At 33.5% G+C, this 72089-nt stretch overlaps 3 protein-coding genes and 2 long non-coding RNA genes across 13 annotated transcripts; 2 read left to right on the top strand and 3 right to left on the bottom strand.

Annotated features, from left to right (window-relative positions):
* Positions 1-640: 640 nt before the first annotated feature.
* LOC107916672 (GDSL esterase/lipase At5g55050) lies at positions 641-3161 on the bottom strand. The gene is made up of 5 exons (XM_016846002.2): positions 2613-3161; positions 1752-1885; positions 1422-1655; positions 1096-1345; positions 641-982 (listed from the first exon to the last, which is right to left on the bottom strand). Exons 1-5 carry the CDS (start codon positions 2935-2937, stop codon positions 762-764), a joined length of 1164 nt encoding a protein of 387 aa, XP_016701491.2. The 5' UTR covers positions 2938-3161; the 3' UTR covers positions 641-761.
* Positions 3162-4601: 1440 nt separating this feature from the next.
* On the bottom strand, positions 4602-8009 carry LOC107916670 (probable tetraacyldisaccharide 4'-kinase, mitochondrial). 7 transcript variants are annotated; one of them, XM_016845998.2, is made up of 8 exons: positions 7774-8009; positions 7533-7656; positions 6730-6963; positions 6278-6427; positions 5923-6132; positions 5730-5789; positions 5409-5489; positions 4602-5320 (listed from the first exon to the last, which is right to left on the bottom strand). In XM_016845998.2, exons 1-8 carry the CDS (start codon positions 7944-7946, stop codon positions 5177-5179), a joined length of 1176 nt encoding a protein of 391 aa, XP_016701487.1. In that variant the 5' UTR covers positions 7947-8009; the 3' UTR covers positions 4602-5176. The 7 variants fall into 7 exon arrangements, with proteins under 7 accessions (XP_016701487.1, XP_016701488.1, XP_016701490.1 ...); XM_016845999.2 differs by lacking the exon at positions 5409-5489; XM_016846001.2 differs by lacking the exon at positions 5409-5489 and having other exon boundaries at positions 4602-5245.
* Positions 8010-30865: 22856 nt separating this feature from the next.
* Positions 30866-33997, top strand: LOC107917709 (transcription factor MYB97). The gene is made up of 3 exons (XM_016846990.2): positions 30866-31744; positions 32285-33437; positions 33713-33997. Exons 1-3 carry the CDS (start codon positions 31406-31408, stop codon positions 33832-33834), a joined length of 1614 nt encoding a protein of 537 aa, XP_016702479.1. The 5' UTR covers positions 30866-31405; the 3' UTR covers positions 33835-33997.
* A 4030-nt stretch (positions 33998-38027) lies between these two features.
* LOC107917091 (uncharacterized) lies at positions 38028-46475 on the bottom strand. Of its 3 annotated transcripts, none has more exons than XR_001689694.2 (9): positions 46168-46475; positions 44894-45896; positions 44682-44822; positions 44250-44377; positions 38976-39116; positions 38648-38892; positions 38367-38567; positions 38207-38298; positions 38028-38129 (listed from the first exon to the last, which is right to left on the bottom strand). It is a non-coding gene; the product is annotated as an uncharacterized lncRNA (long non-coding RNA). The 3 variants fall into 3 exon arrangements; XR_005901040.1 differs by having other exon boundaries at positions 44682-45083; positions 45800-45896; XR_001689693.2 differs by having other exon boundaries at positions 44682-45896.
* A 2947-nt stretch (positions 46476-49422) lies between these two features.
* Positions 49423-52083, top strand: LOC121205983 (uncharacterized). Its single transcript, XR_005901039.1, has 3 exons — positions 49423-49563; positions 49706-49761; positions 51734-52083. It is a non-coding gene; the product is annotated as an uncharacterized lncRNA (long non-coding RNA).
* The last annotated feature ends 20006 nt before the right edge of the window (positions 52084-72089 follow it).

Genomic DNA, 72089 nt, shown 5'->3' with positions numbered 1-72089 from the left:
TTGTTTCTTGAAGTCTCAAGTTTACCTGGTTTTCTTCAGTAGGTTAGGCTTAAACCAAGAGTTGTACTGGCTGAATTGTTAGAATAAAATCATTCTCTAAGTGAGGCTCCGTATAATAGGATTGGGAAACTCAAACCACGTTAACTAATATCATCTTTTGATTCTCTCTTTACTTACCTCTTTGACTCGCGTTTTGGATTTGTGCTTATTTTTCTCATTGTTTTTCTTTTTCTGTTGATGTGCTTGAACAGTTCTGTCCAAACCTTTTTGAACATCGAATTGAACATAGAACAAATCGAAGGTTCTGATAAGTTTTATATCGAGAGTTTTTAGCACTTATTTGTACATTAGAGAACTTGTAATTGAGAGTGCAAACAAGTTTATTACTTAGTTTATTAAAGAGAAAAGCTTAGAGTTAAATAATCTAAATCTTTTAATATAAAAGTGTGGTTGCTATATTGAATTGTGATGAAACTCAAGTTAATAACTAAACAACTTAACATGCATTTATTGGATTTGAGATTCTTATATTTTTTTGTGACGTTAATGTTCTGTTTGGTATTTCATGTATTTGACATAAATTTTGATATGGTAATAAATGATGTCATATAAATCGTGAAATTGTATATTTATATTGTACTTATGAAACTATTTTATGTTATATTGTTTTTAAAATTGTGATGTTACATAAAAATTATGTTGTCGCAACCAAACTATCTAGTTCTCTTAGTACTGTAAGCAATTGATATTTGACTATAAGTTCAAGCAGAAACTAGTTGCCTAACATTCATTGGGATACAGTATTGTGAAGGGCCATCAAAAAGAGTATGCACAAAAATCGTAGCCGTCGCCTCAGTTGGATGATACAAATCCCAAAAGACATAATCCTTCCTATTGGAGCAATATTTCGAAATGGGCACACAAGGGACTTTAGCTTTCAGATCCCCAAGCCCACAACAGGCACTTTCTATCTCATTGAACCCTGCACCCATAAATTGAAAAATTTCAAACCTTTTAACAAAACCTAAAACAATTAAATGACCCACCCAAAAATTGCATAAATTAATTAAACCACAAGTTATATATATATAATACCATAAGAAGATGGTTTTTGGATGACATTTTGCATGATACTATAAGTATCAAAGTAAGAGTAGTTTATGCCTTGAAGCTCTGATTTTAACCCTTTCAACATTGCCTTTAGCTCTTCATTGTATTTGACAGACCAAAAATTGCATTCTTCATTGCATTCATGGGTTTTGTTTTTAACCCTTTCTGCAGGAATACACCCTATCGCTCCGATACCGGTTAAAACGAATTTACGTGCACCAGTTTCGTATAGTCTCTGCCAAAAGAATGATGAAATTTTAGGATCAAGTTTCACTATTTTTTTCCAATGCAAATATCACTTAATTAGTTACCTTGAGTTGTCCTTTTAGGGTGTTGGCCATCGAGTCCACAAATTGTTGTGGGGTGCTCTTCTTTCTAAGATCAGACGATCCAAAATAATCTAATATGTCATTGCTACCGATAACAATGGTGAAAAGGGATTTTGAAAGGTGCTTTTCTGCACCAGGTGATCCCATTTGTTGCACCAAACTTTTATATACTACAATGTAGTTGTCCACTTGTTTTAATAAAGGAATGGATTGACCCTAGAAATTTGGCAAACCATGTGAAACTACAAACCCTAATATAGCTACATTTGAGAAACAATTGATTCGTACACATGACATTTATTAGAGACTTACGTAAGTTTGATCAGTGCCATTGAAGATCCCGGCACCACCTGAGGCGAAGCTAACGCCGTTTATATATGATGATTCATCTGTCTTCTTTAACAAAGAAAGATAGGGTGGTGAACTTGGTAACCCTAATTTTTCAGCTGCCCAAATAACAATATTATGTAAATGGAACAATGTGAATACAATAAATCTAATCCTACTAAGTAGTCAAAGGTGAAGTTACTCTTATGTGTCAGATGTTTTTTATTATTTTATGTGAGTCTTAAATGAAAGTAGGTTGCTTTCAATTTGGGAGATAATCAAATCAAATATTTTCCGAGTTGAAAGGACTTTTGAGATTCACAAATATTTCAAACATTATCTGTAAACTAAAATATTCGTTAAAATTTTCAACTAAGGATAAAGCTGATGAGCATCAATGAATGATACTTTGGCTTTGTTTTAATATTACTACTTAAGAATCTTATTCAACTTTTTATACGTTCAATCAACCCAGATGAGCATCAATACTCTTTTAACTTTTTAAGTAATTCAGCCTTTTTTCTTTTTTTAATTCATAATTGTTATTAAAGCATACATACATTATGAATATTTTGAAACAATAAACTATCGTATTTTGACCCATATCTTCAACAATACTCATGAAAAATTGGTAAATATTTAATCACAGCCTAAGCTTAACAAATATCACAACATGGCAGAAAAGGGTAGTTTATAATGTTGACAAAAGAAAGAAAGAAAGAAAGAAAAAAAGCGATTAATTAAATTTAATTTGCATGGCTACTTTCAGAAAATTCGTAGTGCTTTACGATGAAACTTAATTCAATTATCATCCAAAAACTCATCCCAGTTGTGAAGATTACTTACCAAGCAAATCAGCTGCATTCTTGCCATTACTAAACCTCCCGGTTGGTTTCCTGGTTGGAAAATCGATTCCATTGTGAGGAAAATCTGCTTTTGCAATGGAAACCGGAAGGTAATTGTTGTTCCCTACATCAACCAACGAATCCCCGAAAACAAACACCGCCGGCACCATTTGAGCTCTCGAAAACTCCATTCTCAAACTCAATAAACAAAAGAATAACAAAAACAACAAGAAGTTCTTCACCCTAAAACGTCTACCATCATCCATTTCTTTATTGAAGAAAAAACTTTGGTTTAAAGTGGGAAGATGAAGATGTAAGAGTTTCATATTCTTTTTATAGACAGTGTCGGGTTGAGGACGGAAGAGAGTGGAGCTCTATTCTTTTGAATAAAAAAATTATATGTATATTAAATATTAAATAAAAAATTGTATATTAAATATTAAATAAAAAATTATTTAATATAAAAAATTGATGATTACTAATAGAGAGTGAATGAAACATGTTAATTATTAATAGAGAGTGAATGAAACATGTTACGAAGTTATGTAATAAAATAAAAAGGAATGAATGGGATGCTTTAAGAATATAAAGCTGTAAGCGTGTGTAAGTTGGAGTTGGATGGTGTGTGAGCCCACCACATTGATTCAGACAGAACCCAATGAGTGGTAAGACAGACAACAAACTAATTCAGTTCAGGTGTGGATCCCATTTTCCATTTTCCATTTTCCTACCATTTGATTCATGGTCACGTTCCATGTCTCAGCTTTTATTTTATTTTAAAGCTGGAAATAGATATCATAATAAGCAATCGAATGGCACCGTCCCATACTCGAACTACTTTCCATTTTTTAATTACTTTCTTAGGGTTATTACCCATACTATTTCGGTTTTCTAGTTACTTTCAACTAATTAATAATCAATCATTTTAAATTAGATTTAGTTCACACAATTAATTTGGCTATAGATACATACCCAAACTCCCAAGCTATTCACTGATTTGTGTGGGTTCTTTGTTAGCTACTATAAACAAACAGAACAAATATATCATATATATTAACCTAAAACAATATATTGTTAATAAAACATCCAAACCCAAAAATTAATTTTAAGGCCGGCAAAGCATAAAGAAATTAAATACTGCTATTACAATGTTTGATCTTATCTGACTCATAAACTCTAATTTATATAGTTTTATGCATGGCCAGTGAATCAAAAAATGGCACATCATTGAAAATGAAGGTATATTTATTTCTAAAAAATTTTAAATGATGTGTCATAATCTAGTTCATAGAATTATATAATATATTATCAGGGTTGGGAGTCAACTGAACGAAGAACACGAATGAATAAATAAAGAACCAAGAAATTTGACCAAATAACAGTTATAATTGAAGAAAACCATTGTTCTTTTATGGACAAAATGAATTTGGAAAGCTGGCACAACCCCCCACTATAGCTATTGATCCACAAGGGCAAGTTGGTTGGTGGAAGGCTAGCCGGTGGAGACACTTTGACGCAGCCCAATGAACAATAGATGGGACCATGGTTTTTATCTATTGATGGTGTGATGTACCACCACAAATGAGTGCTTTCAAAGGATAAGAGGCGTGGAGCTCTTTGCAACATAAAGATGCCAAATGGATCACCACTGACTCAACCTGTCTCACTTGCGTTCACGCTTTGTTTCAAGCCCTCTTGATTGTCTTCTTCCTATATATCTGGAGAACTCGACAAAATCTTTGCTTCTATGCTATTTGTCTTGTTTTGGTGCAGGGCCAATACAATTAACTTTTCTTGTTTCAAAGGGAAATTTTTTATGCATAAGAATAGAACCATAAGGGCAGCACCATATTTACAATTATGAAAAAAAAGAACATTCAAATTCATGATATTTCTAACCCTGCTTGATTAATTTCCAACATGCAATGAACATATTTGGTATGTGCTAATACTAAATATACTTGTAACCAAATCCAAATTCAATGCAAAATAAAATAAAAAGGTAGAAACTAATATAATTTTCATAAATCCTAAAGTACAAAATTCATTGTTTCATACACATGATAAAGTTGGAGATGATGATTTCAATACAGTAACCCTTTAAAAAAATGGTTCCGAGTAATTTCAAAATTTACTCTTTAACAATGTCAAAAATTTGAACCTAAATTGCCTAAATCAAGGCCTTCATGGGCAAATAGCAAATCTCGGCCTACATACAGGTGACTGTGACTAGGATAGAAGGCCCAAAAACAGTCCAAATCAGTCCATCTGAATTTTGAGTATGAATAATAGTTCAGTTCGGTTCAGTTTAGTTTAGTTTTTTAAAAAAAAAATCGGTTAATAAGCAATATTTTAGTTTTTTAAAAGCTCAAAACCGAAATCAAATAGGTATTCATATAATTGGACCAAATATACTAAAACCGAAACCGAAACACTATGGTCCAAAAACTCTTTGAATGTGTCATTCGTTCAATGTTCATTCAAGCAACTTCAGCCACAGCATGCATGGCATAAGCAATTACCATGGTGTCTGAAAGCTGAATGTAATCTGCACCTGATACGCATTTACACTTCCAGTAGCTCCTTCAATAACGACTTGAAGCTATCCTCATTGCAGCCGTTACAAGGTATAATCTGCATTTCAGAACAGAGTACCAGAACTTTGAAAGGATGCAAATGTTTCAGAATCTCGGGGTCTCGATCATAGTCCTGGTATAATAGAGTTTAACATGTTTAAAGGATTCGTATCAAGAGAAACCTTCTGTACGCATCAAAGCCAGCTTTCTCGGTTACTCACTTTTTCTGTAACTATAACAATTGGCTTATAACCAAACTTGTCCTCGAGTTGTCTAAGCCGCTCTCTCATCATATGAATATCCTAGGTTTCATCGACATCACGAAACCAGAACATGATTGCATGGAAAATAGATCTAGGATATAAAGTCACGAAACCAGAACATGATTGCATGGAAAATAGATCTAGGATATAAAGAATGAAAAACGGCAGACTAAAATGATCAGTTAGGAGTCTAACAAGGTCTGTGTCTTTTACCCATTGTTCTTGCAAAGAGATTAAAGTTGTCTCCAGACAAGTTTAAATAAAGGAGGAGCACTGTACCTTAAGTTGAAACGAGTAATGGTCACTGAAGTCAAATCGATCGACAAATAATGGTCCTATCTGCAGCAAGTTATTGAACAGAGTAAAATTCCTTCATAGAGATGAATATGAAAGAAATAAGTGATGTAGAAGACTCTCCACTATGCATCACATGTTAACTAAACCGGAAAATAAATAACATTAATAGTAATACCTTTTCCATCGCCCGCACAAAAGCATCGGGAGAACCGATTGCAGAAACACATAAGACAACTGCATCGAGCACAGCTCCCAAATGCATCTTTGTGCTTATATTTCTCAGTTCAAAGAAATATGAGGGAGTCATTCTGGTGTAAAAAATAGGAAGTGACTCCTTGATTTCTTGAACCACTAACTTGATATCTTTGAGCTTTTGTTCCAACACCTGCATGATTTTAAGCATGAGCTTTTAGTCAACTCCTTAACATAGTCCACCTACAAAAACATAAGCCAAACTATGCAGAAATTTTATTGAAGAATGAGAAATTATCTTTTAGAAAAGTACAACTTGAAAGATCAGTTCATCATACCAGGTCAGCATGATGGACTACAGCAATATTGGCACGTTTGATTGCTATTAAAGGTTCTCTTAAGGGTCCAAGAGGAAGTAGTTTGCAGTTTCCCCAAGGCATTAGTCCGTTAATCATTACAATTTCTAGGTCACGACATAAGCTCCAATGCTGCCTTCCATACACATGAGATGATTACTTATCAGCATATAAATGTTTTTTTTGCTTAAAAATTACCCAGATAAAGGGAAATGCAGAAACTAAATATAAAAGCATATCAAATCCTAAAACAAGAACTGCTGGCATAAAAATGAATTCATCAGCTTAGCAAGAAATAGGGAACTACCAAGAGAAGTTATTTGGCCATATAATTTCTTGTTAATATACAAAAACTAGCTAAGAGATAATTACTACGTAATAAGACATGCAATAGAACAATGCGAGGAATACGAAAGAAACTGTCATACTCATACCTGCATACCATCGTCTAAAACTGCTGCACCAATTTTTTGTGAACCAACATGACTTCCCATTTTTGGGTCAAGATAGGTTCTCTCAAAGAATTTACTACCACGGTAATCTACATATCCATATTTTTCAAAGAACAAATTGGCAGTGGCCACCCTATTTGCACCTACACCAACTTTTACAGGTCCCCCAAGTAGATGCCTTTTTAGCATTTTAGCTTCATCTCCACCGGCATAGCCCTTCAAGAGAACCAAATTTTATAATGGAGTTGCAAATTGAAAGTGACAATAACCGAGATAAAAGTTAGCTCTATTCTTGGCCGCTAAACATCGAAATTCAAAACTCAAAACAATTAGAATCCACTCAAACTTACTTAAACCCAATGGTCAATCTTCCACATCAAGAAACCGATATAAATATTACAGCTACAATGTACAAACTATCTCAATGGCTGAAAAGCAAGCAAACCAATCCCTTAAGGTTGCCAAAACCTGGGTCAACCTTACCCAGTTAGGAACTATACCGATATCGAAACCCAAAATGATCCGCACCTAAATAAACATAAAGCCTAATAACCCCCCAGGAACAAGACTTCAAACCCAACCTGATCAGTGCATAAATCGGCAATAAAAAGGTTACCAACCCGACCCGATTTTATTTGAAAAGGTTGATGATCCAATTCCAAATTGACTCATATTCAAACCCATGCAGACCTCCTAACCTACCATATGAAGAATCAAGTACAACAATGAATAGTGCAAAAAAAACAAGTACAAAAATGAAAATAATTGAGGAAAAAACAGAATACCCTCGTCAAAATGAGAGGTGAAATTCCATAATCAGCTAAGCGTTTAGCTATGAACTCAGCCATTGGGGTCTTTCCATTTCCTCCCCACGTCAAATTCCCAACACTGATTACCGGCACTGGCAACCTTCAAAAACAAAAACCCAATAAAGTAAACAAAACAAACAAATAATTAACTTGAAGGTAATATCCTCCAAACTAAGCTTTAATATATAATTAATGAGGGGGAGTGTGTCGTATGGACCTGTTCTTAGAGAAGAAACCAGAGCGGTAAAGAGACTGACGAGTATAGAGAAGGGCGCCGTAGAGAGACGAAGACAAGGAAAGGAAAGGAATAAGAGAGAGATGAAGCTTGGAAAACTTAGCTTGGTGTCGGTAGTAGGCGATCTCTTTCACTGCTTGCTTCAGTTTCTCCATTATTGGCAACCAAAGGAAAGAGCACTAAACAACACAGGAAGAAGAGGGAAACAATGGAGGGAATAGTCGAATAGAGGGTAGTTTTGTCAATGACGTACAAAAGGTTTAAATATGACCACAGTCCCTGTACTTTAACGAAATTTAAAATTTAATTTTCGTAATTTAGACATTGAATCTCCAACGATAATTCTGTTTAATTTCGTGTGTATATGTGACAATTATTAATAAATAAATAAATAAATTTTTAGCATTCAATGATCAAACTTTTTGTTAATTTAGTATTTATTTTTTAAAATTATAAAATCTAAAATCTAAAAAATAAAATATTTCAATATTTTTAATAAAAAAACTATAAGAAATAAGAAGTAATTAAATTAAGGTAGATTTTTTCAGATAAATTAGTGTTACTAATATAATAATTAATTAATTTAAATAAACATAAGTGATATAATTTTTATTTTTTAGTAAAAGTAGAATAAATTTTTGTCGTTAATAAAAAATGAAAAAAGGTCCTAAATTTATTTATACTTGAACCCATGTCTAACTATTACTTAAATTTAAACTTTAAAATCTTTGTTTTTAACTTTCCCATTTAAAACAAATTTTCTAATTTTCTCTCATTTTTCAAAAATTAATCTTTAGTTTTTCTACTGAACACATTTTGTTTAGGCAATTACGTGAGGAGCCACCAGATATAATTTTTTTTTCTAAGGAGAATCAAAGATTGAGGGCTACATACATCATGATAAAAAATAAATAGAATAAAATAAGAACAAAAATACTGAGTTTTGTCAATATTTGCATGAAGGAAACCTTAAAAAGTACTGGTAACTCTTACACGTCAGCATTTGTTTATGGCAATTTGTATAATTTTGACCATAAATGTTTTAAGTATTCAATTAGATTCATTTGTATCTTTTTTTTTATATAATATTAAGTTAAAGTAGTACAGCTTGAATTCGTGTCAAATTGCTATATAATAAAAACTCTAATCATCAGTCCATTCAAATTAAAATCAAAATTTGTTTACGTTAAATCTTAAGTTTTTAATGAAACAATATAGATTTACCTACCTAAATTAAAATTAAAAGTTTAGAACCCAACCCAATTTAAAAAAATTATAAAACCCACGTGACCTAAAAATATTTCTTTCTTTTGTTAGTGTTCTTAAGGACAGAAAGAGATAAACAACTCTAGGTAATTTGCTGATGGATAAATCGATGTGTTCACTTGGTTAGATGTCAACCCTGCGATGATAGTATATTCCTTGAATTTCGACCCAAATGTTAAGCCACTCAAATAGAAGAAATTGAGGATCACCCTAGTAGTGGTTCATGCTATGAGAGTAGAGGTGGACAAACTAGTAGCTTTAAGAAATGATATACCTAGAATGAGTTTCCAATGTTATGATAATAAAGAACAAACATTAAGAATGTGTGTAAATTTCACCAGACTATGCAAGGCATTCCCTAAAGATAGCTTCTCTCTACCGTCCATAAATAGGCTAGTTGATGCCTCAGTTAGTCATAAGTACATAAGCTTCATAGATGTCTTTTCTAGGTATAATCAAATCATGATGGTTATGAAGATCAAAAGAAAGCTTCCTTTATCATGAAGGATTGATTGCTTTGTTTCAAAGTACTGTCATTTGGGTAAAGAATGCATGTGCCACTTGTCAATAGTTAATAAATTCAACTGGAAAGAATACGAAAGTCTATGTTAATAATATATTGGTCAATAGTGATTTTATGGAATAAAATGTTTGAGACCTTTTAAGAAGTGTTCCATGTGCTTAGGGAATACACTACGTAGTTAAATGCAACAAATTGTGCATTTAGTCTTGGTATTAATGATTTCTAATGAGGCAGTGATGTAAACTCAAAAAGGATACATGTTATACTTGATATGAATCTATCGAAATATATAAGAAATTTAATTGTTAACAAGAAGTGTAGTCACCTTGAATAAATTCATCTTAAAATGGTCGAAAGATGTTTACTATTTCAAGGCCCTTAATACTCCTCTCCGATGGAGCAAGGCATGCTAAACATCTTTTGAGCAATTAAAAGTCTATTTATATGTCTTTTGAACTCTCTCAGAGATGTTTTATTGTACCTAGTGTTACTTCACCTCATATTGGTACCTTGCTAAGATCATAAACCTCGCCTACCTATATGGTGTGCTCAGCACGTGGACCTTTTTTTACTTTGTTGTCTAGTCTCTTCTCTTTATGTATAACAAATGAATCCTCATCAAGTACACACAATATATCACTGTCTAGTTGCCAAACTTATAAATTTAATCCTTCTCGACTAGAAAACTATCCAACTCCCTAATTAACATACCTAGGAGAACCTTTTTGGCCACATGTCGAGGCCAGAGGATAGCCCATAGCCTCATTCCTCACTATCAAAGTCAAAACACCACTTTTTTATGCCAAAGCTTTGCCCAATCGTCCTCAACTAGCTCAGCTCTTCACATGGCTCTTCTCCACCATGTGAACTTTTGCCTCATCTGCCTTCTTATTATTTGTATCAACAAACTCCAATTTACAGTGTCTCGAGTCAAATAGTCCCCTGAGATATTTGTTGATTCCCAACAACCATATCTGACTTAGCATCTGAGTTCATAGTGTTGGTAATGCAAAATCAGAAATATTTTTTAAAAATATTTTTTGTTGTAGAATATTTTTTGATTGAGGAAAAACCTTTGACTGTTGTAGAATATTTTCTGTTAAGGAAAATCCTCTACTATTTTTGGAAACTAATACTGTTATTTTACCATTTTTCCCTTCTGAAAATAATATAAATAGAAGGTTATTCTACTAATTTTTCGCAACAGAGAAAACCAAGAAAACTCAGTTATCTATTTTCTCTTTCGTTCTTGCTCTCTAAAAATTCTGATGTTTTACTAAATTACATTAGTGCAGTATTCTGTCTAGGAGATTGGATTTTAAACGGGACCATCTGTGACCCCTCCGATCTTTCATGGGAATTGAACCTAGTGTGGTTTACTCGAGTTTCTTCCAGTTTATTTCCCAACTTTTACGAGAAGAGCATTCCTTTTGAGTTTCATCTTCCTCATACAAGTGTACGAATTTGGAAGTATTATGTTAAACTTGGGGGCTAACGTCCATTTTCGATTACATCGATCAAGGCAAAATCACTTCTAAGGCAGTAGTTCTTCCACTACACAGTGATTGCTTTATTTATTTACACTTAGTTTGCTTTCTTGCAGTGTTAACGATTTTGTATGCAGTAGTATATTTCTAACTATTCAGAATTGATTTCTTTACTTCTGTTTAAACATGAGAATTGTTTTCGTTTCCCACTGTTGGAACCAATAAAGGCTCCTATAAGCAATTTAGAAGTCGATCTTGTAACATGAGTAGAGGGATTTAAAGTGTTGGAACGTGAGTTTGTCTTTGTTGATTCAGATCTTGGGTGGTTTAATTCTTATTTTCCTGTTCTAAGTTGAGAGTTGAGCCTAAGAGATTTGATTGTAAACTCTGGGATCGTGAAATCCTAAAAGGTCTTAGGGTTCAAATCTCGAAAGAGAGAAAAAAAATAGACAATGGAGGGAAAATTGGATTTATAAATATGTTAGTGTGATATTGAGGCAATCGGTTTGAAGGCACCTAAGTAGTACAAAAGTGTGCCTAAGTAGCATTGGAGTAGTTGCAAACTCTATTTGTGTTGGCTAGTGGGCTATTGCGGTCAAGATGGGCTTGGAAGGTCTAGTAAGCTTAAGTTTGAGGGGGTTAGAGGACCCTTACGTTTGAGTTGCTTGGAGGACCCTTGAGTTTGAGTTGGTCGAAGGACCATGAGCGAATCGTTGAATCCTTGTGTTTGAGATAGGGCTTACAATGCCTTTATCCATGATGAGCTACTAATACATGAGATTTGTGGAGCTAGTCCAAGTGTCACATAAATTTTAACTAAATTAGACTAGAGGATTATCAAGTCTGAAAGCTTGAACAAGAGAACTAATGGGGGATGTCTTGTTCAGGTAACCTATGAGATTGTGCAGCATAGAGTTTGCGTGAATGAGCATTAAAGTCCAAAATTGATATAGAGATTGACCTAGTTCGTTGGTGTCGCATGTGTTGTGGTTGGCCAAAATGGCCATACCCAATGGGGTGACCATGGAGGGATCGAGAGGGCCTAAGTTGGAGATGGCCAATGTGTCTGAATTTCCCATGTTGAGAACTTTAGTGTTGGGGTCGAAAGAATGCGATTGGTGCCACATCTAGAAGGATGCATTTTTAAGTATCAAAAGCATAGTAATATTCAATCGACAAAAGGTGTAACACCCCCTAACCCCAAACCGTCATCGGAATAGGGTTACAAGACATTACCGGACTTATACACTAGCATTTATAAAAATTGAGTCATAAATTTGCATTTCCAAATCGCAACTTCTCAAATTATACTATAAAGTCCCTAATATGGGTCTACTGGGCCCAATACATGCTTTAAAAGTAATTTGAGATTAAACCGGTAACTTTGGAAATTTTACCTTGAAGATAGGGGCACACGCCTGTGTGGCCTAGGACATGGCAGTGTGGCTAGCCCGTAGGGTTCCCATGGTCGTGGGGCCAGGCCATGGGCAGATCTGACTTGCACACACGACCGTGAGGACAGCTCATGTGACATAAACAGAGAGCCACACGGCCTGAGCACACACCCATGTGACTTGGCCGTGTGAAAACATGATTTTTGATCATTTTTAAGCTATTTTCACATGCTAAACACATCTAATTCATGCCCAAACATTTACTAATAGTTCTTAAATCAAATATCATTCTTTATACCATTCAAACTTAGCAAATATTCATTCAATCACTTCAATACCTCTTAAAGATTATGTACCACAATTCATATCATAATTATACTGCATTATCATACTAGTCAAACTCATGTAAGTTTAACTTCCAAAATATGCACATTTTATACCATGTTTCAACATCTTTCATGCTCATTCTTATCATTTACAAAATAAAATCTTATCAGCTTAGGTACATGCCAATTTACCAAAAGAAAGGTACTTCACCACTTTGAGTTGGGGATTGGCTTGGATGCTGAGTCCTTAACTTTCTTTCGTACCTAATCCTGCGTACGGCAAAACAAACCGTACGCTGATTACACACTCAGTGGTATTTCTATAAACTAATGCTTAGAACAATAATAAGCCGTATATATGTATTGTAACTTAAAAGATTTACTTTCATAACCTTAATAACTTAATCTCTTGTATTCATCTTATAGCTCTTAAATGTAATTAAGCAATTCTTTATATATGTTTCATATCATTCGATACCTTTTAATAACCATATAGCAGTCACAGTCACATAATCAATAGTAGTCAGTATTTGTCTTCAGTACTTTCATTTACCCCTATTAACATAACTCGGACCTAAACGGATACGCGGATCCAACCCACACACCGGGGATAATATACAGTGTTTCATCGACTGAAACCTGAATACATCGTAGGGTAACAATAACAGTAACAGCCATAGTCAGGTACGAAGTACCTCTTCGGAACGAATCCGGAATAGTTACAGTAGTCAACACATATAGTGCCTCATCGACACACAGTCAGAATATCCCTGAGCACTTCCAATCCTATGGCATGCCAATTGTATCCGACTAGCCCGACACTGTTAATATGATATTCAAATTGTTTCATTTCAATACAGAAGTAGTAACAGTTTCCATCATATCATTCATTATACATTCTAACTATTAAAAATAACAATTACATTGTATTAAATCATTAACTATAGTTTATAGAAATACAAACTGAGATTCTCAGGTTTGTTCGATATACTCGTTCACTTTCTCCTTTCCCTTTTTCGATGACGTTTCTGGTGCTACGTTGGCTACATAAAATTTAACATTTAAAATTATCAATATATGTTATTTAATAACACACTCTTTAATTTCCATGTAACTTTTACATAAATTTCAAGTTAGTCCTTCCACCATAACCATTCTTTTTCTTCAAAATAAATCCTATATTTTCATTCAACTATCACTTTAAACAAGTTTCAACTCTTCATATTCAATATAAAACATCAATTCTACAATTTAGACAATTTAATCCCTATTATAACAAAACTTATATCTCTTTTTATTATTTAATCCTTCTCCTACTTCTAACTTGAATTTCTATCATTTTATCTCATAATTCTTCAATTTATACAACTTAATCAATATATAAAAATTCACTATCTTCCTAAATTTCAACATAACTCAAATAGTATTTCTTCTTAGGATTCCATAGACACCAAAATTACAAGAAAAGGGATTAAATTAACTTACCAATCAAGCTTGAAATCCTAAAACCCTAATTTTCCCTTTTCTTTTTCTTTCCCTTTTTCCTTCTTTCTTTCCCTGCTAATCGTGCCTTCTTTCTTTCTTTCTTTTTTATTTCATTTATTTATTCTTTTATTATATTATTAACTAATATATTATTATAATTATTAATCTCTTAAATAATAAGTAAATACATTTATTTACATACATTTGTACCAATTATAATAATACAAATGTATTTATACTTATCACACACTTGTCACATAAGGCTTATTTGCTAATTTAGTCCTTTGACTTTTCTATAGTTTATAATTAAACTTTCACACTTTATTCAATTTAATCCATATACTTAATTAACCCTAATTAAGCTAAATTTACTTAATTAAAATCTAATTAACCTCTCATTTAACTTCGTAAATATTTCTAATAAATATTTATGAATCTAATTTTCAAAATCGAAAACCCAAAAACTCACTTTTCCAATGACCTTAAAATTTGGATCGTTACAAAGGGTCATACCATTAAGGGTTCCTCAAGGTTGCAACTTAATTATTATATGTTGTGGCATTGAGCGTAAGTGTTCGATGGAGGAATTGGCGTAAACAAGACTACATCAACGATTGAAATGTTGACTTGACGCAACAAGGTTACTAAAATTGTGGCTTCATGTCAATGAGGGCATCGACATAGTAAGTGGGGGATAGTGTCATGGTTTGTAAGTTACTATGCTATCAAGGTTAAACTATCCCCAAATAATTTTGAGTGAAATTAAAATATAATAACTTGGAAGTTGGAATTTGTCGGATATTCTTCAGTTCTAGAGAGATATTGTGATGCAAACTGGGTAACTAATAAAGTTAGCTCTGTAAGTGGGTATGTTTTTATTTTAGATGGAGCAAATATTTCTTGGAAGTCTACTAAACAGATGTGTATTTCTCACTCCATAATGGAATCAAAGTTTATAACTCTTGACTGAGTTGGGCAAAAGGCCGAGTTGCTCAGGAATATGCTTGCAAATATTACTTTATGGGGGAAACCTACACCTCTTGTGTCCTTATTATATGATTCACAAGTCGCCGCTTGTGTTGCTCAAAACCAGGCTTACAATGGCAAGAAAAGACATTTACAAATAAGACATGAATATGTGAGACACTTAATAAAGAATGGAGCACTCACCATGGAGTATGTAAAATCTAAGAGGAACCTAGCTAATCCACTAACCAAAGGGTTATGCAGGAAAATGGTTATTAATTTGTTGAGGAGGATGGATCTTAAGCCCACTGGTTGAGGAATTCATGGTGGATACCCAACTTAATCTTCAAAGTTCAATGTGGTCAAACGAAACCATGGAAAGACTCATAGTGTACATCTTTACCTATCCCTAAGGCGCACAATGTACATGCATAAGGATGAGCTCATTGCTCTTAATGAGTTCATAGCCTAGAGTTTGGGTGGTCCTAGTGAGACAGACTTAATGAATTAATTGAATTATAAAACTGAAAGGTTGAGCATATTAAATGCTCTTAAAGAATTTAATTCCAGTGTTTGGGTGGTTTTATTGAGACAGACTTGATGAATTCATCGAATTATAAAACTCAGAGGTTGAGCTTATTAAATGCTCTTAATAATTTCATAGCCTTGGTTCGGGTGATCTATACTAAGATAGACTTTATGAAATCACCTACGTAAGTGTGAAGGATTATCCACCTTTTATTAAAAACGTTGGGCTATTTTTCTAGAGCACTTACCAGTATCCCAAGGTCTATTGGCTAAATTGTTGATCTATTGCGGAACTCAATTGGACTTGAGATTAGTCATGTGTCATGAGTTAACCCCTATATTAACAAGTTCAATATTCGTTCACTTGTTAAAGAGAAGAGTCACTCATTTCACTACGTATTAGTTCAAAACCACAAGATACTAGAGCTTAAGCGACTAATTTCACTATTGCTCTTCTCATGTTTTACCTTTTCTTACGTTTACAAAATGTTCCAATTCTTTTGCATTAGTGGGGTAATGTTGGTAATACAAATCAGAAATATTTTTCAAAATATTTTCTGTTGTAGAATATTTTCGATTGAGGAAGATCCTCTACTATTTTTGGAAACTAACACTTTATTTTACCATTTGCCCCTTCTAAAAACAATGTAAATAGCATACTATTCTACTCATTTTTCACAACAAATAAAAATAAGAAAACTCAATTCTCTCTTTTCTCTCCCGTTCTTGCTCTCTAAAAATTCTGAAGTTTTACTAAATTACATTAGTGCAATATTCTGTCTAGGAGATTAGATTTTAAGCGGGACCATCTATGGCCCCTCAAATCTTTCCTGGGAATTGAACCTAGTGTGGTTTACCCGAGTTTGTTCCAATTTATCTCCCGCCTTTTACGAGAAGAGTAATCCTTTTGAGTTTCATCTTCCTAATTCAAGTGTACGAATTTGGAAATACTGTGTTAATTTTGAGGGGTGACGTCCATTTCCAATTACACCGATCAAAACGAAATCACTTCTAAGATAGTGATTCTTCAACGATACAATGATTGCTTTATTTATTTACACTTAATTTAGTTTCCAACACTTTTATTTACAATAATATATTTCCAAACATAAAAATATTTACAATCGCGGTTGTTGCCCCACTAAAATCTTAAAATAAATGCTCCGTATTTATGTAATTACAAGAATTTAAAGAAAATATTAATAATCATTTCATTTTAAATCAAGAAAATCCACATTCCATTCACAAAATAATCTATAATAATTACATATATTCAATTTTTTACATCCGGGCAGCGCGGAACAATGCATTAACGAGCGAGTACTTTTACAGTATTTCTTTTATTACGTCGAAATAAAAGTAATCTTAAATTATCAAAATCAAAGATCAGGAATATTGAAGCATACTTTTCTAACAAATGAAACAAACGGTTCAGAACTCAGAAACATCTAATGTTGTTCCCAGAAGTCTGGCCTGTTAGCTATCAAAATAAACAACCCAGACATAAAACAACAATAACCCATTATCAAACAATCTACAGGTTATCCCTCTACAGTGTGTACATATATATATGTATATGAACGATATAGGTAAACACAGTTAGGTCGTTGAAGCTCTTCTGACGGAAAGAATGGCGAGGAAATTCCGATTGCTTTGCTTTGGTTTGTTGTTGGTGGAGGTCGACATCATATTCTTCTTCCCAGGTTTCTTCTGATTCCGAAGAACACAAACATCGCCATGGCAAATATATTTGGATTCGGAAGATTCTGTAAAGCAGCCGAAGATGTTTTGCAGCAAAGCCATGGAAGCTAGAAGTTTATGCTTCGAAGTAGAAGAAGATGTATTATCATTCATCATTCATGGTTTTATACCGACAGATTTATAAAGGGTAGATGGCATGGCATATGAAATTATGGTTGGGGCAAAGGTCAATGTTGGTTGGCAGAAATTACTATACTTCGTATTTTCAGCCTCACATAGCCACACGTTTACATTGTATAATACTGGAAGGACCATATATATATATTTATTTTGAAGTGTCAAACCAACCAAAACGTGTACGACCAAGGGCTTCCAGAGTTTTGATTTCTTTTTCCTTTAAACTATCGTACTTTGGTTTCGGTGGTTGATCTTATTAGACTTTTGGTAAATTTGAGTGTTTATTAGACTTTAGTAAGTCTATTTTCCTTTTTCAATGTACGAACTGGTCGTATTCTAACTAAAGTAATTCTTTTTTTTCAATATTCTAACTAAAGTAAGGGTTATTATACAAATCAACATTCAATTATGCTTGAGTTCTTGTTTTGGTCACTCAACTTTAAAATTTTTAATTTAGGCATTGATCTTTGAATTTATTCCTGTTTTATTCACTCATCGTTAAATTGATAATGGAAAGCATTTTTCTAACTCATATAATAACATATTTAATCCTCAATACTTACATGTTCTATTGATTTAATCCTATTCTAAAATAATCCAATAAATTTAATCTTTCACATTTACAAATTCTATCAATTTGATCCTTAAACTTCCTAATCAAAGTTTTCAACTTTTAAAACAGATGATAAATTTGTAAACCCCCTTCCCCCCAAAAAAGCTTCTCCCAACTAACGAGTTGTTTCTCAAGCCAATTCTTGATACCAATAAGTCTATCTTGAACCTTTATTTCCTTTTCTATTCCTAAATATAATATTTAATAACTCTTTGACTGATAAATTTTTTGCTAAAGAAATGGAAAAATCTTTAAAAAAAACACTTTAGATTTACTCTTGTTGTTTACGAGTATGATATTTCCTTCAAGGTACATAGAAATAATCCTCCAAATTGGTCCTTGAAATTGGAAATTAAATCTAGAGTTAAAAAAAATAGCTTTGAAAAATCTAATTGTTTAATCAATAATTATATAATAAAAAATTATGAACATTTGATTTTTAGAAAAAAATGTGAAAAAATTAATTGAATTTCCTTTTGTTACATTGATAATGATTTTTTTAATTTTATAAATTGATTAAGAGATTATTATGTGTTCTATTTATTTTTAATTATTTTTTTATTTTTAAATCCACAATAAGCAATATGCATCACTAATAATATGATTTAGTGTCAAATCATTTACCTAATTAATTAAAAACTAAAATTGTGCTAGTCAAAGTGAAATTTTGTTTTTTACAAATATTAAATTATTTATATAACTTTACTATATATTATATTTTTAAGATTTTAATTTTTAATTTTTAATTTTTAATTTTTAATGGTGTTTAGTTAATTTCTAAATTTTTAATTTTTAAATTTTTAATGGTGTTTAGTTAATTTCTAACACTAACTTCTTAAAAAAAATTAAACAAAATGGGTTGTGTATCGAATTGGATAACTTCAACCATAAATAAAATAATTAATAGATGTGAAATGTCTCTGTTTTAAAAGCGGAAAGCTTTGGTTGCGAAGTTTGATGATCAAATTGATAGGTATTTTAAATATGAAAGATTATATTTATTGAATTATTTAAAACTAGGATCAAATTGATAGAATATGTAAGTATTGAGGATTAAATGTGTTACTATACTAGTTAGAAAAAGGCTTTACATTATAAATTTAACTGTGCTGACCAAAACAGAAACAATTCAAACGATAATACCTAAATTGAAAGTTTTTAAAGTTAGGTAACCATTTGTATAGTAATTAACCCCTAAAGTAATTAGTGCATAATATATTTTAGGGTAAATTACTTTAGTAGTCATCCAACTATTAGTAATTTTTTTGTCATCTAACTATGAAAAGTTACAAAATAGTCACTCAAGTATTAGTAAATTTCTTTTTGGTCACCCAACTATTCACTTTTTCTTTTTTAGTCACCAACGGGCTAATGGTGTCAACTTTTAAAATTTATATAATGGTAACTTTGACCCTCAACAATTATACATTGTGTCAATTTAGTCTTGATTCTAAATGTAACCCTCAACATTTACCCATTGTGTAATTTGGTCTTTTTTTCAGCAATTTTGCTTTTCTTTGCAACTCTTTTACCTGAAAAGCTAAAAAAATAAATTTATCAGCTAAACTTGATTAAAAATATACAAAACATAGAAACACCCAAAAATCCAAGATAATAATTTTCATCTTTTTTCATTCTTTTAAATTTAACCCTCAATATCATAAGGAAAAGCAAAATTACAACAAAAAAGAAAAAGAGAATTACAAAACGTGTAAATGTTGAGGGTTAATTTTGTTTAGAATCAAGACTAATTTAACATAATTTATAACTATTGAGGGTTAAAGTTGCTATTATGTCAATTTTAAAAGTTGCCACTGTTAGCCAACTAGTGACAGAAAAGACAAATTTGAATAGTTGGGTGACTATTTTGAAATTTTTCATAGTTGAGTGACCAAAAAAGAAATTTCTTAATAGTTGAGTACTACTAGAGTAGTTTACCCTATATTTTATAATTTATATTCACTACCGTGATATTTTAAAAGAAAAAAACTTATATTTACTTATCTGAATTGTTGTCACAAATCAATCACATATCAATTCAATTGAGAAATTACTAAAAACTCATTATTTTTATAAAGTAACAAATATTCATATAAGGATATTTTTATCTTTTTATCTTTTATATAAAAAATTAATATATTGATATTTGAATTTAAGACACCATGATCTTTAAAACTTTAATTTAATTAATCATTTCAACCAAAACCTCATTTGACTTTTGCATGAAATTTTTAATAAATATATCTTGCACATAATTCCTTTTTTCACTCACATCGTGGGTGTGCCATAATATTATATATATATATATGTATAAGCGAAGCAATAATAAGACATGAACAAAACTAGAAATATTCTAAAAAGAAGTGAAGCATACATTTTTTTATACAATATTAGGGTAGGGGATGGGATCATATGATTTGGACCAGTGTCAAATGGGTGTCTGACGAGAGCTACAAGTCAAGATGAGTGAAGTATGCATATTTAAAGTAAAAAAAAAAGCTTTACAAAACATTTATGTTAAATTTTACCATTGGTTCTTATATTATGTGTAAGTTACAGATTTATTCCTTGTATGTGATGGTTAGTTTATGTACCAAATGTGTTTTTGGGTATATGTTTGATAACATGATAAACTTACATATTTTATATATGAACTCACTAACCTTGTGAGACTTGTGATGTGTATAGGTAATTAATGAACTCATGACTAGGATATTGAATTATCTTCTAAAATGTTTAAATTACATCCTTTATGGTAAGTTAAAGTTTAAGTTTATTACAAACTTACTAAGTTTTACACAAGCTTACCTCGTTTTGTTTTTTCTTCTTTGTAGATCATCGGATTCGAGCTGTCAATTGGATTGTTTTTGGAGATCACACTATCCGTTCAACAATTCAATATAAATTGTGATTATTTTTATTTCAGTTGTAAGTGGCATGTACTAGGAGTGTTAAAGTTCATAATTTTGTTGTTTTATGTTTTGGTTATGAAATATTGAGAAAGTGTTTCTTATTTTGTACTTTTGGTATAACCTTGTTTAAGTTTGCATAAGTGAGTTGAACCATGCTTTGTGAGATTGGTTTGAAATGTGGTAAGATACTATGGTATGGATGATAGTTACATGCTTATGATAGATGAATGTGAAATGGTTTAATCTTTAAATTGTGGGATCAATTAGGGCACATTTGTTAAGGCACTTAGGTTGAATGATATATGATGTATATTGACATGTTTTGGCTTGTTTTAGTGTGCTTTGAATAGGTGAATATGAATGGAAATGGTATGGTTTGAAACTTAAGAAATGGTAGTTGAAATAGCTTGATTTTGAAGTCATTTTTTGTGCATACGGCCTAGGACACAGGCTGTCACACGATCATATGCCACACATGGCTGTGTGGTCTGTTTGATTTTAAGTCCAGGAATTTTCACAATGCTCACGAATGTTACACGGCCTGGCGACATGACCGTGTGACCCTATTTTTGAATTGTATACGGTTCGAGGACATGGACATGTAAAGTAGCACCACACAGCCTTAGCCATGTCAGACGGCCTCGTCACACGGTCGTGTGACCCTTGTTTATAGTATTTTCCATATTTTTCTATTTTGTTTTAGATTAGTCTTTACTTATTTCTAAATTGATTTTTAGGTTCCATAGGCTTGATTTCAGTTCTGTTTTCGTATATATGTTATGAATAATGATTTGCTATTGATTTATAATGATTAAATTGAACTCTGAATTGTTTAGATTTATTATTGGACTTGTTAATCATCATAGCATCCCGTAATCTAAATCCGATGATGGAGACAACTTAAGGTTGTTACAATACTTACTCAACCACGTGCCATATATAGCTCGCAATGCACAAGGCATGCTTTCACATATCATACTCCATTCATATTCATACTTACCACGAACACATATGGTTCGCACATGGCGAACTCACCATAAAACTATGGTTCGCAAATACTAATGGTGACCCCAGAACACTCACCTGTCAGGTTCACAGAATTATATACAAGCTTCTCATTGCCCCTTGCTTTACTTGATGAAGGCTTTGCTAGATTCGCAATTTCACACATACAGTTCACAACATATATATGTTAAACACATCAAAAACACAGAACACACATGGTTCGTGTAACACCCCTACCCCGTAACCGTCACCGAAATAGGTTAGGAGGCATTCTTAACCCACAACACTACTTAGAATATTCGTATATCAAATATCAAATCATTACAGTAAATGTCATTCATTCAGATTTATTAAGAACATAAAATCAAGTATACGATACTTAAACGTGCATTCGGAACTAAATTGGTAACATATAAAAGTTTCAGAACTTTTAAAAATTTTCAACTTTTCAAAGGTCACACGCTCGTATGAATAGGTCGTGTGCCTCGCATGGCCTTAGACATGCTCGTGTGTCTAAGCCGTGTCAAAACAGGGCATAGCTACTAACTTGCTCACACGGCTACAAGACACGCCCGTGTGCTTTGGCCGTGGTTGAGCCTGACTTGGGCCACACAGCTAGCCACACGCCCATGTGCTTTGGCCTTGTTCGAGCCTAACTTACAATTGTAGGGTACCCCAATGGACACACGATCGTACAACACAGTCGTGTGTCACACACGGCTGAGACACACGTCCGTGTCTCTGCCCGTGTAGATAAAAATAGGCCATTTAAATAACCAAATTGCCACCCCAAATTTGGGTCAACCTACAAGAAAAGAATCAAGCATATATGCACCAACATTTCAGCCAATTTTATGCCAAAACATAAAATAAGATCATACCACAACATTTCCTTCCATACATCATTCAATCTCAAACTAAACTTACCAAAATTTACCTACTGTAACATACCACATTTGCATATTAACATCACATACCATAAGCTATTATCAATTATGAGTTTAAACACCAACTAGCCAAATCACATGGCTAAGTATAGGCATCACAAAATATGATCCCACAACCACTAGCCTATACATGCCATACTTTAAAAATATACATTCTCAAAAGTACCAAAATGAGGTTCGATAGTGTGTGACGATCCTTGACGATCCCCGAGCTTACAGTAGCATCGATATCTATAAAACAATACAAACATACACAAAGTAAGCTTTCAAAAGCTTAGTAAGCTCGTACCAAAAATCATCAATACATAAGTACTTACAAATTCTCTAATCATCTATCAAATCTATACCAACACAATCCATATGTTCATACCAAATCAATAAGCTTCACATTCATAGTATCATCTACCACATAGGTATCGTACATACCTGAATCTTCCCATACTTGTTCACTTTCATTCTCACCTTTTATTTAAATATTTTAAGACTTTCCATAAATTATTCGTGCTTTGAACATCGGCACACTTAGTGCCATCTCAATTAGCTGAAGCTAAGTTGGTGTCGCACACTTAGTGCCTCATATAGCCGAAGCTAGTTTAAATCGCACACTTAGTGCCAAATACTATTGATTTATCGTCGTATTCATCCAAACCAAACATATATACAATTTAAGTATAACCAAAACAGTAAAATATATTTATAACATCATGTTTTATGTATGAACTTACCACATACTCTGAATTGTCGACTCGAACTGTTTACTCCATAATCTTCGACTTCCCTCGGTCTAAATCCGAATTCCTCTTTTCTTGATTTAAATGTATTCAAAATTAACCTTTTTATTCACCAAATTATTCAAAACAATCCATGAACACATATTTGGAGCATTTTGCAAACTAGCCCTCATATTTTCACATTTCGACACTTTAGTCCCTAATTCACAAAATCACAAAATACACAAAATTTGCTTTTACACAAGCTTAGCCAATTTTCATAGCTCTCATACAAGTCCATACATTTCATTTATTTCACATTTTAGTCCCTCAAAATAACATTTTTACAATTTAGCTTAAAATGCTCAATTTCATCAAAAATTCAAAGACAAAACATGTAAACCCAACATTAAGCTTTCATAATTCATCAACTAACATCACAAATCTCATAGTTTCATCAATGGCACATTTTAAAATCATCATCAAAATTATAAATTGAGGTATGGGTTTGATAGTATAGGAAGCAACGATCACAAAAATGTAGAAATTATCAAAAACTGAACAAAATCCACACATTAATCACCAATCAAAGTGCCGGAACCCTAGAACCAAATTTTCATTCTTCTTTTTCTAATATTCCATTGATGTTACAAAGAAATAAAATGAATTTGATAGTTTTTCTTTTAATTAATATGACTTTAATAATAAATTTCCTATTTTTCCCTTTTTAACCAATTATAAAACCATTTAATAGATGGTTGTTTTAGTCCATTAACATTTTCAATGGAAAAATAACAACATTAGGACCCTTTCTTTAGAAATCCAACTCAAATAGGCACTTTAACATCTAGCACACAACTTTTACACTTTACGCGATTAAGTCCTTTTTTGCAAATTAATCACACATACGATTAAATTTTTAGACAAAACTTTCACACATGCTAATTCACACATCATAAACACGGAAAATAATATTAAAACATTTTTCTCACTTGGATTTGTGGTCCCGAAACTACTATTTCAACTAGGGTCAAAACCGGACTGTTACAGTTCGTTTAAACCTATACTTCGCCAGTTCGGTGAACCTATTAGACCGACTTGTCCTTATAGCTTACTATCAATTCTCAACTTTTAATCTCTTCAAAAACAGGTTGGAAAATACTGTAAAATAATTATTTAATTCAGAAATCCAAGTTTCACCATTAACGACTTCGCTTTTAACTAAAACATGAACTTTGTTTTAGTGAGTTTAAAACATGTTTTCAAAATGCTAGAGCTCGATAGGTTGTTAATTAAACCTGCCTTGAGCCTTACCCTTAATTTAAAAAATATTATTCGATAGGTTGAAGCCTATTAAGTTAAATCTTTTTTTGACATCCCTAAGTGTGACATTATATGTTCTCCCCCATTAGTTGGATCTATTATATCCAATATTGTTGAAGCAATGAGAGGGAAACCATGCATAGGGGTGTGCGTAAAGACCATTTGGTTGGTGTTGTGGCTTTGTTTTTGGAGTCACTAGGTATTTTGTTTCCAAGCTATTTGTGCAATTAAATATCCCTCACAATCTTTCTTCAAACCAACATTAAAAGTGATGTTTTTTAATGCGTTGCAAGAGGTGAATGGGATGACCAATGCTATGATGGAAGCTAAACTTATCATCTTAGTGTATTTTAGGACTAGTGGTGAATTATATGATGATTGTGATTCATGTTCATTGTCTTTGGCATTTGTTTGTTGTGGTTCATTGTGGCTTTATGTGTACTGTTGTGCAATGTTCATTTTGCAAGAACTTTTATTGTTTGTTTTTGGCATTTATTATGTAGTTTGTTTTGTAATACCATTGTCTTTTCTTTAATAAAAATTCTAATGCTGGCTAAAAAAAAAGAAAAGAAAGTAATATATATTATTATAGCAATATTTTATGTTTTCATATTTTCATATACAATTTTTATATAAATCAACTAAAAACCACTACTTAAAATAAGTCAAATGTCTAAGAATCGACCCTAATGTTGATGAATGTTAAAATCATTTATCACTCCATTAGGATTTATTGTTTGTTATAACCCTCCCCATTAAAGGTACATGGTAGAAAAAGGAGTGACCTAGTAAAAGCCTAAATAGGTGCCCACAGTTGGCCCCTAATCAAACACCTTTTATGGTGACCCTCCTATTGGACCATACATGAGCAGCCACCCCTTTTGGGCCTTCAAAGGGGACCAACAGGGCATAATAACCTTATGCAACCTCAATAAGGAGAATGTCAAAGCAAAACCACATTACTATGCATGGCAACGATTGATATGTAACAGATTTACAACCTAACCAACCACACGAGCAAACTGCCATCAATATTGTAAGTGTGTGTCATGTAAACTGTCGCCGGAACAGGGTTACAAGGCATTACCGAACAAGCGAACAATTTACGAACAATATTCAAATAATTATCGAACATATTATCATATGATTATAAATTCATATAAGCTTTTACTAATTGTCTCTTTTTAAAAAAAATCAATATAACCCCTTTTATAAGTATCTAACCTTCCCTGCAGATTCAAATCACAACCAATTCAAAACCAATATCACAATCCATACAATTTCATATTTAAATATACCTAAACATAGCTTAACATCAACTCAGTAATTTACTAAGTAAACATTCGTATATATTGTTTAATTATGAACTTCATTCATTCTATTTCAACTTGTTCCTAACTATACCAAATATGTTATGATAATTATATTTCTATTTCATTAAACCAAGTATCAAAAGATCATGTTAGTATTAATTATACCAAATATATCATATAAATTTTTATACCATTTCATTGTTTAAACACCAAAATATCAAATATCATTCTTTACAACAAAAATCATATAGCATTTTAAAGTATTAAAATAACACCTATGTACATGCCCATTTTGCCAAAAGAAGAATACATCACCGAGTTTGTGCTAGAATCGGGATCGCTTGGATGCTGAACCGAGACTCTGAATACCTATTAACATGCGCACGGAAGCAACTGTATGCTGAGTATTTCATACTCAGTGGTATTACCATAATTCAAATTATAAACATATTAATCATATAAATTAATTCATATAACTTTAATTTTTACTAAACTAATTTAAACATAAATTTGCCATTAAATTTGCCATTCTCAATATATTCATATAATTTAATTTAGCTATTCGTCAATTAAAATCATAAACATTCATGTTGAACCATTATCTAATTCATGAACCATTAGTTCATGCTTTCTATTCTCATACTCATATTCAAATTACATTTTCAATTCATGTTCCATTTTTACATTTCTTTCACTGGCTCAACCAATTCACTTTATTCAACTTAACTATTCTTTTAATTACCCCTATTAACAGACTCGGACTTTGGCGGATGTACGGATCCAACCAAACACACCAGTTTGGCATCCAGTGCCTCATCGGATAGTTCGAAGCAAAGTTGATGACCTAGCCGAAGTAAAGTGGTACCCAGTACCTCATCGAATCTATCCGAAGTAATAGTATGACACCCAGTGTCTCATCGATTCGAGATCGAAGTATCCATGAACACTTCCAATCCTGTGGTATGCCAACTATATCCGACTCAGCCCGACTAGTTAATAGGGTTTCCGGATCACATATAAATCTCAATTCAATTCAATAACTATTTCTCACATTTTCAATTTAATCATTTTTCCACTTTTCAATCAATTTTCAATTCACATATTCATAATTCAATACACTTTCTCAATTTAATATGCATTTCAATTATTCACATATAATCACAATTCAATTTAATTTCATACAATTTAATACTAATACTTACCATGCATATTAATTTAAAATTCAACAATTAATAATAATTAAATTCGAATTATAGTAATACTAACACGTATTTCTCATTCAATTCAATTTTCTAAATTCAATTCAATAAAATTACTTACCTCAATATTTACTTACTATAAAATAAATAAATTTAAAATTAATACTTAATAATAAATAACTTGAATTATAGTAATACAAACCCGAATTTCACGATTACTTCTCGATAACTTTCTGTTTTCCTTTTTGTGCCAATGCCCCTGGTTCTTTATTAACTGCGAAAATAATAGTAATTTACATTATTATTTACAGCATTAATTATAATAAATAATTAAATTTCTAAATAATTCCTACCTTATTCCCAATTCAACCCTAACTAAACTTACTTACTTTCTTAATCCAATTCACTCTCTTTTTCTATTCAAATTTTGTCTAAACTCATATTTAACTATAAAATTTCCAGCATATTTTCTTAACTTCAAAATTTCTTTAATTTAGTCCCTACAACATAAAACTTATAACTTCTTTTACAATTTAATCCTTTATTCAATTCTAACTTAGAACTCATTCAAGTTAATCCCTAATTCCATAATTTGTTCAACATAAACCCTACTTGAACACCTATAAACTCTTGAAATATAAACTTAATTTCAACAAAACCTTGTTTAGAACTTCTAAAACATCAAGATTAACTAGAAAGGACTTAATTAACTTACCAATCAAAGCTTCAAGCTTCAAATCCTTAGCTTTCTCTTTTATTTTTCTTTCTCTTTTTCTCCCCTGCTTCCTGTTTTCAATTCTGTTTCTATTCTCTTTTGTTTCTTTATTTCTCTTTTATATTTCCTTTACTTTTTGTTTAATTAATTCAATAAATATCTATTTAAAAATAAATATTAGTATTACATTTGGTCACACTTATATTTCTACATTTGCACCAATAATTTTATTAAAATTATCATTGTTTAATTTGTTTATCAAACAAAAATCTCATAATTTATTTATTTAATTTAATAAATATCTTTAACATAATAATAATTAATAAATATCTATTTTAATATCAATTACATATATTACATTTGTACACATATATATTATTACATTTGTACCCTATCATCCTCATACATTTGTCATAACTTTAATTTATTAATTATATAAAAAAAATCTCATAATATAATCAATACAATTAATTATTATAAAATATCTTTATACTTAAATTATAAGTAATTTGAGTATTTAAATTACAAATGTACCAATATAATTTTTACACATGTACATTTTTTTATTACCATACAATTATCTACTATTTAATTTATTTAATAATAATACTACCAATAATAATCTAATATAAAACCATAATGTTAATTAATAATTATGATAATTATATATAATATTTAAATATAACCTAAAAAAAATCTTAGATTTTAATACACATATGCCGCCTCATTTCATATAAATGGCTTAATTGCCATTTTAGTCCTTTTTATTTTCTATTATTCTATAATTTAACTTTTATCCCTTATTCAATTTAGTCCTTTTTACTAATTACTCTAAATTGAGCTAATTTCACTTAATTAAGACTTAATTAAACACACTACTAGACTTATAATTATTCCTAATAATTATTTAAGAACTCGATTTACTAAGACGGAGGCCTGATATTGTACTTTTCTGATGCCCGTGAATTTTGAGTCATTACATGTCAACACTACATGACAAGGGGACCGCTCTTAGATATACCCCAGCACATGAGGAACCAGGGATCTTCCCTTTTCTTCCCCAAGTATTCCCTCTGTTACTTAGCTTCCCCTCTTTCTTAGCTTCCAACTCTGACGATTCACTTGTCACAAGTGAACTGACCTCCTTGTAATCACCACATTCTCCTCTTTATTTCCTCCTTATTGATCTCTTGTATCAACATTGTTGAATAAATCTTTTATAGATATATTTTTTTGTTGTTTCACTCACGGTGTGATTAGCCTAGTATTATAAACATGTAATTGAGGTAATTTTTTAATTATACATTTATTTATTTTAAGATAAAATGTCAAGGAAAGAATTTCATTTTTCATAAAAAAAATTGATTCTATGCAAATAAATGTATTTTTTTTTCTTTATGAAGTTGAACAACAAATGTGAAAAGAGAAGTAATTACATATTAAGTAAATTGACAAACAAAATTGAAGATAATGATGAGTATGAGCGGTAGAAGAAGGGGATTGAGAATATTTAAAATAGTTTTGTACTATTATTTTATTTTATTTTTAAATTAAATTAAATTAAATTTATTGTTAGGAAGTTAGTTTTTTAAATATTATATTATTGTAATTTTTTAGGAAGTTGGGTTTTTTTAGTTTTTCTTTAATTTATTATATATTATTTTTAGAATACAATTGAATAACATTTTCAAAAATCGGATTTTTTTTAGTTTTTTCTTGAATTTATTATATATTATTATTTTTAGAATACAATTAAATAATATTCTCAAATTTTGGTTACGTTTAACAGATTACTACTTAAATTGACATTTTTAAATTTTTAAATAATAATAATATAATAATAATATAACTAATTTATTTCCATCAAATTTGCAAAGATTAAAAGAAGAAAACCAAGTCGCTCTTATATTGTACACATGCAAAGTTTTTAATGCTGTATAATTAATTACTTTTAGTTATGATTTCAAATTATTAAAATATTTTACAAATTTTAATTATCTTTAATAATGATTACTTAAAATAATTACACAAACTTAAAAATATTTTATTAAATAACCAAAATAAGTAAACACAAATATTAATAAATTGATATTAGAATAATATTTAAATTTGTTATTACATTATTAATATTAAAACTGAAATTTGATGATTCAATCTCTTACACAAAAATATTTAATAAATTGAAAATAACACAAAATCAATTTCAAGTTGAATTTAATAATGAAGGGTTTCTTTGTAAAAAAGAAAATGTAACTAAAAAGACCCTTAAAAGGGTTATTGTTTAATAATCAGTCCAATAATATAAGCTAAAATAAGATATTAAATCAACATTCTATCATGATTAATGAGGGTCAAAACCTTTTACTGTCCCTTTGATTTTGACCAGAGATAAAATTTCCCCAAGGCAAAAAATCCACCTCAAAGTTAGAATATATTCTATATAAGTTTATATTCCTTAACATACATGAAAACCCATAATGACAAGCCATTTCTAGACTGTAAAAAAACAATGGGAAAACCAGAGGGGAAAAGCTGTAAACCTTCTTTGTGATGAAAACGAAAGCCGCCTATTTGTGGGTCTAACCCTCCTTTTAGGGTATAGCTTAGGCCCTCCCTTTTTTCTTCACCCAAACCCTCTTTCTATTTGCCTCTGACATGAGCTTTGTCTTCAAAGAACAAAACCCAGACTTATGATCTCGAGTTTCTTCATTTCTACTTTTCATTTTGATGAGGGCAAAGACTTGATTTCTTTGACCCTTTTGTCTTCATTTTTCTTATAACAAAACAACCTACCTTTAAGAAAACATCACATAGTTTTCTTCTTGCTTCTTCTTCTTCTTCATTTTTGCTTTTCCCTTCTCCTCTTTCCTTTTTTAAACGAATGAGAAGGTGAAAAGAATTGAAAACACGCCCCCAAACCCTCCATTAAACACCACCAAAGGTCCAAAAATAACTAGATATAGCTCTCTTTTTCACGTGTGTATATATATATATATTAAATTAATTAGTATATAACGTGGGAAGATGATGATGATGGGAGGAAACAACCAGATCACTACACAAAACGATGGTGGTGGTTCCAACAACGGTGGCGGAGAAGGTGGTATAATGTTGAAAAAGGGGCCGTGGACGGCTGCGGAAGATGCAGTGTTGGCGGATTACGTGAGGACTCATGGTGAAGGGAACTGGAATGCAGTACAAAAGAATACAGGATTGGCACGTTGTGGGAAGAGTTGTAGGCTAAGATGGGCTAACCATTTAAGACCTAACTTGAAAAAAGGTGCCTTTTCACCTGAAGAAGAAAGAATTATTGTTGAGTTGCATGCTAAAATGGGTAACAAATGGGCTCGCATGGCAACTCAGGTATAATTTGTTTAATAACTCTTTTTTTTTTTTTTTCTTCCATGGAGTTTCAAACTGTTTGTCATTCTGATCTTGCATGGTCTTTGTTGGTAAATTCAAATTCTACATTCTAAAACAGTTTATATTTATGGTTTTGTTAATTAATTACTTGATTTTAAAAGTTATCATTTTGATTATATCAGTTTGAATCTGCATTTTGTTCGTAATCTGGGTAACTTTCAAGAATTTTAATCACTTAAACTCTGCTATTTTTTTTTCTTCTTCCTTGTTCATATTTTTTTAGAATATTGACAACATATAATTAGCTATATATATATTTTTAGGAATATGTCTAGCCGTTTAATTTACTTCCTATAGTGTTTTTGTTGTTGTTTCAGTTTTGAACTGATTATCTATAAAAAAAACCCCACAATTTTCTAATAATAGTCTCATCATCAAAGATCAAACCCTTTTCTTTCTTCATCAATTTGTAACAATCTTAAGACTTTTGATTATCATTTGTCTGTTATTAATTATTGCTTTTGTTTGCTTATAATGTAGCTTCCGGGAAGAACAGATAATGAAATCAAGAACTATTGGAACACAAGAGTGAAGAGAAGGCAACGCCAAGGCCTCCCACTTTACCCTCCTGAAATCCAACCTCTCTATTCCCAACACCAACGAAACCAGCACCGATCACTACCGTCGACACCTCTCGCGTCCCCGACAGCCACGTCAACGTCTTCCTTCTCCTTCCAAACACCGCCAAATCCGTCGTCCTCGACGACTCTCCACGGCTTGATCTTAACACCAGCACACCCTCTCCATATCCCACGTTCAGCATCATCCCACGTTCTGTATAACCCACAAACCCCACCACCTCTTCATAGTGCAAGTGCAGTTTCAACACCATGTCCATCCCCACTTCCAAGTTCTTCCCCTTCAACACCAACCCCTGTGTCTCCACTTCAATCTCCCCATAAGCCTGCATTTTCAACTCTCCCTCTCTTTGATTCTTCAACATCAAATACTTGTAATAATAACATCAACGCTAATAATGCTATTAATAATAATACTTTCCCTTCTGATTTCTTTTTCCCTAGAGCAACCCCTCCTCTTCAGACACCAATGCGTTATAAGCGCTTTAGACCTGATGTAAGTGAAAGTATCAACAATGAAAGACATAATAACAGTATTTCTGTCAATGGCGGCTGTAACAGTACCAGTTCCAGCTTTATGTCACAGTATCCTCCTTTTCAGAAAACATCTTTTTTCAATTCCCATGCTACACTAAATGTTACTACTAGTACGCCATTGACATCCCCACACTACTCCCCTTCATATACTTTGGATCCAGTCACACTTGATCTTGCTTCATCTTCAAGGATCCTCGCTGATCATCAGAATTTCGATAACGGTCAATTTATATCGACTCCGGGATTCGATTACACGCCGAAAACCGACGAGCTCCCTTCGAACCAATTCGTGTCCTTAGATGGGACTTCAGAAGTTACATTTGATACTAAAGGGAATTGTAACTATATCAGTAATGATCAAAACAACCACCACCAGGATTTGAGTATCCATTTTGGTGGGGGTGGCTTGTTGGATGATATGCTGGAAGAGGCTCAACTGTTGGCCGGCGACAACTACATTCTGCGGCGGGAGAGTTGTTTGGACGGATTCAATACAAGCTCTGATGGTTTAACTTCAGGTCAGTCAATGAAATATGCATTTGGCATGTTTTTCAATATGTAGGCACCATTAAATGTTGATCATGCTTAGCCTTATTTGGATGCAAGATAGGGATTATTAATTTAAGTTCAAATAAGGTAAATAATATGCATATTATTGTCCAAGATTAGCAAAGTGGGGGTGTCATTGTTTAAGAACCATTTAGAGAAAATACTAAAATTTGAACCTTAAAAATGTCACCATCTCTTTTTTTATTCTGATTTTGTTTCTTTTCTATTGATTGGGTATTCAAAGGAAAAGAAGAAACAGTGACAGATCAAGAGATCAACGCTACACAAGAAGAATACTCTCGGCTACTCAATGCAATTCCTTCATCGATGCCAATGCCCGATTGGTACAACAATTGTGGGAAATGAGACCACATATTGTTCATAAAACACTATATCTATACATGTAATAAGCTTGAGGTATACATTATATCAATATTCGGTGAATAAAATCTGCAAAGTAATCGACATTTATTCTGTAAAATTTTTTTTTCGACCGAGCACCAATTTTTTTATCATGGTTTTGTCTTTGTAACTGAGGTTTTGAACTTGTTTTTTGAACTCATTACCTCACATATTTTATATGGTATTCTTGCAATGTCATTAATTGTCAATTAAAAGTAATATACTTGTCTTTATTCCTTTCATTGGAGAGCCAAGCTTTCTCCAAGTATATTATAATAATGTAAGTGCATTTATAAGTTCAAGCTCCATATATAGCTATAAATCATTAGCTAAATACAGATGCCCAATGTTTCCTCAAAAGGAGATTTAATTAATTAATTATGATAATATATCAATAATTATAAATTAATAGCAATAGTGATGTATTAATTTTGTATTAATAAGCAATAAAGAATATACGTATATCAGTCAAGTTAGTGAGACAATTTATGCAAGTGTATATATGTTGGCTTATTTGACTTGGGTCTTATTTTGTGATGTATTAATAAGCAAATGTGATTTGTACATGTTCTCCACCTTTTCCTTAAAGCTGAAATCGATATGGTGTTTGTTTTGAAGAGTTAAGAGTGTGTTGAAAAAATTATTTTTTGGTGAGAGATTTTTTTAATTCAAATTCATTTATCATTGTTGATTTTAATGAGATTAATTTTTTTTCTAACTTAAGGTTATTTATCATTATTATTATAATGAAAAATAAGAATTTATCTTCGACTGTAATAATCAAATAGACTGCCATATTAAACTTATAAATAGGCCGTCAATATGCATGAGAGATGTATCGTTTTAAAGAAGTGTTGTGTTGTGTTGATTTGATTAATTTATTTTTATTATTTTCTCTTGTATTTTCAAAGTGATTATAATAAGTTGAGATTAACTATTAGAGTTACAATTATTTATTTGTGTAAAAATATAAACAACTTTAGTCAGTCAAATTGAATTTATAGTAAATTGACGTATATTTTTCAGTAAACAATGATTTAGATATTCAAATTTATTTGCACCTACACTGAAAATTTATAATGATAGATAATAATTTTAAAATTCAAATTTAAATATTATTCGAATTCCACAGATAAAAAATAGTGGATATCCGAATTTGCATTATGAATTGTGATCCCAAGTTTATTATATTTACACTAGGGACGGAGACAAAAGAGGTTGGTCGAGGCAATGACTCTAATTTGATGTAAGTTTTATTGAGAAATATTGAAAATTTTATATTTGCACCCAACATTTGTAAACTTCTTAAATTACATTCTAAAATAGGAAATTTGACATTATAAATTTGGTAAATTTTTCGTCTAAACTTCATTAATTAATATTTGTTCCGTTCTCCATTTCTCCTTTTAAGCAATAAATAAGTATATTTATATAATTGTTACGTTAACATTACTCATTTTAGAAAAAAAAAGTTAAATATTATAATATTTAAGCTTAATTCAAAAATTAGTATCTAAACTATATGTTTTTTCTATTTTGGTATCTAAATTATTTTTTTTATCAAAAATGATACTTAAATTATTTTTTCCCCCAAGTTGGTACCTCCATTAGTCGACAATTAAGATTAGTTATAAAAAGGTTAAACTCGTAAATTGGCACCTAACTTATGTCATTTTTTCATTTCGGTACCTATAAATTTTTTTGTCACAAATATACCTAAACTATTTTTTCCTAAATTGCCATGTAGCAAAAAAAAAAGAAAAGAAAAAGAAGACAGCCTTATTTTCTTTATATATATTTAAAATTTATTAAAAAATAATAAAAATAAAAATATTTAAAAATAGAAAAACTTGTTTTAACTAGTTCAATCATTTTTTTCAGCTCAGTTCAGTTTATTTGTATTGGTTTGTGAGTCAACCAGTTCAATCCCTATCTCTGGATTAATCCTCGTTCCAACCAGTTGATCCAGTTCTAAAAACACTAATTTTAATTGATACAAGAACTTTTTGATCCCTTCAGGTTGAGGAAGTAGGCAGTGAACTTCGAAAACAAAATCAATCGCTAACATTTAGCCAAAAAAATAGAAAAAAATTAAAGAGGGAGAAATAATGTAAAAGAAAATAAAAGAATTGAAAATTATTTTTAAAACTTTTTTCATCACAAGTTCATGTATGACTTTACACATTAGACTAAAGTTCATGTATAGTTTTGGTATTTATCCCCAAAAAATAACAAATGAATTTATTCTCTATTAAGTGATAAGTAGGTCCGTATTTACTTATCATTTTTCATACCTTTTTGTGAAAAAAATTTCTATCTATTAGCTTTCATCATGAGGAAGTATATTTTGATTTAAATTAATTATGAAATATATAAATATTATTATTAAAACAAAATTTTAATAATTTGTTATTTTTTTAATAGTAATACTATTCATTGACCTTAATCCAAATTGGGATTGAATAAAGAACTTTAAAAAATCGAACCGCAAGATAATTTGTAAATTTCAATCTTTAACATCTTAATAGTATTTTTGGCTTGTCCCCAATTTGCATCAACAAATGCATACAAAGCTAAAAGATTTAGGGTTCTGTCTGCTATGAAACTATAGGGACTATGGGGGAGGGGAAGAAACTGTAAATGGTGAAAATCAAAATCTCAATTTGTTAGATACCATCTATTATGGATGATTCAATGAGTCATTCAAGTTAAGAATGACGACTCTGATGGTAAGGGAATAATCGTTAATTATAAATTAAACAGAAAATTTATAAATAAATATTAATAATTTTAATTAAATAATAATTTAAGAGTTGTTAATATTTATTTATAAGTTGTTTATATATATATTTTTTAAATTTTTTTAGTGGGAAAATTCATTAATTCATTCTATGAATGGGATCATATGATTCGGGTAAAAAAAAAAAGTCACAACCACTTTTCGTCAGTGGTGAAGGATAAAATTCATCAACACGACAAAAGCTTCAGCCTCAGCATCAATAGAACATTACGACAAGTCACTACAAGAAAACAGACTTTTAGCGGCGCTAATACTATTTGCGGCGTTTTCACAAGCGCCGCAAAAACGCCACTATAGGAAGTGCTGCAAAATTTTGCGGCGTTTATCTAAAAAAATGCCGCTAAAAGTCATGGCTTTTAGCGGTGTTTGTGGGAAAAGCGCCGCTAAAAGTCATGGCTTTTCACAGCGTTTATGGGAAAAGCGCCTCTAAAAGTCATGGCTTTTAGCGGCGTTGTAAGAAAAGAACCACTAAAAGTCATGATTTTAGCGGCGTTTGTGGTAAAAGCGCTGGCTAAAAGCCCTTCCTGCATTAAATCCAACCAAAACAGTAAATATAGCATAAAATGCAACCAAAATTAGCAAATTTAGCATAAAAAATGCAATCAAAAATATTAATTCTAAATGATACTTCAAATTTAACGAAAGATGTATAATGTAATTAATAAATAAAGTATAATTCAAAATATTCTTACAATAATGTTAAATATGACAATGTTAAAAATATTCTTACAACGAGAAAACTAATGTCTAAGATGGCGGCTTTTGCGACTGCTGAAACATCTGCATCATATGCTGAAGCTGTAGCTGTAGCTGGAGCTCATCGTACTTTCTACTCTGCTCTGCCTCCCTCGCTGCTGCCACTACCTCCTTCTCTGCTGCCTCCGCTCTAAGTTGTTGCTAGAGTTCTTCATATTTTTTTTAAACCTTGGCAATTTGCTCAACCATGTTCACTTGTATCTGAGCTATCTGATCTCTTAACCTCTGAACTTCAGCTTGAGCTTGACTCCCGGAAGGCATGTATTGCTGGGAGCCGAATCCAAAATATTGGGTCGGGGTAACACCAGATCCTTGAAATCGAATCCGACCGTACCTTTCAGGACCCAAAACTTCAGTGATAATTCTGTTATCAATGTTCTCAAGATTAATAGAACTATCAGTCGAAGCAATCGCTTCATACTCCGCCTTCTTCTCCTTTAGTTTCTCCTAAAAAACAATTAAAGAGTTAGAAACAAAATATATAATAAAAAGGAATGCAACATAACTTAACATTATTTAAAACTACTAATGACAAATTAAACCATTATAATTAAACATTATAAATATTTATAATAAATCAAATTTTATTAAGTAAATATACCATAATTTCTCCAGCTTTAGATGTCATAGGAGATCCATCTTTCTTCCTATGCGTAATCTCAAAAAGCTGAAGGCGTCCAACTTTTTGACCAGACGAGACTTCCTACAATATAGAAGTAAAAATATTATTTAATAGTAGAAAGTCATTAATATTTGAAAGAATTAATAAATTCATAATACCTCGGCTTCAGTTACAGAAGCAAAACTGCTCGACCCTGCCGTGTGCATGAATTTTATTTTTGTCTGCTGCTTGTTCCAACTCGCTCACGGTCCTACATAATGAAATTATTATTACGTATATAGCAAACATTATATATAAGAGTTTGGAAATACATAATACCTCTCATTTCTTTAAATTCCAGAATCTAACCGCATCTTCCTATTGGTACCTCAGCATTCCCAGCGGGACATTTCTCAATTTTTCCTCGAGGCTTATGTCTTTCTTAAAATATAGTTTTTTCAAAGTGCTTTTATGGTCTTTCCATTTTTTACCCAATGCCTTCTTGATATAGTCATCGGAGACCTTTAAAGCAAATCTCTCCTAAAAAAACACAAGTTTAGAATGTAAATATAAATGAAACTTAAAACAAAGTATTATAAATTACATTCACGTTTTGTTACCTTTATATTATCGAGAGATTGATTTTTGTTGCTATCAGAAATGTGATGCCATGATTCGTAGTTGATGGGTAACATATTAGCATTTCGTGATATAATGTCCAAATGGCCTGCTAAAAGTCGAGCTTCAGATCCAACAGGCTGACCATGATTGTTTCTACTTTCTTTGACACGCTAGACAGGATTTAAGTCGTATAAATTTTTAAGCAGCTTACGTCCTCGACCTCTGCGCGTCCCACCACTTTCAGCTGAAAAATGGTATATTATTATATTAAAATTGACAAATAAATCAATAATAAAAGTCAACAATGTAAAATGAACTTAACATTACTTTAAAATTCTACAGGCTCGTTAAGTGTCTCCGGCACATTTGAAGATCCAACAACTATCTACTGTTCACTATTTGCTTCTTCCGAATTTGGAGTATTCTGGACAATACTTAAATCTCGTAATCTTCTTCTACGCATTTTTCCTGCAATACACATAAAATAGTTGAAGTTTTAGTAACAAATTACAACAATAATAGTACATATAAAATAGTTAAATTATATAACATGACCAAGATTAAAATTATAATATTACATATAATTAAAAAATCGTAAAATCTTACTACATCATTATTCGTAAATATCTTCATCCACATCATGTCGAACCCATTGATGTTGTGTACTAGTACTAGGGATATTTTCATCTAAGTTTTGTTCTGGAAAAGGTAATGTTTCTGATCTTTCGACGATGTCATCTCTACTTCTATTACCCATGTCAAACAAGTCTCTAGGGGTGTTCCGGAGTACAACATACCAACCCTCATTAGTTGGATCTTTCGAATAAAAAACTTGTTTCACTTGAGAAGAAAATACATATGGCTCGTCCATCAATTGTTGTCCAGTATGAATCAAGCGAGAGAAATTAACCATTGTAAAACCAAATTAATCTTTTTTAAATCCGCGAGCAATATTAACATTAGCCCAATCACACCGAAATAAGACAACTTTCCATCTGCCATAGTAATCCAACTCAATAATGTCGGTAAGAAGTTCGTAATACTCCACATTACCCTCAACCGGATTATTGTCCCTAGCACTAGCATAACTTGTAATTGAAGAATTAACAACAATTCCACAATTTTGAGTTCTCCTCATTCTCTCGCGATATTTTGTATGAAATCTGTATCCATTGATTATGAAGACACTATATCTTTTTATTACTCTATTTGGACCTTGGGAAAGCCATTTAATTTCGTCATTGACGTCCTTCCCACTCCAAACCTATTGAATCGAAAGTAAATTGAGTAATTATAAGTGTATTCTGTAAAAACATTCTTATTTGATTAACTAAATTTTGCGATTATATGTAACTTATCAACTTCAGTTACATACCGTTTGGCTTAACCATTCATTAAAATATTCTGTGAATAACTTATTAATCTCTCGCTGTTGTAATCTTCGAGAGCGTGCACGAGATCTCAAAATTTGTTTGTACTCACTATGTTAAAAACAAGTTTAATTGGTTAGAAGATAAACAAATCAAAACGACGAATATGTGAGGAAATTTTAGAACTTACTTGCGTAACGGTTCAACTGAATTGTGGTGAAAAAGTACATATCGATGTGCTTGTATCCACGATACATCATCTAATTCTGCAATTTCAACTTTGCCGATTGGTTCTCCATAACTTTGGAATAAATAAGTTTCGGCCAAGTTATGATCATTGAGCCCAGCATTTCTATTTGCTCTATTCAATCGTGTTTCAACATCTTCTAAATATCTAGAACAGAAGATCATGTACTCCTCTGCCAAGTAGCCTTCAGCAATTGATCCTTCTGGATAATGCTTATTGCGACAATAAGACTTCAATTTGCTTAGGAACCTAAACACGATATACAATATTTATCAAAAGCTGTAACTAAATGTATAGAGGCGAATGAATGAATACTTGACAAATAAATTAGCACCTTTCTATAGGATACATCCATCGATAAAAAACAAGGTCCACCAGGTATTGCTTCGTGAGGGAGATGGATTACCAAGTGCACCATAATAGTGAAGAAGAAAGGTGGAAAGATCTTCTCCAAATTGCATAAAGTCAAAGCGGCTCGATTTTGTACTTTCTTAAGTTCTTCAACATCCAAAACTTTGCCACAAATAGCTTTCATTATATTGGATAGTTCAATTATACAGGACGTCACATTTTTTGACATACAGCACCGTAAAGCAACTGGGAGTAAATCTTGCATCAAGATGTGGCAATCATGTGATTTTAATGAATTTAATCTTCGATCTTTAAGACTCACACATCAAGATTTATTTGAAGCATACACATCTGAGACCTTTATATCCTTCAACACCATGCAGAACACTTCTTTCTCTTTCTTTGACATTGAAAAAATAGAAGGCGGCAACCGATATTTCCCATTTAGAAGTACTTGAGGATGAAGATCGCGCCGAATTCTCATGTCAACTAAATTAAGTCGACTCTGAAGATTGTCTTTTGATTTTCCATCAACATTCAAAATTGTCCCAATTATGTTCTCGCAGACATTCTTCTCAATATGCATGACATTAAGATTATGGCGTAATATGTTGTGCTCCCAATAAGGCAACTAAAAGAAATACTCTTTTTTTTCCACAAGTCCGCCTCATTAGGATCATCCTCTTCGTCAGATTCATCATCAGATTCATCCCTCGATCTTCTCTTTATTTGCATGTTAGGTGATTGATTCATCTTCCCATAACTAAAGTTGATATCTTTTAACATAAACAAGATTTCAGATCCAATGGTCTGCTCTAAATTTATGATTTCCATCTAACCACCGACGATGGCCCATGTAAGAGAACTTATTCCCATTATACAACCACTTCAAACAAGTTTGCGCAGCACAATAAGGACAGACATAACGTCCTTTAGTACTCCAACATGATAAATTAGCATAAGCTTGGAAATCATTAATTGTCCATAACAAAATTACACGTAAATTAAAGCTCTCCTTTCTCAATACATCATATGTCTCAACACCCGACCATAACTATTTTAACTCTTCAATAAGTGGCTGCAAATAGATGTCAATATCATTTCCGGAACCTTTCTCTCCAGGGATAATCATTGATAAAATGAATGAAGATTGCTTCATGCAAATCCATGGAGGTAAATTATAAAGAACAAATACTACAGGCTAAGTACTGTACAAAGTACTCATGATTTTAAAAGGATTAAAGCTGTCAGCTGCTAGCCCAAGCCTCACATTCCGGGGATCGCTTGCAAAGCTTGGAAATTTACTGTCAAACGATTTTCAAGCTAAAGAATCAGTAGGATGCCTTAATAATTCATCATCGGTTCGTTGATCATTATGCCACCTCATAGAATCGACCGTCTTTGAAGACATGAAATGCCTTTGAAGTCTTGGTATTAGGGGAAAATATCGCAAAACCTTGACTGGCTTCTTTCTTAACTGTGCCAGACCTTCATTCGCATTCACATCTTCTGTATTCCTATTCATCCAACGAGACTTACCGCAAACATGACAAGAATGTTGGTTCTTCTGATCACCCCAGTACAACATGCAGTCATTTGGGCAACTATGAATTTTATCGTACCCAAGGCCCAAATCTTTTATTAGTCTCTTCATATCTTGACAAAACTGGGGGATTTTTGCAAACGGAAACATCTCTCTCAGAAACTCTAGCAGCATTGTAAAAGAGTTTCCGGTCTACCCTCCCAAATATTTTAAGTGAAATAGACGAATGCAGATGGATAATTTCGAATATTTTGATCCCTCGTAAAGTTCTTTGTTCATTTCATTAAGTAAATTGTAGAACTTTGCCGCTTCTTCATTTGGCTCCTTATCAGGTGCACTTGTTCCCGTTTCGCAAAAACATTTCCACCAATATTAAAATCATCGGATGCAATAAAGTCAGGTGGAAACAATTGCTCATCATGACTATGCATATTAAATGCATCCCGCAACATACCTTCCATGTCATCTTGTCTAACATACTGGTGATTATCAGTATCAGGATAAGTCGGATTAATTGTTGAAGAAGTTCCATTAGATGTACACTCTCCATGGAAAATCTATTTTTTATACCCGCGAATAAAGCCATCAACAATTAGATGTTCGTAGACAACTTCACGAAAATGTCAATTGATGTTGTCACACTTCTTACACGGGTAAAAAATCATATTCTCTTGACTTGCATTTTGAAATGCAAAATTTAGAAAAAGTTTGTGCTCCATTTCGATAGGCGTTGCTTACCCTTGACAAATTCATCCAACTCCTATCCATTTCGTAGTTTTTGAAATCTAAAGTTGACAATAATTTACACGGGTAAGTTGTTTATTTATAAGTATAATTAAGTTATGTAAGTTATGATATGATATATATTTATGTATTATGTAAGTTATGTAAATTATGTAAGTTATCTGAATTATGTAAATTATGTAAGATACGATACATATTTATGTTGATATGATTGTGATTCTGTTGATGGGAAAACACAAGGGAAGTGAAGAATTGGTTATTAGATTAAATTTACAAGTTTAGGGTTAATTATTTATTTTGAATTAAGTCCATCATGTGTGTTAAATTATGGTTATTTTTTATTGAGTCACATGAATACTAAATCAACTCAAGAATGAATGGGCTAATTTTTTGAACAACATTTAAAAATACAATTTAATTTAATTAGGTAATTTAAAAATAAAATAAAGTAGACAAAATATTTTTCGTGATTAAAATAAAATAAAATAAACATTTAAAATAAAACTTTAAATACTATTTAATTTAATTAGGTAATTTAAAAATAAAATAAAAGTAGACAAAATATTTTTCATGATTAAAATAAAATAAAATAAAATATTTAAAATAAAACTTTAAATACAATTTAATTTAATTAGGTAATTTAAAAATAAAATAAAAGTAGACAAAATATTTTTTGTGATTAAAATAAAATAAATAAAATATTTAAAATAAAACTTAAATACAATTTAATTTGATTAGGTAATTTAAAAATAAATAAAAGTAGACAAAACATTTTTCATAATTAAAATAAAATAAAATAAATAATATAATATATTTAAAATAAAACTTTAAATACGATTTAATTTAATTAAGTAATTTAAAAATAAAATAAAACATTTAAAATAAGGACATTAAACTTGTTAAGGCTTTCTTTTAATTTGCATTTATTAATTTAACTAAACATTACTCTTTTGGTAACGGCAAGTTTATGCTTAAAATGTATGATTTATTTTGGATAAAAAGTTTAACTTAAATGATAAAAGAATGATAATATTTGTGATAAAACGGACGAGAATATTTCAATAATAATTTAAATTTAATTATAAAAAATATAAAATATTTTATTAAATATTTGTATAGGAGATGGGACGTATGATACTAATAATTAAATTTAATAAAAATCGTGATAGAAATATAGAAATATTAAATCACAAATTACAAAAATATTAAATCCATAACAAGTCTCTAAGATAAATAGCATAAGTTAAAAGCATGATCCATTAATGATCCATTAAAAAATAATCTAAGGATAAACAATAATAGTAATTTAAAAACGAAAAAAAAAAAAGAGTAGAAGATTAACTAACCTTCTGCTTATCTAGACTTTCTGTGTATTTGAGTAGTATTTGTAGTTTGTATTGGTTTCTTAGATCTCGAGTGGTAATTGATAGAGTAGTTAAAAGTTTCGGCTCTATTTGCTATTGCTGATCCGACCCTGCACAATCCAAAAATTCTAACTGATTTACCGCTGAAGAGTCCAACAATAGTAAATAAAACGAAAAACAAAAAACGAAGAGACATCATGTACGACAGCAAAAAAGGACATCATGTAACTAAAAATAAGTATCAAATTTGGATACCAAATTACAAGCTATTACATGATACACATGAATAAATGTTCTACAATTTGTAAAACGTGATCACAAAGGGTTCAGGGACCCCAACATAAATATCAAAAACTGCCGAGGCATATAAAACATCAACATTGTTTCAAGACAAAAAAGATGTTACTTCTTTACCTGCCAAGTAGCAGCCTTTTAGCGCATCTCAAACACTAGGGCTAAAAAGGCCCCAGTCATTTACTTTGAAGTTTGTAACAGCTAGTTTAAAGATTTCAACCATCGGCATCAATCCAAATTGCGTCACAGAAATGGCTATAACTGAGAACAGTTAAATATTATGTAAGATAAAATACTATAGCAAGCATGCTAAAATTCAAGAGAACACTAACCTTAATGAGCTTCCCTAAACAGTATAAGTGTCCATTACTTTTGCAGAAAATGACTTCTACAAACGATGTCCTCGTTTACTAGTATTTCTTTCAAGAGAGAACTTGGTCAATGAAAAATTAACCCATTTCTTCTGGAAAATGTCTTAAGCTTCAAGCACTATAGATCCCCTACGAATTGAGTTCGATCCCACTTTAAAGCAAAACATAAAAAAGAAATCCTAAGTATTGTTCAATCCTTTTTATATCAATAGAAATTTGCAGAAAAAACAACCACCGACAAAATTTTTATTAAACTGGATGATCCAACTAATAGACTATTAATTTTCTGAAAAAATAAGTTGAATTTTCATAAACCAGTTTTCTAAAAGATGTACCAAGTTTCCATATGTTTCTCTCAATTTCAACCAATCCCAAACTAGAATATAAATTGAAAAGTTTGTCAATCCTTAAAAAATTGAACATTTCCCATTTCATATAATAGAAAAAAATCAATAACCGTCATCCCAGTACGAAATCATCCATTCCATTTCCTTAACTAACAAATTCAACAATTGAAATCAGAAATAATACAAGATTGAAACCATAAAACATGCATACCAAAATCCAAATTCTAAAATCACCACCCAAATCAAAGAACAAACAAACTGAATCCAACTACAACCACATGCATCTACCCCAGACATATATAGACAGAGAGAGAGGGTACAAAGCAAGATTTTTGTTTATTGAACCATCATATATTAATATTAATTGATCCATCAATTTTAGCATCTCATATTTTAACAACCACACCATGAGTCTTAAGGATCTGGTAACTATGAGTAGATTGTCTCACCAACAGATAGCTAATAAAAACAAGGAACAAGTACAAGGTTTATCATCATTTCTATAGATTGCTGACCATACTATTATTATTGGCCACCTTATTCCTCTTCTTCTGCTTCTTCCAGCCAATTCACAAATGGCTCCAGGGCCTTCGCAAAGGTTTGTCTACTATCATTTACTGTATGTTTTAAAAGATAATATATATAAATAACTGGAATAATATGGACAAGGAAAATTAAATTCAACAGCGATAAGAAACAACAATAAGCTTGGACTAGAGAATAAGAATGAGCAAAAGGCAATAAGAAAAATGGTTATTTAGCAGGTTAATCACACAGATATAAGCACATACAGCAGTCTCCTAAGCAATATTTATGACCTCAACAATGGGGTTGGATGATATAACAAGAAAACTAATGACATAACAAGAAAACTGAACCTTCATTTACCTATGGTTGCGGCATCGAAGAGCGACGGCGACGCAGCAGTGAGGATGGCGGACGGCGATGAGTAGGTGGTCGGGTAGCCTCAGGAGCTTCGGATGCTTAGGGATTTTGGGGAAAATTTAGAGATTAGGGGAAATATAGTGAATTGGGGAAAATCTATTACGGGGTGGAAATGGTGGAAATGGCTAAGTGTCGGGTATGAGTGGAGGATAAAACGTAAGAAAAGAAAACGACGTCGTTTCAGTAACAAAAATTTAAACGTTTGTGGCGCTTTTGAAACACGCCGCTAAATCCGATCTATTGCAGCTTTTGTAAGGTAACACCACTAATCCCCTTCCAGCTCCAATTAAAACGACAGAGTCTTAGTTAAAGAGAAATGCTTTTTGTGGTATTTTTTCAAAAATGCCATTAATCTCCATTTTATATTTCATTTTTATTTTTGTATTTAATTTTTATTTGTTATCAATTTTTTTAAATTTAACATTTAAATATATAAAGTTTATCTATTATCTCTTAAATAGTTTAATCTAAAAATTTAATCTAAATAATTTCATTTTTTTCAAAAACGGCATTAATCTAATATTTTAAGATATTAAAATTAATATTATCTCTTTTACAATTATATAAGAAATTATTTAATATATAAATTAAAAAAATACTAATTTATCTATCCTTAATCCTTTAATCCCTAAACCCTAAACCATAGAACCCTAAACCATAAACCTTAAATCCTAAACCCTGAACCATAACTCGTAACCCTTAACCCCATAAACCTTAAACCCCAGCCCTGAAACCATAATTCATAAACCCTTAAAGTAGTAACTCATAAACCCTAAAACTCTTAACCATATACATTAATCTGTAAACCCTAAACCCTAAACTATAAAGATAATTACTTCAATATTTTAAAATTAACACTATCTCTTTTACAATTATATAAGAAATTATTTAATATATAAATTAAAAAATGCTAATTAATTTAAAACCTAAACCCATAATCCATAACCCCTAATCCATAATCCCTAAACCTTGAATCATAAAACATAAACCCTAAACCCCTAACCCTTAAACCTTTCACCCCAACCCTTAAACCATAATCCCTAAATCCTATAATCTCTAAACCTTAAAATAATAACTCATAAACCTTAAACCCTTAACCATAAACTCTAAACCGTAAACCTTAAACTATAATGATAATTAATTCAATATTTTGAAATTAATACAATCTCTTTTACAATTATATAAGAAAATATTTAACATATAAATTAAAAAATAATCAGTCATATTCCAAAAATCTTTAAAATTATTTTAAATAATAGTATTTTAATTTTTTCATTTTTAACAAATATTTTTCTATGTTTTTACTTTCAAATTTTTCCTACGTGTCATTATTTTTTCTGAAGAATTTAAATATTTAATTAAAAATAAATTGTATTTTAATATAAATAAACCAGTTAAATTATAAAAAAAAAGATGAAAAGATTTTTAGGAAAACGCCGCTATAGATCAGTATTAGCGACGTTTTGAAAAAAAGGGCCACTAAAAGCTCTATATAAGACAACGCCGTTTCACTAAATTTTTTGCGGCGTTTTTAGATCAGTATTAGCGGCGTTTATTAAAAAGCGCCGCTAAAGGTGTGCATATAGCGACGTTTCTTAGAAAAGAGCCACTAAAAAGCTCAATATAAGACGATGGCGTTTTGCAAATTTTTTTGCGAAAAACGCCGTTATATGCACACCTTTAGCGGCGCTTTTTAGAAAACGCCGTTAATACTGATTTATAGCTTTTCTTAAAAACGCCGCTAATGCCACTGAAGCTCAGCTAAAACGACGGCGTTTAGCGTAAATTTTGCGGTGTTTGTTAATGAAGCGCCGCTAAAGGTGAACCTATAGCGGCTTTTTTTTGAAAGCGCAGCTAATTCTCGATCTTTAGTGGCGTTTTTTAAAAACACTGCTAATACTCGATCTTTAGTGGCGTTTTTCTTTAAAACGCCGCTAAAAACCTATTTTGCTGTAGTGGGTTTACGATCAGCTTTGTCACAACTCAAGCACAAATATCTGGAGTGATTGCAAGCAACTATCATGATAAAGGAATCAACCCCGAATGGTCTAAAACAACAGGCAGACAAATTTGGCAAAAGAACTGAGCATCTACCAAATTGGAGAAGACGACAACAAAACCATCCCTAAATTCACTTGCAAAAGCAAGACTACATGCATAAGCAAAACTAAAAAAATGTGCTACAATAACAGACAGAAACTTCTAAAACCGAATATTTATTAAGCAATGGAAAACAAACAAAAAAAATATAAAACTCAAGACAACATGAGTCCAAACTTGTTCTTGAAATCATTTATTGTTTCGAAATACTCTCAAAACTAGTGGTGTTCTAACGGTCAATTCAGATATTTACCGGACCGAATTACCATTCATCAAATTAAGCGAAACCATAAAAGTCTTAATCATTAACCGAACCAAATATTTTTCAAAATCTTTTAAAAGATTGAAATAATTTCGGTAGTGGATAACTGAATTAACTGAAAATTTTACATTTTTTTTGTTTTGTTCAAATAAGTTTGAAACATGAAAAAATATCATTACAATGTTATTTTTCTTTACTTTTTATTCAAAAAAGAAAGCTAAAAAAAACAAATAACACTAATTTAAAATCATCATAACAAACACTGCATTAAAAATAAGAAAATTTGAGACTTAAATGATGAAATGAAAAAAATTCGAAGAAATCAATGAGAATAGAAGATGATTTAGTGTCAAGTGGCACCCAGACTTTGTTTTGAGTATGAGGATGGGAAGAAAACAAATTTAGGGCTTCTTTTTTTATTTTTTATTACTTATTATTTAGTTTAAATATATATATAAATCTATTATGATTTTAAGCCATTATAATAATCTGTACAAATCCAATTAGTTGTAAACTCATTCTTTAATTTTTATATTTTGGGCTTACATAATATATTGGACCTGTCACACTGGTTTTCAATAGAGGTCTGAAATTTAGAAAAAGAATGGGGTGTTTATTGAAAGAAACAGTAGGTTTGGTGACCTCTACTGTAAAATCTAAAATTTTTAGTGGCTGAATGGAAAATAGTTGGGTTTTAATTTTAGTTCAGTTACGTTGGAACTGATTGGTTCCTAAGTGGGAAACACAATGATGTCAGCGGTTGGTTTTGATAGGTTTTTTGGTGACTGTGCATGTAATATTATATATAGCTGAGAAGTGTTATTCCGGAGGGAAAATTCCTTTCAATTCTGTTCCAATTTCTTCATTTCTTCATCTTCTTATTTAGTTGTCTCGAAGAGAAAAAAGTTCAAGGAATGTTTTACATGGAGCGATAAACATGAGGATTGAGTCTAAAAAGATGAGAGTCTGATGAACTGGTAAGTTTCTTAATCTTTCTGTACTTGTGGATTTGAGGAAAAGAGAAGTTGGGGGTTTCTGTAAGTTTCTGGATTATGGATTTTAAAGCGTGAATACCTCTGATTTAACTAGTATATTTGGTTGTCATGCTTAACTAACTAGAATGGAAGAGACTCTGGTTGTTGGAAAAGTTAAGCTGGAGGGAGGAAGGACAGCAAGTGAGTTTCTTTACTCCACTTTTAGATGTTTGCTGGTGGTTGTGTTATTTGCATATTTTTTACTGAGTTTGGTCTGGGTCTATGCTGTGCATGAGTGTTGTTGTCTAAGATTGTATCGAGATTAAATGCATGCATAGGTTTGTGCAAGTATGAGAATTGCAAGAATGTTTTTGTTAAATGAGTATAGTTGCATATTGATTGAAATATGGCGTAATCCATGATATATAATATATGAATAATTAGTGTTGATTGAAATGATGGGTGTGATATGCTTGTTTATAAAATGTGGAGTACGGAGAAAATAATTGGTGGGTTCGCTGAAGATAGGAAAATTGGTGTCATGGAGGAATGGGCGGATTGAAAGGGAATTGGAGTCACTAAAATATGATATGGCTCAGCCTTGCGGGTGAACATATAGATGTCCAAACTAACAAGGAAGATACTGGCTCTACAGAGTGACATTATGGAAATCATCTATTGTCTCTACGGAGCGACACCATGAAAATGGTCTACTAACTCATCGGAGTTGAAAGTCTATGACTAGCCATGGCATGATCCAACAAAGGATAGGTTTGCTCTTATGGAAAAATGAAGTCCACAGGACAATAAACAAGGAAGTACATTAGGGCATATATGAGAAGTCCACTATATGACTCGCATGATGAAAAGTCCATCATAACAGTTATGGTGTGTATGGGAACCCTAGCAAGCATACTGATAAGAGGTCCAGCCAAGACGCAAAGGCAAAGAGAATATGTGAAAGCATTTTGTATGCGGATATTTATGGAAAAAGGGGTTTTCCTTTAGAATGATTACAAATGTGTATCCATTATTAAGAGTCAGCCAGAGGTAACGAACAAGCCAAATTTAGTTATGAAAAAGTGAGACGGATCTCTAAACTCTATTTCTAAGTGTTTCTTGGCAAAGAGGTCGCCAAAAAGGGAAGTCCACCAAGGACTATCTTATGTGGAACGTCTGCCAAGGACTGACTTATGTAGAAAGTCCGCTAAGGACTATCTTCAATATAGGAATGTTCGCAAGGATTATTTGTTCTGTAAATACTGTCATGGACTAACAAATGAAGAGGATGTTCATTAAGACTATCTAGTGTTGGAAAGTCCGCTAAGGTCTATCTTCCAAGTACAATTCTGCAAGAAAAGAGTAATGTTTAAACTATCCATGGCAAGGATTTAAATAGCGGTCCGTTACTGAAATAGCGGCCGTTATATAGCGGTAGCGGCACTGTTCGAAACTGCTACTGCCGAAACCCGCTATACCCGCAATACACAATAAGTAATGTAAAATTCACGACCGCGATACCTGCAATGACCGCAATAGCATCCGTTATGTCCGCAACCGCGATAAACGCAATGCGACCGAAAACGCGACCGCGACCGCAATTTAAATCCCTGATCCATGGAATCTTATATTCTAGGGTCACCTACGAGAAGGTAAGTAAATGAGTTTTCCTCTAAAGGGGGTATATCCATAAGCTAAGTTATAATAAAGTACATGTCGGGGTAATACAGTAAGTCGATATTGAGTTCGACGCGAAATGAAGGAATCAGGGTAAGAATCCATCTTTTTAGCGAAATGTCTGTAAGTCTGCTAAAGTTAGTCGACAATCTATATATCTACTTTCATGGCTACCTTTTAATGATTCAAACCATCAAGGTAGAATAAAAGTCTGAGATGAAGCTTGATAAAGTCAAGTTTCCAAAAAGAGGGTTGACAGAAATGGTACAACTATGTCTAAATCCGCCCCCGCTATATCCGCCAATGATCCGTTCAAGAAGAACGTATAGGCGTCGACCACGCTAGCCGAATTGCGAAAGCTTATATAAAACTCTAGGAGTTTATTTACATGCATTCACTCTTATTTATCATGATATCAAAAGTTATTATTTAATAATTGGTGTATTAAAATTCACTAAATTCATTCGAACTTATGAGTGGTTTGCCTTGATTGTAGGATCAAAGGCTGACATGGATATTGGAAGGGACCAAGTTAGACCTCGCGAATTCCAAGTGGACGTTTTGGTGAGGTTTCATACATATAGAGGAGCATCCTTAGAGGCTATGCCTTGGGGTTAGATTAAGCGCAGTTAGTTGAATTCAAATTTGGGATGTATATGTTATATATATTCAGTAAACCAAACGATTGTAAGAACTATAATCAACTTATTTTGTTACTAGTATAATAAGAAGTTTTATTGGATGCTATTTCATAGAACGTGTTTGATAGCTAAGAAATTGGAATAAAGTTATATGGTGTACATGTTTTAAATTTGGTGTGATCTAAGTATTGTAAATAAGTCAAGTAAGAAATTTTGTTAAGTAATACGATTTAATTATGATATTCGGTATCTAAACCTGGCGTTCAGGTAGGATATAGGGTGTTACAGGACTTATCTAATATATTGAGCCTATAATTTTTATTATTAAAAATTTTGGTTAATAGGTTAATTATTCGGTTTCAACTTGATTTAACCGTTAACTGAAATTTTAAAAAAACCTTAATCGTTCTCCGACCAAATTAGATTCAATGGTTGACAAATTAACCAAAATAACTCGGTTCGGTCGATTAATTCGGTTAAACCGAATTATGCACACCCCTACTCAAAATATATTCAAATTAATAAGTTGATGAAAAGTTACCCACTTTCCGCGAGAAATTGCTTATGGCTAGTGGAGTTTCAACGACAACAGGCACTGACATATATTGATCACAACTTGTGAAGACACCAAAGATACCCACAAAGTATATTTACAAACTGAAAAGAGAGAAGATATATTGAGTGAATTAGGGAAGTTAGCGGGAAGAAAAAAAAAGTAGGCAATAACCGACCCACAAACTAACACAGCCATTAAGCAAAACAAGATAAAAGAAATATTATTGTTAGACAAAACAAAAATAAATAAATAAATTTATTTAATAATAAAATATCATATTATTATTTACTAAACCGAGAACCCATCAAATATTATTCCATGAAAAGTTATTTTAACTTATAATAATTTCTTCTAGCATTGGTTCATGAATGATTAGGGGTTTTTGTTTAGGAGAGAATCCCTATTTAATGGATCAGCCACTTCTTTTGCTGGCAGATTTTATTGGAACTTGTATGCTTGTTTATTTTATTCCATTTTTTAATTACAATTGATGTATCTATATTATTATAATTAAATTGATCAATAGAATGCACAAACAAAATTATAATTAATCAACTTAATTAAAAGTGAAATATGTGGTAAAAGATATTCTTTTAAGGTCTAAAAAATTGTTTTTTTAAATATCATTTTAATATAATTTAAATTCTTACAATATGTTAAAATTGTGTGACTCGAATCTTTGTTAAAGAAAATATAATGATAAAATAAGGAGATTTGTGCCCCTACAATACGGACTATGCAATACAAGTAGAATCTGTATAGAATTACTCCTCGTCTATTTGACATTTATTAGAATAAGGTTTTTCAACCTTTAAATAAATGTAGTCGAAACTTATTTTATATCATCCAATTTTTAACATTAATGAATTTCTTTTACTCTGCACGTGATTTTTTCCTAAAAGGGTTTCTACATAAAATCTATTTTTTTTATTTTTTATTTTTTTACTACTTTGCGATCGTTCTATATTATCATCATCGACGCTTAATTTTAATACAATAAATATATTTATATAACTACAATCAAATACAACCATTATAATACATAAATAAATAAATTGATAGCACCTATACAAAATAAAAATATTATATTATACATTAAATTGGCAATGAGTGGATATACCTTTAATATATATATTCAAAGAAAGAATATAAGAACTCCAAAAGCCAAATTTTCTGTATTTTGATTCGTACATGAAAATAGAAGCAATGTTATATATGCCAATGATTCGTAAGCTACTGATGGTCAAACGATAGAGTCGACAGAATTGTTTGTAACTACAGATGACTGGTCGTCATTGACCTGATCATCTCTATTGGCCTCGCGACGCAATAACTTAATTGAAGATGCGTATCGAGCTACTTTGTGGACCATCTCGACAAGTGCTAGTTTAGCGAAGAAACCGCACCATATGACCAATAAGGACCACCCAAGGTAAGGGAAAATGATGGTTACGAGTAATATGGATGCTAATGGTGCAAATAAGAGGCTGAAACTGATAATGATGTTGGGGCAATCTTTGTCGTCAATTCGGAGCTTGATTTTAGTCACCATGGCTGCAACATATGTTAATGTAACGATGAAAAAGGCGAATATCAAGGTGCTGTTGTCATCAAATGGAGAAGCATCGTGTTTGTTGTTGTTGCGGAAAGGATCGATTCGAGAACTCCGATATGACTACAAGTAAATTGACCGGAACGAAAAATAAAGTGTACACAAGGATTTACGTGGTTCGGCTTTAATGCCTACGTCCACGGGCAGAGGCGAAAAGAAATTTCACTATAACAAGATGAAGATTACAAGTGTTTTACACTCAAGACACAACCCGAGAACCTCACAACTCTCAACCCCTATAGAAAATCCGAAAGCTAAAATCCTAGCTTTCAAAGAACAAGCTTTGCTCTCTCTTGGTTTGGGATGATGAATATGGCTAATGAACCTCTCTATTTATAAGAGAGTTCAAGGACATAATTGTCCAAAACTTTGGCAAAGATTTGTGGTTGAAAATGGACACCAACAACCATCCACTAATCCACTACCACCAACAACCCACTACCAACAACAACAATCCACTACCAATTTTAAGCCATTTCTTAACAAATCTCCACCTTGGCTTGAAATTTACCAAGCTGAACATCATAGTGAATTCCTCGAACTGGATCACCTCTTCCAAACGCCTCTCTGGCGCTAATCAATCCCGAATACCTATCAAGTCCAAGCAATGCTTGAACTTATATGCAGGGATCACCTTAGTTAACATATCTGCAGGATTCTTCTCGGTAGCAACCTTGCTGATAACAATGTCACCTTGCGTAACATGTTCCCGAACAAAATGATATCTGACATCAATGTGTTTGGTCCGTTCATGAAACATCTGATTTTTAGTCAGATGTATGGCACTCTGGCTATCGCAAAATACAACAGTGAAATCCTGTTGTAAACCCAAACTGCTTACTAGACCTTTCATCCACAATGCTTCTTTCACTGCTTCTGCTAACGCCATATATTCCGCCTCAGTCGTAGATAAGGCTACGGTAGACTGTAACACAGCTTTCCAACTAATGGCTCCTCCAGAATAAGTGAAAACATAACCCGTCAGAGATCTTCTTTTGTCCAGATCTCCAGCATAATCAGAGTCCACATAGCCCGTGACACTGCTAGTGCAGTCACTCTGATCATATACCAAGCATAAATCTGCAGAACCTCTCAAGTACCTGAGAATCCATTTCACGGCCTGCCAGTGTTCCTTGCCAGGACAACTCATGTATCTGCTGACCACACTAACTGCATGTGAAATGTCTGGATGAGTGCAAACCATTGCATACATCACGCTTCCAACTGCACTCGAGTATGGAATGTGAGACATTTGCTGCTTTTCTTCATCAGATTGTGGTGACAACTCTGCAGAGAGTTTGAAATGTGGTGCCAACGGAGTACTCACAGTTTTCGCTTTATCCATGCCGAAGCGTTGAAGAACCTTTTCAATGTAGTTCTTCTGCGACACACGAAGCTTGCCCGCCTTGCGATCTCTGTGAATATCCATGCCCAAAATTTTCTTGGCAGCACCCAGATCCTTCATCTCGAACTCACCACTCAACTGCGACTTTAACTTGTTGATTTCCGACATGTTTTTGGAAGCAATTAACATGTCATCAACATACAGCAACAAATAAATGTGCGAACCATCTGAGAGCTTCCGATGATAGACACAAGCATCATAGTCACATCTTGTGTAACCATGCTGAATCATGAAGCTATCAAACCGCTTGTACCACTGCCTTGGGGATTGTTTCAATCCATATAAAGACTTCTTTAATAGACAGACATGGTCTTCTTTACCAGGAACTGTAAAACCCTCTGGTTGACGCATGTAGATTGTTTCCTCGAGCTCACCATGCAAGAACGCCGTTTTTACGTCAAGCTGCTCAAGTTCTAGATCAGACTTGGCCACCATGGCAAGTAATACACGAATGGAAGAATGCTTTACGACTGGGGAGAAAACTTCATTGTAGTCAATCCCCTCTTTCTGAGTGAAGCCTTTAGCAACCAATCGTGCCTTGAATCTAGTTGCTTCAACCCCTAGGATGCCTTCCTTTTTCTTGAAGACCCATTTGCAACCAACTATCTTCTGGTTACTTGGCGGCTTAACCAACTCCCAAGTATGGTTCTTGTGAAGAGATTCTATCTCCTCACTCATAGCAATTGCCCACTGTGCCGACTCATCACACGTGACAGCCTCATTATAACTGGAAGGTTCTATACCAATGGACTCCGCCACACTGAGCGCGAAAGACACCAGATTAGCGTAACGCGGATTTGGTTTGATTTGTCTCTTCGTTCTTCCAGTGGCAATGCTATATGGTTTTTCTTGAGGTGACTCATCTTCATCGGAATCTTGCACCTCAACTTGATCATCCTGGACTGAAGTACCTTCCGTAGGAATTGGAGCGTCCACCTGACACTCCACCTGCTTCTCAACACCGTGATCTCCCATTCTATCTGACTCCTCCTTTTCCCGGGAATTTGTGGTGGATCGAAGCATGGATGACTCATCAAAAGTCACATCTCTGCTGATGATGAACTTGGACGAAACCGGATCAGGACACCACAACCTGTATCCTTTCACCCCTTGGCCGTATCCAAGAAATATGCATTTCTTCGCCCTCGGTTTGAGTTTTCCCTCATTTACATGAGCATACGCAGGGCAGCCAAACACTCTTAAACCAGAGTAATCAGCAGGAGAACCAGACCATACTTCCTCAGGAGTCTTCAGCTCAATAGCTGTTGACGGAGATCTGTTAACCAAATAACAAGCAGTATTAACAGCTTCAGCCCAAAATTCTTCACCGAGCCCAGCATTTGATCGCATGCAACGAGCTCGCTCCAAGAGAGTTCTATTCATGCGTTCTGCAACTCCATTTTGTTGTGGTGTTCGACGAACAGTGCGGTGTCTCACTATTCCTTCATTTTTGCAGAACTCATTGAATTCACCTGAGCAAAACTCCAAGCCATTATCCGTCCGGAATCGCTTGATCTTCTTTCCTGTTTGATTTTCGATCAAAGCTTTAAATTGCTTGAAGTTGATGAGAACCTCATACTTGCTCTTCAGAAAATACACCCAAACCTTTCTCGAGTAATCATCGATAAAGGTAAGCAGATATCTGTAACCACCTTTAGAAATTGTCGGAGAAGGCCCCCAAAGGTCAGAATGGAAGTAATCCACTGTGCCTTTTGTCTTGTGAATCCCAGTGCTGAACTTTACCCGAGTCTGCTTACCGAAGACGCAGTGCTCACAGAAATTCAACTTTCCTGTACACTGCCCAGACAATAATCCTCGTTTGCTTAGCACCGATAAGCCTCTCTCGCTCATATGCCCGAGCCGCATATGCCATAACTTCGTGGTGTCAGAATCTAGATCATCTGATGATGACACTCCCGCAACACCTGTAACCGAGGAACCATCGAGGAAGTAAAGGCCCCGCTCCAAATTACCACGTATCACAGTCAAAGCACCCGAGAATACCTTGAGAACTCCACCTTCAGCAGAGTACCGAAAGCCTTTCTTGTCCAACGTACTCAAAGAGATCAAATTTTTCTTCATTTCTGGAATGTGCCGAACATCAGTTAGAGTTCTAACAATACCGTCAAACATCTTTATACGAACTGTGCCAATCCCCATGACTTGACATGCGTGGTCATTTCCCATTAGTACTGAACCAGAATGCTTCTCGTATGTTGAGAATGCATCTTTCGAAGTACTTATATGAAATGTAGCTCCCGTATCAAGAATCCATCTCCCACCAGCGTAAGAGTCGGATACTGCAAGAACGATCTCGGCATCACTTGAAGAATCTGCATCAGCTACATTCGCACGATCATTTTGTTGCTCCTGTGATTCTGATTTCTCCTTCCTTTTCGGACAATCTACCTTCATGTGCCCGTACTTCTTACAGTAGTAGCACTGTATTCTCTTCTTGGACTGCGATCTAGGATGGCTTTTACTTGAACTTCCACCCTTTGCCTTGGATCTTCCTCGAGCAACCAAGCCTTCGCCTTCATTGTTTTCGACCACCTTACCAGTGATTTTCTTCCTCAACTCACTGGAACTTAAGGCATTTTTCACCTCCTCTAGAGTCAGGTCATCACGACCGTACATCATTGTATCAACAAAATTCTCATACGAGGGAGGCAAAGAACACAAAACAATTATTGCTTGGTCCTCATCATCGATTTTGTTATCGATATTATTCAAATCCATGATAATGGAATTGAATTTATCCAGGTGCTGGGAAACAGGTGTACCTTCCTCCATCTTCAGGGCATAGAGTCTTTGCTTGAGGTAGAGCCGGTTCGTCAATGACTTCGTCATGTACTTGCTCTCTAACCGGAGCCACAAACCGGACGCGGTTTTCTCATCCGCTACTTCTCGTAGCACTTCATCTCCTAGACATAGCAGAATAGCACTATGTGCTCTTTCTAGCATGTCATCCTTTTGCTCTTCCGAAAGCGTGCTTGGTAATTTATCTTTACCAGACAATGCTTTTAGCAATCCTTGTTGAACCAGCACTGCCCGCATCTTGATGCGCCATAAACTGAAACTATTTTTCCCGGTAAATTTCTCGACATCATACTTAGTCGATGAAACACTTGTAGCCATAATTTGGAACCTTTGAATGAATGATAATATTTTCTTCCTGATGTGAAAGATCAGACAAAGCTGCAGTCACAGGGCAATTCAGAAAATATTATCACTCCTTCAACTACGCTCTGATACCAATTTGTTGCGGAAAGGATCGATTCGAGAACTCCGATATGACTACAAGTAAATTGACCGGAACGAAAAATAAAGTGTACACAAGGATTTACGTGGTTCGGCTTTAATGCCTACGTCCACGGGCAGAGGCGAAAAGAAATTTCACTATAACAAGATGAAGATTACAAGTGTTTTACACTCAAGACACAACCCGAGAACCTCACAACTCTCAACCCCTATAGAAAATCCGAAAGCTAAAATCCTAGCTTTCAAAGAACAAGCTTTGCTCTCTCTTGGTTTGGGATGATGAATATGGCTAATGAACCTCTCTATTTATAAGAGAGTTCAAGGACATAATTGTCCAAAACTTTGGCAAAGATTTGTGGTTGAAAATGGACACCAACAACCATCCACTAATCCACTACCACCAACAACCCACTACCAACAACAACAATCCACTACCAATTTTAAGCCATTTCTTAACAGTTGTAGTATTTGAGTTGCAAAAAGGGAACGAAGGCCAGTACTAGGAAGGTTAAAATTGCATGCATTGCTCCCATGTCACCTGCGCTGTAAATTTCAAACATCGAGGATAAGAAAATGTTTTATGGTTTTTTTTTTGGCTGAAATTTCATTTGTACTTTTGGGCTGGGAAATTTAGGGTGTTTTTATGTTATAATCAATCTATACATGATTTGAAATTATTTTATTCGAATATAAATTTCTCATAATTTTGTCACTTAACACGTACTATTTTACACGTAGAATCTCATTCATAAAAAAGTGAAATCTATATAATTGATACCAATTGTTCTAAATGTTAAAACTTGACCCATGGTCGTGATACACAATTCGAAATTGTTCTCTTTTAGTACTCACAATTCTTGTCACCTACAAGTACCTTTGATATATTCGAACTTAGAATCTCTTCAAAATGTATGCTTTGCAAAGTAAATACCAATTGATCTAGCTATATAGAATGTAGTATGAGGTTTTGGATTTGAATCTATCAACGAATACTTGGGTGATAAAACCTTAATCTCTTAAATCTATCAACAAATACTTATGAGTGATAAAACCTTAAAAGATTAATGAATATCAAAAAGGACAATTCTAGTTTGCTTATGGTAACAATCTAACAAATTTTCCAACTAATGAATAAAGTTAGATAAATTTATCAAATCATGAAACATCAAGTAACGTATAAAAAAATATACATTGCTGACACCTAATTTCATCCAGATGCAAATCAAACCCTTTGTAATTTAATAAGGTATAAATTTTGGGTGTCGTAAAGGTGCTAAAACCTTCCTCACACGTAATTAATTATCAAACCTCTTTTTTTTAAAAAAAATTTTAACATGGAACTTTTTAAAGTACTTTTATAATTTCTTTTTAAAAGATAAGTGTATAGTTACTTGATAGCAATTATCTAAAAAAGATCAGTGGTGTTTACTTTAAACTGATTTTTTAAACTGAACTACTATGGAGAAGAATAAAGAGGGAAAAGAAAGAGCAATTCATTTCAAAATTACCTGGCAGCCATTTTCTTGCAACTCTTCTTCTCAACCTCTAAACTTTGAACACTTTGCATAATGGATTGGTTCTTTTTCTATTATTTTCTCGCTCAATAAAGGTAGCAACACACCAGATGCTGGGAATGATGGATTGATACGTAAGTGAGGTTTGTATTAATATTTATTGCTTAAATCATCTCAAAATTTTCTATCTAGAAAGTTCACTATCTTAGTGTTGGCCATCAATTCTAGAAACTCGCCATCTTCATGTGTCATTTTCATAATTAAGCTTATATGTCGAATCATTTGTTTGAAGATTTAATGACAATATAGTTTGACCGTTATTAACTAAAAGGGAAGTCAGATATTATGAGCCAAAGCAGTGCAAATAACATCTATATCCAAATATCAAGTGATTCATGTTTCTATTACCATTTAAACAACTTTTTTTTGTTATATCGTCAATTTGTTGGCTATAATTTAAAGGATTTATATGTAAAATTGTTATACACCAATCTAAAATTTAGATAAGATTTGGATCGTTTATCGGCGAGACACACAGTGAAAGGATAGTCAAGGGAGTTCCCGATATCAATTTGCATGAGTGAGAGGAGCTCACGGTCCCAGCTCATATATACCCAAAAATTTCGTATGTAGGGGACCGTGAGATCTAACATGTGAGCTGAAACAGTACACGTGCTTAACATGCCTAATGTCTGCTCAGAATGTCAATCTTATGAATAGTGCGGTCAAGTTATGAATAATAGAATTAAATCATGAATAGTGATAATATGTATAAATACCTGAATATTTCTTTTAATGAAAGATGGAAAAAATTATTCAACAACAACAGTATTGAATTATATGATGCTTGTAAGAAATTTATTTAATTATTACAACTGAAATTAATTTATAGCTTTAAAGTCAACAAACCAATTGACTTTGGGCGACAGCCTAAAAAGTCAAAAGAACAAAATATTTGTTTTAATCTGATTTCGATAGCGCTTCCTCTCTTACTGTTTTTTCTCAAAAGTTCATCCTGATACGCAGTGTTTATTCAGTTTGAGGCGCCATGGATACCAAAAGCTTTTAAAACCCAACCAGTAAAATCCATCAATTCTTAGGTTTTCAATTCGAAAATAAATTATTGAAAAATTTATAAATCTTAAAATTTGGAAAAATTAATTTAATTAATTTTATAATTCAATTGAACCGATTTCAAATAGTTCGCTTAAAAATTGATTCAAAACTGTTTCAACACTTTGTCCGGATTGTTACATCAACCAATTTCTAATTCAACTAAACTGGTTCAGTTTCAATAACCATGTTGTCAAAAAGTTTTACTTTAGACTGTCCACAAAAAATATTATTTATTAATTCGTATAATTTTTATTTTGATAATTAAATCTTTTTCTTCTATGTTGCTACCTAAATTATCATTCTGTTATAACTTTTTGTATAAAAAGATTGTACAAGCCCAATTTTAACCCAGCCCAAACCCATCACCAAAACAACCCACCAGCCTAAACCCAACTACCCAATTACAACACCCAAAGCCCAACAAATACAAGCCCAAATACCAACACACTAACCCAATTAGCCAAAATCAGAAACAAAACAATAAACCTAACCCTATGTGCGCCGCACCTAGGGTCGGCCACTTGACCTGCCGCCACCACCGCACGTCCCATCGGCGCCTGCACCGTTCAGCCACCTGCTCCACCTGCAAAAGAAAATAAACACGCAACAGCCAAGACAAAATAATAAAAAAAATGCAAATGAAAAATAGAAAGGGAGAATCGGCTATATAAGCCGAATATGAACTGTAACAAGGGGGTATTCTTTGTAACAAAAAACAGAGATTAGCAAAAAAGGAAACACGATACAAACTAAGTTTTAAGGTGATTATGAGTATTTTTTTTGTTTTCATTTTTTATTTCTTGTCTTTTTGTTTATTTACACATATATAAAATAAAGAAAAGAAAAAGAAGGGAACTCACCTGAGAGCCGTTCGGTTGCGCCGATTGAGGGTTGTTTCCCGTCGAAGATCGACCCTAAAAGTTGGGTTCCAAGGCCTCTCCTCTCGGCTCTTTAGGCCATGCGAATCTGGCCTTCAATAAGGTCTTGAAACGGATGGGCAAGATGCCTATTTGCGCGAGGCCGACCACCGTCCGTGGTGGCGTAACGGCGGAGCTAGGGGAACCCAAGGGCCGGACCTTTTGAGAAAACAGAGGTCTTTCGGATTTTTTTTTTTTAATGGTGGGTGGAAATGAGATTTTTGGGAAAATTTTGGGTTTAAATAACCCCACTGAACGGCACCGTTTGGGCTTTGGGTTCAGAGACCAAAAACGACGTCGTTTTGGTCTCTGACCCGCGCGGTAACCCGACCCATTGGGAGGATCCGCGTGTTTTTGACTATTGGGTAATTTGCGCATTTAGTCCCTTTGATTCTGTAGCGCTTTCAAGAAAACTTTTCGCATATTTGCAATTTCACCACAAAATTTTATTTTTGCCTCAATTCGGTCCATTACTGTGCAGCGTTTTGGGAGGCTTTGGCTTATTTTCCATTTTGGTCCCCCCTTTTTTCGCGCGTATCACAATTCGATCCCGTACCCTAATTTATTTCTTATTTTAGCCCGGAAATTTTGGTTCAGTTTTAATCTAGTCCTATTATTATTGTTATTATTATCTTTTTAATTCAAATTTCGATATATACATATATACATGTACATATATTTTATGATATACATATATATTATAACTTACACGTGCGCTTATTTTTCTTTATATATATTTTACAACTTATATTCATATCCATATATCCATATACATATTTTCATTTTTATAAATATATATACATACTTACATACAATCTTTAATTTAAAATATATCTTTTATATACTTTTTAAATTCATATACATATATATTACTTTATATATTTTAGTTCATATACACATATACCTGTATATATATTATTATTCATTTTATAATCTTAATATACATATATATATATTTACATACTCATTTACATATATGATTCATATTTTCCGTATACATACATACTTATGTTATATACATATATATATTAACTTAAATACATACCTATATATACCCACCTTTTTATAATCTATATATATACGTACGTACCTATTTTACAACTTATATGTACTTATATATTTTTCTATTTTTTTATTGTATATATATATGTATATATCCATATTTTCATTTTCGTAAACACATTAATACCTGCTTATATGTATTTTTATACTTTATAATTTCAACATACGTATATATATGTGTATTATATTTCTATTCCTTACTATTATTTTATTTTGTATTTATTGCTTATTTATTTAATTTTCTTTATTATTTTGAATAAATATTTTAATTTATTTGTATTTTTTTTAAGTATGATCTTTATTATACTGTTCCTATTGTCCATATTATTCTTACAGTTTTGCGTGCATTATGATTTTATTGGCTTTCGTATTTTTCCTACGATTTTCGTATTTCATTTTATTTGATATAACAAGTTCGTTTTGAACTAATAATATTTCGTGTTTAGATTCGAGAATATCGTACCCTAACTTACTGGGTTTCGATTTTCACAATAAATCTAAATATACGAATCTTTTCAAACTCAAGTTTTTTTAAAAAATGATCTCCGGAATTAAGAAAAGATCGTGTCCTAACTTACTGGGCACGACCCCTTTTCTAAACCTGGGATAATAAAATATCTTTCAAATAAATAAAATTTTGGCATTCATTCGCGTATCGAAAATTCGAGACATTGTGTCCTAACTCACTGGATATGATTCTCCTTCTCGAATAACGTGAAATATGCCCCTTTTTCCTGAAAATTTTCAACGTTTTAATACAAGGATCGTATTTTTAAAATTCTTCAAGGTTCTCAATTTTTGACATTAAGACATTAAGTAATCAACTAGGTACCAATTTTGGGCGTATCGAGGGTGCTAATCCTTCCTCGTGCGTAACCGACTCCCGAACCCGTTTTTTTTGAATTCCGTAGACCAAAATCATTGTTTTGATAAAAATTAAATCGGTTATTAAAAACAACTACTTTTCGAGGTGACCCGATCACACCTCACAAAAAAGATTGGTGGCGACTCCCGTTTTTAGTTTTCATTTTCAAAACCCAAGTCGACCCCGTTTTTAATCCAAAAATGGTGTCAACAGCTTGGCGACTCCACTGGGGAGACGATAAGAGAGTCAAGCCACGTGTTGATTATTTCTTGTCTTTTTGTCGAAAGTTGAAAATTCGATTGAAATTTACGATCCTCTCATTGCATCTCTTTTGTTTTGAGTTATATTTTTATCGTGTTCTGTATTTTATTTTATACCTCTGCGCATTGCATTGCATGACCGTTGGTCACACCTTTTTAAGTGGGAGTGAGAAGCTACGCCTTCGTGAGGTTTTCACCTCCGCATGGGATAGTGAATCGCTTTCGGGATATATCCGTACCTATGTCTTCGTGAGATTTTCATCTCCGCATGGCCATAGGGAAATGTATCCCCCTGAATCGAACTTGGTCCGTATGAGCCTATAATGGGTGAGGATCGAGGAATTTGCTGGTTCAGGTACCCTACTTTAGAACCAAACCACATGTAATGAGCCATAGGAACCGATTTAGGTAGAGCTACTCTAAATTTTTTAGTGCCTACCTAAATGAATGTTGTATTTATTTGTCGTTTATTTTAAATCTTATTCTGTGTTTAATGCTAATTTACTTTGTTTGTGATTGCATGGCATCTACATTCTAAAAGAGGTGTCGATTTACGTTCAGTTTCTTGGTAGAAAGCTTATCATGGAAAAGGGGTTTGTTGATAAAGTAGAGGATAATGCGGCTGTGCGAATATGGGCTGAAACGACGCAACGGGAGAAAGGCGATAGTCTTACCGAAGGGTACGTGTCAGAATTGTGGGATTTTACCCGTATCAGTGTAATCCAGAATGACCTTCGAGAAATGAAAGAAGTCTGGGATCAATGGGATGTCGAGGCCAAGCAGCTGTTCTATTGTAACTACGGTGACCTACCTTATCTGCTTAGTGTCAAAGTGGACAAGTATTTATTCCGAGCCCTTGCTCAGTTTTGGAATCCTGCCTACAGTTGTTTCACTTTTGGGAAGGTAGATTTGACACCTACTGTGGAGGAGTATACGACCTTGCTTCGGTGCCCAAAGATTCAAGTCGACAAGGCTTATTCCAGAGCTGCTTGTGTCCCTCCGTTGTTAAAGAAATTAATGAACATCACTGGGATGAGCGAGCAGTGGGTCGCTGCCCGGATCCAACAGAAGGGCGATAGTAAATGTGTTCCTTGGAAAAGTTTGCGAGATTTGGTGCTTGTACATCCTGACTTAAAGAAAAGGGTCGATGTCTTCACTTTAGGTATCTATGGACTAGTGGTTTTCCCCAAAGCTTTAGGACACATAGACGAGGCTATATCTGATTTGTTCGATCGGCTTGGTAAAGGAGTTACACCGGTTCCGGCAATACTCGCGGAAACTTTTAGATCCTTGAATGCGTGTCGAAGAGCAGGGGAGGGAAGGTTTATTGGATGCGCGCAGCTCTTATTGGCATGGTTCCATAGCCACTTCTGGAAGGTCGAAAAGGTCTCCTATCGGGTATTCTCTGATAACTACTCCCCTCTAGGAGAATTGGTGGCCACGCCAAGACGGGATGATATTTCAGAAGAAAAATGGATAGAGATACTCCAGAATCTCCAGGATGAAGATATTGAATGGAGAGCTCCTTGGTTAATTCCTGATGAGATATTGTACCGATGTGGAGATTTTGACTGGGTTCCGCTGCTCGGAATATGGGGAGCTATCGGATATGCTCCTCTACTCGTATCAAGACAGTATAGATCACGACAATTCATACCAGCAACGCAGGGGTTGGCTTATAGTGATTTTTCCTATAGGGAGGACAATTACAAGAAGAAGGTTCGAGAAATATCTAGTGCCTGGAACCAGACTCGTCGAATGAAGATCTTAGCCGTGGGTCCGACAATTACCCCCGAGTATGGTCAGTGGCGTGATCAAAGGATCAACGACAACATCCCGGCGTCAAATTCCGAAACTGCTCGATCTTTAGAGGAACACTTACAAGTTTTGCCTTCTGAGATAGAAATCATCAAACAAGAATTCGAAAAAAGGAGTTTAGAATTGGGGAAGAAGATAGAACAACTAGAGGAAGAAAAAATGCAGTTAGGACTGGATGTGGACATTCAAAGATTAGAGGCCAACAAGTTGAGAAAAGGAAAGAACAAAGCAGAAGAAGATTTGGACAGCCTGAAGACAGATTACAAGAAGTTGCGTAGGTCGGTAAGAGTTGCTGGCTTGGGTAAAACGCCAGAACAATGGCGACAAGAAATTCAGAAGGAAAAGACGAAAGCTAATCAATGGGAAAAGAAATTCCAGGATACTCAGGCTCGAGAAGTCGCCTTGGGAAAGAGTCTACTAGATTGCCAAGACGAGAAGACGGAGTTGAAGGTCCGGATAACTGAACTAGAAAGATCGCTTCACCAGTACTGTAATCGTAATGCTACGGTTGAATTAAGGGCGAGCTTAGACAAAATTGAAGAATTGAAAAGACAAATAGGAGGGCTAGAGAATGCATTGCACAATAGTGAAATCCGGATAGAGCTTCTGGAAGAAAGTAATGAGCAGTGGCAAAGACAATTCCGTCGGTCTCAAGAGCAGATTGGAGAAAGATATTATATTATGGGAGAGGCGGTGACTCAAGTGCGCGAGGTAGCTGATCATCTGCAAACTCTAGCGGTTCAGGCTGATCTATTAAGTTTGAAGTATGAGTTAGAGTCCGACAGGGGCCGAGAGTTAGCTTGGCTTCTTAGAAAGGTTAAGGCTTTAAGTGTAAGGGCAAAGCCATATATGTAGTCTATTTTATGTAAAGAAACTCTTTATCTAGTAAAGTTTTCTAATGAAGTTGAATTAGAATCAATGCCTCTTTTTTTTTTGCATTCTTTTCATGCATTGCATCACATCATATGCATTAATAACCATTAAAAACCTAATCGAATAAAATCATTTCAGTTAACCTGGAAAACCAACAAAGTTACGGCACCCGAGCTAAGACAAAAATTATGGACCAAAGGTTGGAGAAGCTAGAGCGACTTCAAAGAGAAATGCAAGACCAGTTGCAGGCGCAAATGAAAGAGCAAATAGAAAAGATTCAGCGTGACATGGTGCAAAAGATGGAGGAGTCCCAAAATGATCTGGTGGCTAAGATGACGCAATTATTGAAGGGAGTAGATAAGGGTAAAGGTCCTGTGATTGTTAGTGAAGAAGAAACAATGGTGAACCACTTTATCCTCCAGGTTTCACGCCTCCGCATGCGCAAGTACAGACTGAGCTGCATCCGCGGAGACCCTCTGTGTCGGTTAGGCCCCAGCAGTTCCAAGGCGATGCTTCAATCCCAATGAATTTTCAACCCGGAGCGGGCTTTAATCCCGGTGATAGCCCGAATAATATTGCTGTCCCAGATCTTGACGAGATGGTTGAAAAGGACAAGGCGAAGGAGGAATTTCCAAAACAATTTGAGGAGAAATGGAAATGGATAGAAGAGAAGTTTAGGGCAATAGAAAGCATCGAAAGCTATGGAATAGATGCAAAGGATCTGAGCTTGGTTCCGGACTTGGTGCTCCCTTACAAATTTAAGATGCCGGAATTTGAGAAATACAACGGGACTAGTTGCCCAGGATCCCATATTACTATGTTTTGTAGAAGAATGATGGGGCATATTAATAATGATCAATTATTAATACATTGCTTTCAGGAAAGTCTTACGGGAGCGGCGTCAAAGTGGTACAATCAGCTGAGCCGAGCCAAAATTGCTACTTGGAGGGATTTAGCACAGGCTTTCCTAAGACAGTACAATCATGTCTCAGAAATGATGCCTGACAGGATAACTCTGCAAAATCTAGAGAAGAAATCGAACGAAAGCTTCAGACAATATGCGCAGAGGTGGCGAGAGGTGGCAGTTCAAGTGCAACCACCGCTTTTGGAAAAGGAGATGACGACGCTTTTTATTAACACTTTGAAAGCCCCGTTCATCACTCACATGTTGGGAAGCGCTTCAAAAAATTTCTCGGATATAATCATGAATGGTGAAATGATTGAGCATGCCATTAAAAGTGGAAAAATAGATGGAGGAGAAAATAATAGGAGGGCACCCCCGAGGAAAAGAGAAAATGAAGTGAATAATGTGAATGCTTATGGTAGGTCAATTACCGTGAATCAACCAAAGAAAGTGGTTGCTAATCAACAGGGATCATCAAGACAAGAGTCAGGAGCTAGGCAAACTACTGAAAAGCCCCAATTCACGCCAATCCCGATGTCATACAAGGAGTTGTATCAGACTTTATTCGATGCACATGTTGTTGCTCCTCGTTACTTGAGTCCTCTACAACCTCCGTATCCAAAATGGTATGATACGAACGCGCAATGTGATTATCATGCGGGAATTTCTGGGCACTCGATAGAAAATTGTACTGCCTTCAAGAAGGTAGTAGAAGGACTTATCAATTTAGGTGTTGTCAAACTTGACGACTCACCTAACGCAAAGAATCCGTTACCTAATCACGCAGATAAGGGGGTGAATATGGTTAGCGAAGGTACGGGAGAAGAAGTCAAGACTGACGTTGCTGAAGTAAAAACTCCATTGAAACGGGTCTGGAAAGAAATGTCGAAAAGAGGTTTGGTTATTTCAGATTCTGAGGAAGGGCATGAGATGGGAAATTATTGTGAATTTCACCATAAAACAGGGCACGAAATCCAAGAATGTGAAGGATTTAAGGCTTTGGTTCAAAGCATGATGGATAACAAAGAGATGAGGTTTTACGAAGATGCGAAAGAAATGAGGAGCATATGCGCGACAGAGTTGGGAACAAAGGCTCCAAATCATCCTGTGGTCATTATCTCACGCCCTAAGGGTAATGAGGTTAGGGCTCAGGTAACACCGAAAATTGTAATCCAGAAACCATCAAATTTCTCTTATAGGGATAACAAGATGGTGCCGTGGAATTACGGGTGTAATGTGACCGTTTTGGGAAAAGAAGCAGAAAGAAATCAGGAAACGGGTTCTTACACGCGCAATGGAAAAAGATATGACGCTCAAGCAGAGTCGTCCAGGGAAAAGGATTGGAAGAAAGAACAGAGGAAAGGGAAGGCAGTAGAAGTTGAACCATTGGTAAATGAACCAATAAAAGAAGAGGAGGCAAAGGAGTTTTTGAAGTTTTTGAAACACAGTGAATACAGTGTTGTGGAGCAACTACACAAACAGCCAGCCCGCATTTCTGTATTAGCTTTACTCTTAAACTCGGAAGTACATCGGAATGCACTATTAAAGGTGCTAAACGAAACATATGTGGCTGACGATATTTCGGTAAACAAGCTGGATCGGCTGATCAACAATATTGGTGCTGACAATTTTATCTTCTTCAGTGATGATGAAATACCATCCGGAGGAAGAGGTTCTACTAAAGCCCTACATGTTACTGTCCGATGCAAAGGGTACACACTCCCGGGGGCCTTGGTTGATAATGGATCTGCACTAAATGTATTGCCTTTGTCCACTCTTAGCCGATTACCAATAGACAGTTCGCACATGAAAGCATGCCAGAGCATAGTAAGGGCATTTGATGGAACAAAAAAGGAGGTTATGGGGAGAATTGAGGTACCATTAAGGATTGGCCCAGTCACTTATGAGGTGGATTTCTTGGTAATGGATATTAAACCCTCCTACAACTGTCTATTGGGGAGACCGTGGATACACTCAGCAGGGGCAGTACCTTCATCATTACATCAGAAGGTGAAGTTGGTATCGGAGGATCAGTTGGTAACAATAGATGCAGAGGAGGATATTATCGCAATGATGACTAGCGATGCACCTTATGTGGACATCAACGATGAGGCACTAGAATGTTCTTTTGGTCGTTAGAATTTGTGAACGCGATGTTTATTGCGGAGGGAAATAGAATTCCTGTACCGAAAATATCCAGGACCACTGAGATGGGATTGCGATTGATGGTAGGAAGAGGAGCCTTACCCGGAAAAGGATTGGGAAAATATCTTCAGGGAAGGATTGAGGCACCAATGCCGAAGGGAAAGTTTGATAGATTTGGTTTAGGGTACAAGCCAGACATGAAGCAGAAGAAGAAAGAAATAGAGAAGAGACAAGAGAGAAGAAGGGCGCGTTTGAATGGACATGAAGTTAAGTGTGAGCCTTTAACCTTTCCCCACATATCTGCATCTTTTGTGTCGGGAGGTTAATCCATTCTGAATGTGGAGTGTCCGGTAGCGGCATAGGAGGAATGTTGGAAAATGTTTATACCAACGCCATAGAAGCAACGGAAAGGAGGGCTTTGTTGGAGATCTGCCCTTATGAGCCTGGAAGCGAGCTAAACAATTGGACTGCTGAAGAAATCCCTGTAGTCTTTAGGGCTTATTCAGAGTAATGCTCAAAACATTCCTGTTGTTTGTTGGCCTAGAAACAATATGAAATTTTTTTTGTGAAATAGGCATGGGGCCTAAATATCATTATTTTAATGAAATACATGTCAACGTTCATCTTGATCAGTTTTTTTCCTCTTTTATATTTATCATTTGGTTGATTGTCTTACAAATAATTCTTTCATTTGTAATTCTTTTGCACAAACATATTCATAAATTTATATTCTTGGTATATTCTTTGATATGCCTTCATAGGTCTTCAGATATCAATGACATGAGTGACGCTGCTTCAAACACGGAGCCTATTTTTGAGCAGGAAGTGTGTTCAGAGGGATCCCACGACTTTGAAAATGACGAAGATTATGATGCATCCCCGGACTTGTTAAGAATGATGGAACAAGAGGATAAGCATATCCTACCTCATAGGGAATTGTTAGAAATAGTAAGCCTAGAGGAGGAAAGGAGGTGAAAATTGGAACTGAAATCACCGCAAAGACAAGACAAGACCTCATTAATTTGCTCCGAGAGTTCAAGGATGTTTTCGCGTGGTCGTACCAAGATATGCCTGGGCTAAGTACTAACATTGTGGTGCATCGTCTGCCCATAAAAGAGGATTGTAAACCCGTTCAACAGAAGCTCAGGAGAATGAGACCTGACATTGTGTTGAAAATAAGAGAAGAAGTCAAAAGACAATTCGACGCTGGATTCTTACAAGAGGTCAAGTATTCGGATTGGGTAGCCAACATCGTCCCTGTTCCCAAAAAAGATGGAAAGGTACGAATGTGTGTGGATTATAGGGATTTGAACAAGGCTAGTCCAAAGGACAACTTTCCACTGCCTCACATTGATACTTTGGTAGATAACACGGCGGGCTATTCATTGTTTTCTTTTATGGACGGTTTCTCTGGATACAATCAAATAAAGATGCATCCTGGAGACATGAGAAAAACCACATTCATTACCTTATGGGGAACATTCTGTTACAAGGTAATGCCCTTCGGATTGAAGAATGCGGGAGCAACGTATCAAAGAGCTATGGTGACTTTGTTTCACGACATGATGCACAAGGAGATCGAAGTCTATGTTGACGATATGATCGCGAAGTCTAGAACGGAAGAAGAGCATGTTCAGGTCTTGAAAAGGTTGTTTTTGAGATTAAAGAAATTTCAGCTCAAGCTTAACCCGGCCAAATGCACGTTTGGAGCCAGATCAGGGAAGTTATTAGGCTTCATAGTTAGCAAAAAGGGGATCGAGGTTGACCCAGACAAAGTTAAGGCAATACGAGATTTACCTCCCCCGCGCACTCAGAAGGAGGTTCGAGGTTTCTTAGGGAGGCTGAATTACATTGCTCGGTTCATCTCACAGCTGACAGAGAAATGTGATCCAGTATTCCGGCT

This window comes from Gossypium hirsutum, chromosome A01 (genome assembly GCF_007990345.1).
Source record: "Gossypium hirsutum isolate 1008001.06 chromosome A01, Gossypium_hirsutum_v2.1, whole genome shotgun sequence".
Classification (NCBI taxonomy): Eukaryota; Viridiplantae; Streptophyta; class Magnoliopsida; order Malvales; family Malvaceae; genus Gossypium; species Gossypium hirsutum.
Note: the sequence above shows the minus strand (reverse complement) of the source record. Positions and strands in the feature narration are given on the sequence as shown.

Excerpts from the sequence above, each read along its gene's own strand:
- LOC107916672 (XM_016846002.2), bottom strand. The coding sequence starts at position 2,937 with ATGAAACTCTTACATCTTCATCTTCCCACTTTAAACCAAAGTTTTTTC. Across the intron at positions 1,656-1,751 it reads ATGGCACTGATCAAACTTAC|GGTCAATCCATTCCTTTATT; the intron begins GTAAGTCTCTAA and ends CCAAATTTCTAG. Across the intron at positions 983-1,095 it reads CCAAAAACCATCTTCTTATG|GGTTCAATGAGATAGAAAGT; the intron begins GTATTATATATA and ends TTATGGGTGCAG.
- LOC107916670 (XM_016845998.2), bottom strand. The coding sequence starts at position 7,946 with ATGGAGAAACTGAAGCAAGCAGTGAAAGAGATCGCCTACTACCGACAC. Across the intron at positions 7,657-7,773 it reads GGTTTCTTCTCTAAGAACAG|GTTGCCAGTGCCGGTAATCA; the intron begins GTCCATACGACA and ends TTGTTTTTGAAG. Across the intron at positions 6,428-6,729 it reads TTTTAGACGATGGTATGCAG|CATTGGAGCTTATGTCGTGA; the intron begins GTATGAGTATGA and ends TATGGAAGGCAG.
- LOC107917709 (XM_016846990.2), top strand. The coding sequence starts at position 31,406 with ATGATGATGATGGGAGGAAACAACCAGATCACTACACAAAACGATGGT. Across the intron at positions 31,745-32,284 it reads GGGCTCGCATGGCAACTCAG|CTTCCGGGAAGAACAGATAA; the intron begins GTATAATTTGTT and ends CTTATAATGTAG. Across the intron at positions 33,438-33,712 it reads CTCTGATGGTTTAACTTCAG|GAAAAGAAGAAACAGTGACA; the intron begins GTCAGTCAATGA and ends GGGTATTCAAAG.